This window comes from Copidosoma floridanum, unplaced genomic scaffold (genome assembly GCF_036245765.1).
Source record: "Copidosoma floridanum isolate Cflo_tuat_1 unplaced genomic scaffold, Cflo_Japanese_pri ptg000021l, whole genome shotgun sequence".
NCBI lineage: Eukaryota > Metazoa > Arthropoda > Insecta > Hymenoptera > Encyrtidae > Copidosoma > Copidosoma floridanum.
Window position 1 is genome coordinate 20,358,073 of NW_028321898.1, and position 72,089 is coordinate 20,430,161.

The window sequence follows — 72,089 nt, forward strand, 5'->3', positions numbered from 1 at the left end:
TTTAAATCGTTCAGCCACTCACACCATTTATTAAATTCTGTATCCTTAATTTGCTCATCCCACATTACTTTACTTGCCGAACATCTTGCATCAAAATTCGCGAGTGAATTACAAACGGGGTCAAGAAACCGAGCAGGTCAAAAGTTGACATAATAACGGACAAAAATTATTTTTTCGTTGGTCTTTTGCTTTTGTTTAGTAGCTCGGGTTTTATTTTGTTTCGTTTTACGTTAAAGCTTAGTTTATCCGAATTATTGTTTCAGCGTAAGCCTAAAATTTTCTTGCCTGTACAATTGTTTAAATCTATTTTTAAAAGTTGATCTAAATTTTCTTTTTTCTCGATATCAGCTAAAATTGACGCAATGTTACATGACCAGCTATGCATTTCCCAGTCGGCATGGCAATTTATTTCAATGACTTCATGAACTCGACTGTAAAAATTTCTTACGACACTTTCCGCACTTCCCAGATATTGTTAAGGGTGAAATATATAATTGTGGAGGGTGAAAAAAGTTACATAAAATTTGACGTTCTCCTCGATGAAGACTTAACAGTATCAATAATTCACGCAAATATTGTAAAACAAATTAGTGCCAAAACTTCAATTTTTAGTTTATCCTTGAAAAGTCTTAGAGGAGTAATTATGTCAAATAGGAAAGTGAGCATTAACATAAAGATTGGAAATTTCACGTATCTTTTAGAACATATTCTCGTTGTAAATGGCCTTCCTTTTTCAACACAAGAGATCGATAAAGGCGTGTCTCAACTATGTAAAAAACAAACCGGTATATACCAACGCCCTTGCAGTTTGACTCTCACCATGCTAATTGGCCAGGATTATATCGATCTTATAATAACGCGCGAAATAAGAGAAATTCAAAAAGATTTCTTTTTCGTCAGTAAATCTTTAGTAGGGTGGGCAATTCATGGACATTTCAATGCTAATTTTAAAAATTAGAATATAAATACACAAATAAATACCATAAACAAAAACTCAGAGCCGGAAAATTTGAGTCAATGCAATTTTGATGAAAACCTTGAAGAATTCGTACGATTCTATTAAGATCTAGATGCAGTCGGTATAGTCAGAAAAAACACCAATACCTCTAAAAATCAATTAACTATGGACATTTAAGAACAAACAAGCCGATACACAAATGGTTCTTAGGGGGTCGAACTTTTAAGAAAGTCAAGAGACGAAACTTTTTCTGACTGTCGAACAAGCGTATCTTGTTGGTTAGTATTATTAGAGAAAAAACTCGATAAAGACCTTGAGTACGCTCAGCTATATTACAAGGAAATGATGCGCTTATTTTAAAATAAGTTCGCGATCAAGGCTGGTGAAAAAGTTTTAGGAGAAAAAGTTCGGTATCTTTCACATTTCGGAGTTTGAAACGTAAATAAACCGGGAAAGGTCAGGTTAGTTTTTGACGCCACAAGCAAAACAGATTCAAAGAGTTTTAACGATCTCTTATTAGCCGGTCCGGATCTACTAAAACCTCTTCCTGGCGTCATTATGCGATTTCGTCTGTTTATTTTTGCCGTAAAATCGGATATGCGTGATATGCTTTTGAAAATCAAAATCAGACCAGAAGATCGCAGTGCTTAACGTTTTCTTTGGAGGGGAGAAGATAGGAAAAATCAGCCTCAGGAATTCATAATGAGTTCCATGCTTTTTAGTGCTAAATCTTTTTCATGTTCTGTGCTTTTTATCAAAAATAAAAATGATAATCTCTTTAAATTCAAATATCTGGAAAGTGCGAAAAGTGTCGTTAAAAATTTTTACAGTCGAGTTCATGAAGTCATTGAAATAAATTCCCATGCCAACTAGGAAATACATAGCTGGTCATGTAACGACGCATCAATTATTGCTGATATCAAGAAAAAAGAAAATTTAGATCAACTTCTAAAGATAGATTCAAACAGTTGTGCAGGCGAGAAAATTTCAGGCTATCGCTGGAACAATAATTCATTTAAACTAAGCTTTAACGTAAAACTAAACAGAATAAAACCCGAGCTACTAAACAAAAGCAAAAGACCAACAAAAAGTAAATTTTTGTCCGTTATTATGTCAATTTTCGACCTGCTCAGTTTCTTGACCCCGTTTGTAATTCACTCGCGAATTTTGATGCAAGATGTACGGGCAAGTAAAGTAATGTGGGATGAGCAAATTAAGGATACAGAATTTAATAAATGGTGTGAGTGGCTGAACGATTTAAATCGTGTGGAAAAATGTAACATTGGTAGGTGCTATCAAATACATGATTCACAACAGAGAAATGCCGAGTTACATGTATTCTTCGACGCTAGTGAGCAAGCGTATGCTTCAGTTGTATACTGACGTTTTCAAATTGGAAAAAACTTCTTTCACACGTCCATAATCGCTGCCAAAAGTCGCGTAGCTCCAACGAAAGGACTAACGATACCGAGATTAGAATTAAAAGGAGCGCTTTTAGCGACGCAATTATCTGTATTAATTAAAAATAAACACGATTTTAAGACTACTAGGTGTATTTTTTGGTCGGATTTGGCAACGGTTCTACTCTGGATTAAAAAAGATCCAAAAGATTCTATAATTTCGTTGCGAACCGTTTAGCTAAAATGCTAAAACTGCTCGTGCTCCTCAGGGCTATCTTTCCTAGTTTACATTTGTAATGTATAATTCTCTGACGGCACCAGGCTGGATGGTGAAACGGCCACCTGCAAGTTGTGCTCTGGTTAGACACGTCTCCTGGTATTCCACTGGAGACTTTATTAGTATGATTAGTTTTTTGTTGGTGGCATTCGTCAATCCTGGAGGATTAGGGTTAAAGTAGACCTAGGTCACTTGTCCATTGGGAAAGAGTGTCGTCGATTACCGAGATACCCAGCTGCACAACTATCATCTACATTCTCAATGCTGCTCAATGACTTGCCAGTAAGTAATAGCAGAAGCTAAGGAGCGGCGTTGGCTTAGTGGTAAGCGTGCTTTCTACTAATACAACGCTGTTCTAGGGGTCGTGGGTTCGATTTCCGGTGAGTGCAATTTTTTCGAAAACTGTTTTCACCGGAAAAAGTTTCTATGTAACCCCGGCTGTTTCGGGGCGGGTTTTTTCATGGAATTTTCCTTCAGAGTAATTCCAGGGTTATCTCCTTACTCCACAGGTCTTTGGGCCTGTGTGAATGCGAAACAGTGTTAGGGCCTAATGGGTAGGGATTAGTGGGCCCGATGCCAGGCAGTGATGCCGGCCTTACCGGCAAGGAGTGGCGCCTAAAACATGGGGCTTCTCCGGGGATGCTAATTAGTCTGGATCCGATGCTTCGAACCCAGGCTACACAGCGGCGAGTTGACTTGATGCACTTCCCTCCGGTGCAGAGAATGTCAGCTTAACTAGCAAGGTGTGTTACACCGGAGATACTTCCACTCTGCCCATGGTATGATTTGTATGGTTTTAATTAAAGAGAAGATTGAATGAGTGTGGCAATACACTCCCACACATAGGTGGTGAGTGGGTAGCCCCAGCGACTAAGCCAATAGGCTGTCGCAGTAACCCGAAAAAAAAAAAAAAAAAAAAAAAAAAAAACAATGGCCGAAATTTACTAGACGCTCCAGCGTATTTTAACCACACTTATTTAATTCTGTTAGAGGTAGCTTCGATATTATGACGACGCCTACTAGCAGATCCTACTGAACTAAAGTGAAAAGCTGGCGTAGTTTTGCAAAACTTTAAGGTTATTTATTGCTATTGTTATAAAATTTTTTAAGATAAAAACCATACTTAATTTATGTAGGAAGTGCCAAGAATGATTATGCAAAATTCGAGCAAAATCGGTTCAGTACTTTCGTGGTTAGCGATTCCAATGGTCTTAGTGACTTTGCTTTATATGTGAGTAAGATTATATTATTTATTGCGAAAAAAAAAGCGTACTGTGTCATTGTGGTAAATGCGTTCATTTACTTTTCAATAATTTTACTTGTCATAAAAGTTAAGAATAATTGAGCACACTGGGCCATTGGGGTAAAGGCACTTGTTTATTACATAAGCAAAATAGTAATTTAATTATTTTTAACTCGTCATTTTTGGAAAAATTGAAGAAAAAATTTTAATAACTTGACAATTACGTTTTTGTTTTCACAGTTAAATTAACGATTAACTTTATTTAAGAATCTTATCTTGCTTCTAGGAAGGAAAAGCGAGAAAAGTAATACGCGCAGCTCTTTTCCGTGCGTATGAGTATACAACTGTAGCTCTAGATTTTTTTTTTTTTTTATTATTTATCATCGCCCGTATAGGCTTAGATATGGCTTTTTTTACACAAAAATAGTGTTTTTCAGTCATCAGTGCACCTGAGTTATGACCCGAAGTTTATACCCATGTAAACATCTGGACCAACTTATAGTCATACCTATGATCACGATGTTGAAGCGAAAGATAAACAGTTAATCGACCCTCGAGAATCAAGAACACAGGCAAGACGGCGAGACCTGAATAGTTACCAGACGGTCACCCATCCAAGTACTAACCACGCCGAATGCAGCTTAACCTCAGAGATCAACTGCAACTCTATACTTTTGCACCACTGCTAGCACTTATAGCTATAGATATGTAATGAGGTCCCTACGATCAGCAAACTCAGCATAGATGGCGTGCCGTAGTTAAGAGAAAAGTGGCGTCACTGATACACTACGGCTATGAGGAAGTTTGCCTTGCAAGCTCAAAGTAGATAGTGCCAGGGTAAACCAACTCTGTCATGGCAACTCGCGGGAAAATACAAAATATATTATTTTTAAAACAAATTTTTTCCGATTGACTGTCAAAAAATATGTTATATCGCATCAAATGAAAAAAACTAATTTTTTGAACAATATAGAATATTTACCGCTTATATTTTAAGCAGAATAATTACTTAAATAAAACATCCATAAAGCTCATTTGTACATATCAACGGAGATATCCTCCTTATCAACGGAGAAATCTCTATCGATGCGAAGATGAGCTTTATTGATGTTCCATCTAAGTAATTATTCTACGTAAAATATAAGCAGTAAAAATTTTATGTTGTTCAAGTAATTAGTTATTTTCATTAAATGTGATATAACATATTTTTTGACAGTCGTTCTTGAAAAAAAAATTTGTTTTAAAAATAATATATTTTGAATTTTCCCGGGAGTCGCCATGACAGAGCTAGTTTATCCTGGCACCATCTACTTTAAGCTTGCAAGGCAAACTTCCTCATAAGTGACGACGGTATACGGTAATGTGGACTTACTTATGTGTTAACATATCCGTCACGCTGACGTCAGAAGATCATGAATACTGCATTTGTGTCAATGTGATGCCATTTTTCTCTTAGCTACAGCACGCTATCTATGCTGAGTTTGCGGACCGTAGGGACCTCATACCTTAAACCTTCTCCTCTAATAAAGAGTCTCTATCACCCTATCTCTAGCACACATTGGAACTTTTCATGTCTCACTCATCCATATCCCCTTACCTCTCCCGCGAGCTGAGCCAACACGAGCTGCCAGCCAATAAAAAACATGTGCATAGTTCCTCTGCTGGCTACCATGGATTGACGTTCAAATCAGCGCCGCAACATCAGCACACTCTTTGGCATAGGCACTGGCAATATTCCTATTTATTTCTGCTTGTACATTGGTGTTATCGAAATAATTATAATTATTGAAAAATTAACCGTCAAAAAGTGTTGATTTCTTAGGGGCTCTTATAGCACCCTACCTTAGATACGGTACGAACCGCCAAAGCCAGCCTAAGTCTTGAGTATACAGATTTAATATGGCATACCTATGTCAGAATAAGTGGGACGAGGCCAATCACAAGGACGAAGACAAAAAAAAAAAAAACGATGACTGACAACCCAAAAGACGTGTATATCTATATCTATTGCAAATACTAAATGTATATACAGAAATAGCTCGATAATGACGATGATTCTAGGGTTGCTTAAAGCACTGGCTAAGTAAACAAACAGCCCAAAAAATTAAGTACTAGAAAGTTTATGCAATTTCAAGCAGATTAAAAAAATTTATCGTGACCTTAAATTTCCGTATAAGGAAAAACTTATTTTACTAATATGTATACAAAAACTAAAAGGAGCTCTGATGGCAAAGAAATTATAGCACCCTAACTAGAAGAACTCGTGAGGCTGAGCTTTCGAATCCTGTCGTAATTATCGTAATTTTTCTTAGATTTTTTTGATATGATAAATACCCAAAAAGCATAAGCTTAAATAAAGCTAACAAACGTGAAAAAATCAGTAAAAATATTATTTTCTTAATATTAAGCTGGAAATACTATACCAACGTCATTTTCGGTGTAAAATGTTTTTTCTAGTTTTTTCAAAAATGCCCTGGGCGAGCGCTTTAAACTTTAGACTCGACATAACGCCGGAAAACTACTTATGCAAATTTTAAGAACGAATAACATATTTTTCAGTTAATGTCTAGACCTCTGAGGGTCATCTTTTTGAGGAAAAGCTAAACACACACACAGGCAGCTTGTCAGGTGTAGGCACTAACGGTATTTTACAATAGTAAGTACAGCGAGTCAGATAGTTAATTGGGAAGAATTCTTCCATTGAACTTTATTATTTCTAAAGTACTAAATAACTGTAAATAACTGCACCCTGTAAATAGTACCCAATAGGATGGATGACCGAGTAGTGCGAGGGAAACTTAACAAGAGGTTTTCATGAAAAACTCGCATTTCCATGGAAAGGAGGGTAATTTGGTAAAAATAGACAAGAAAGGTAGTGATGTATGGATAACTGCTCTCAGAATAAGATCTAACACTCTCGCCCGTAGCAAAAGTTGGAGACTGAAAGGGAGTTAATGGCATAATCCAAGTAGTTCATAGATGTCTTTGAATAAATTTAAAGTTAAATATTTTATAGTAAGACATAGAGAAGCATAAGAGTTTCTAAAAAAATTCGATTGTAAGTAAGACCCCTTGTATCCTATGTAAATCAAGACATGTGTCTTTATATAATATTCATTAAAGGTATGAAGAGGACATACATATACTACATTTTGCACGCCAACCCCCTATTAATGAATTATAATTCTTCACATAGGTTTTGTTTTCACTAGGAGGCTTAAGGTATTTAATTACAATAAAAAAAATCTTGATGATTAAAAAACACTAATTGTATAAGTTGTAATAAGAATTACATAAAAAGATATTATAATGAATTAGCTTCAGTTGGCCTGTGGTTGATGATCAAGTGAGGTTCATAATAAATGTAAATGAAAAATGGTTATTCAGACCAATAAAAAACAAGTTCCAGCGAAGTACTTAAGATACTTTTACAATTAAGTATAATATTGATCAGTTTTTTTTCATTCTTAGTTAATTGAATACTTATTCATTAAAATTTATAACATTTTTTCATAATACTTACTGTATTTATAAATATTAGGGATCAATCATCTATCAATATCATTCAAATTTAAAAAAAAAATCTTCCTTACACAATTAAAGATTTATTTTAAAAATCAAACTTTTTAAAAAAAGTATGTACAAAAGTTTTTTTTATAAAAAAGTAGGTCTTGAGGTCGTGTTATATAGTCAGTTTGTAAAAAAAAATATCACGCAGAAATAGAAGTGCATTGAAACAGAAAAAATTATGTGAAGAAAGTAGAGCCACGGATGGGCTGAATCCAATATTTATTGACTTAAAATAACGTAGTAATACGACGAATTTTCCCTTTATTTTAAAAGGGCTGATGAGGGGACAGTGTTGAATTCTTAGGGCCATAGTAGAATAGTAATGGGGGGGTTTAAGGGCATTCCGTATATTATTAAAAATTTTTACCTTATTGACTTCCCTATAATAAGAAACTATTATTAATAACTAATTATCTAACTAATTAAACCCAAAACGATGAGAAGAGCCAGCAAGCTGGTATTTTGAAGAAACACTCAAGCCTAAATTCAATACAATTCGTTGCGAACTTAGAGAAAAAAGTTACATTTCGTGATTATAAAAGAGTGTGTTACGTAGGTTTAAGAAGCTGGTAAGGAGGTGCGTCACGAAAAGAACTCAACCCGTTGGTCAATTATTTATTAGCTTCTTGAAGGCAGAGGCGTGTTTCGCGCGGTGTTTTCTACTTATCGTTCGGTCTCTTGCCTAAAAGACGCTCGAGTGCCCCGATTTGTGTCTCACAGGGCCTTATATAAGCTCGTTCCCCCTATTAGTGTCCTTTACTAGCGTAGGCTTGTCGTTACTAGGGTGAGTCAGTATGATATGCCCAGCATATCGTACGTAACAAGTGGATCGGTGTGCACAATCTGAAATGTAACTTTTTCCTCTCAATTCGCAACGGGTTGCATAGAATTTGGGCTTGATTTAATCCTGAAAGTACCAGCTTGGAGGCTGTTCTTATCATTTTGGGTTTAAATAGTTATATAATTAGTTATAAACAATAATTTCTTATTATAGAAAAGTCGGTAAAGTAGAAATTTTTGATGATATACGGAATGCCTTTGAGAAGGTTATGTAAAGCGCCCCACAAATCAAACTATATAACATAGAAAAGAGATGTATATTATTACTAGCGACGTCTGACCGAGATGACCCTAAGTGTAATACTGTCGTATGTTGACATGTGATGTGAAACGGTTGCAGTTAAAAATTTTACATCTCTTCATAACACTTCTGAAAACAAAAATTATCTTATTAAAAACTTATTTGTTCAGAATCCATACAGTTCATTTGGTCAAATAATAGCTGTTAAAAGAGAAAAAAATATTATTATGCTAAAGAGTGGCGTTAAATTCCTATCATGAAATTATCGTTGGCCGTAAAGGGCCGTTAATTTGCAGTTTTTTTCGTATATTCTACAAAAAAAACTATTTTTTTAAGCTATAAAGATTTACAACGGACTAAAAATAAATAATTAAACAAATTCTTGTATAATCTGACAACTTATTGCCAGAGCGACAAATTCCTGGAGCTCAATTTTTGCATTTTTTATTGCCACAAAAATACATGCTCTACCTATTGAAAAATCTGAAAGATACATGAGATTACTCTTAGGGTTATAATAAAATGATATCTCACTTAACAAATTATATATTTGTCGGTTTTGATGCTAGTGCTTCAATCTCCATGAATGTTTTGCGTCAGTTTATTTACGCCCAAAATTGTAATTCTTCTAATTCGCCCTCTTACGATTTTTAGCATGGTAACAACCTTTGTGAGGCTGAAAGACTATTTGTCGTCTACTTTGTTAAGTTCTAATATATTTGCTGGCATGGTAGATCGGAGTCTGATGGCCCTAAAAAGGGCTAGTGAGCTTCTTACAAAAACTCTTTTTTTATCGAAATTTCCAGTTAACGTAGCTACCTCTATACAGTAACGGCCCGCTATTGTGTCACTAGAATGATCAGGAGAAAAACTACAACGTCTCCTGATATTATGCTGAAGTTGTTGGTGACTAGAGAACCTTCTTTTTTTGCAAACTCTTAGTTCTGTTTAATCTTAAGTAGCCTTTAAAAGAAAGGATGTAATTGATGGTTAGGTAGGGAACGAAGCTACTCATTATGACCCTCAAAACGGCCCGTGACGAAACTTCTAGCTATTTCATATCAGTATTTTCGATGATAGAGAGCTGGCTGCGGGTAGCTGGACTCTTATTCTAGGAGTCTCTGTGTAGGCAGTTTGTGGTGGAGGGAGGTACGCAGCTAATTAAATAATACCTCATCTTAAAGGCATTTCCCGGATATTTAACTGCTCATCGGTAGTCGGTAAAGTGGGTCTGGAAAATACCTTCTCTGTTGGTATTCCATTGGGACGACCACTAAAAAGGAGGCTGTGTAGCTGCCCAAACTCCTCAGGGTTGTTTTCCCTGGCTTGATGTTGTAGTGAAATATGGTCTGGTATCCTCAGGACGGTTTAAAGAACAGCTATGAAATATCAAAATACTAGATGAGATGGTGTTCTGGATAGATACGTCTCCTGGTGTTTTGCCCAAAACCTTACCATTTGAAACACCTTTTTATTGGTAGCACTCGTCAATCTTGGTGGTTCAGGATGAAGGTCGACGTAAGTTGCTTATCCATTAGAGAACAGTGTTGTCTGTAGCCAGGATACCCAGCTGCACGACTTCCAGCTCTATGCTTCATGCACTGCCAGTGATCGAATGTGGTGTTTGGTACTTTGCTTGGGATTATAATAACCAGACTTATATAATTATATTGCAGGTAGATTCGATTTTACTTCTACGCTGCTTCGCGGATCCTACTGAACAAAAGTGAAAAGCTCGAGTATTTTAAAAAATTTTAAGCTTATTTATTTCTGATTACTGTTGTTAATACTTTTACCAAGACAAAAACTTTGCTAAAATCATGTAGGAAGTGTCAAGAATCATTATGCAAAATTTGAGCAAGATCGGTTGAGTAGTTTTCGTGGTTAGTGATTGCAACTGTTTTAGCGACTTTATTATGTTTATTAGTGAGATATAGTGCACAGTATATCAGAACAATGCATTTGCTCGATGTATGGTTAGGCAGACGTAACAAATAGGTCTTGGTTTAATTTACCAAACTTTAAACGACTGTTATGCCACAAAAACAGCACTAAGTTAAATGGCATAAAAAAGCCCCACCTAATGATTAAATTAACTGCATATTTAACGCTTTATTTACTGTCATGAAATGTTTAGTTTCTAAAATATGAAAAGATATCTACGGACTACGTACATGGAAATATGTCTTTCTCTGAAAGCTTGCGTACGAGATGCACTAACCCATATATGGTATGACGTACTCGGTTATTAGAATTCTAATTCCTTAAGGGGGAACAATAGACTGTCCCTCGGAATCTGAGGTACCGAACCTAACAGAAATGTGATGTCTCCTGGGAGCTTGTGTACGATATGTACTCACCCATAGATGGCACGACGTTCTTGGTTATTAGAGGGAACGGTAGGTGGTACCCTCGAATCTGAGGTACCGAACCCGGATTGCATGCCCACGTCATGCGAATAAATTGATGACTGAGTCAGACTGTATGAAGTACAGAAACAAATATTGACTTGAGGTACCGTTCCCTCTAGTATTCTAGTACGTCATGCCATCTATGAGTAAGCGCATCTCTCGTACGTCAGCTTTCAAAGAAAAACATATTTCCGTGTAGATTTGATGCCTCAGGCTTCCTCCCAGATTTACCTCAATCGACACCATAGTTGCTGGTGTATATCATTTTATCTTCTCGAGGTTTCTGCTTGGAACTTGGAGCGAATACAATACCTAAAAACTGTACAATGAGTATTGGGATCGCCCGATGCTTCGTCAGAGAGCGCTGGCTTGACCGGCAAGGATTGGACGTCCTGCAATATGGAGTCCTTTTCGGGGAAAGGCTACACAGTGGCGAGTGGAGCCAATGCACCATTGGTGCAGAGAGTGTCAGCTTAACTGGCAAGGTGATTCACCGGAGATACTCCCACTGTGCCCATAGATTAGGTATGACATCAGTAAAACGGTTGGGAATGGGTGCGAAAAAATACTCCCGCACATAGGTGGTGAGTGGGTGGCCCCCGCGGCTAGGCCAAGTAGGCTGCCGTGGTAACCCGGTGTGAGAAAAAAAAAAAAAATAAATAAATAAAAAATAAATAAAAAAATAAAAAAAAAAAAAAACTAAACTTCGTATTATAAAACCTTTATTATTTGTATGAATAAATTCAAGAATTTTTTAAAGTATTCACAGTTTTAAAGTTAAGTCACACGTTGCAAGTTACCTGACGACCCAAAGCAAGTTAACATAGCGAATACATGAACAATTTTAAATATTAACGTATTATTTTCTGCGATCAAACCCATCACATTATCAGAAATGTACAAGTAATGTGTGGCATATCTGACAAAAATGATAAAATATAACATAATACTCACTGAACTTTTCTGATTTTAATTTATGCTTAGACCTTTAATGTTACAATTAACTGATGCGTGATTCAATATTAGAAAATTTTATGATTCAGAATGTAAATCTGTACCATTGAAATTCACAAAACATCGAGGCGTGTACGACAAATACTTGAAAAATCAATATTAAGATTTCAACAAAATTTCGAATAAAAATATAGATAAAAAAAAATAGGTACTTTAAAATAAAATTATATTGCACAAATATTAATGTTAAACTTCAGTTTGTTATAAAATTGTTCATGAGTCTAGGAATAGTAAAACAAAATTGGAATTATAGAGTTGTAGTTTTTTTATAACTCTACAAACTTTCATTTAATAAGCTGCTGGTGACATTTTGTCTTATTTTAATGTAGTCTAATAAATAAATTTTTAAAATTAACTTATGTAATACTTATGTAATTTGCTTATGTAATAAACATGTGCCTTTACCCCAATGGCCCAGTGTGCTCAATTATTCTTCACTTTTATGACAAGTGAAATTATTGAAAAATAAATAAACGCATTTACTACAATCACACAGTACGCTTTGTTTTTGCAATAAATAATATAATCTTAATAACATATAAAGCAAAGTCACTAAAAGCACTGGAATCGCTAACCACGAAAACTACTGAACCGATTTTGCTGAAATTTTGCATACCGATTCTTCGCACTTTCTAAATGGTTTTAGTATAGTTTTTATCTTGAAAAATCTCATAACGATAGCAATAAATAAGCTCGAAGTTTCTCAAAAATACGCCTGCTTTTCAGTTGAGTTCAGTAGGATCCGCTAGGAGGCGTCGACATAAAATCGAAGCTCGCCTTAACAGAATTAAATAAGTGTGGTTATACTAGGCCAGGGCATATCGAAACTTTTTGCAGTCGTCTACCAGCAGTTCATCAAATTGCAACGAGAATGTAGATGATAGTCGTGCAGTTGGGTGTCCCAGTTACCGACATCACTCTTCCCCATTGGACAAGTGATCTAGGTCTACTTCCACCCTGACCCTCCATGAGCGACGAGTGCCTCCAATAAACATTTATTCTCTATAACGTCTCTGGCGGAATACTAGGAGACGTATTTAGCCAGAGCACCACCTGCCCCAACACTTCAGAATAATGTGGCCGTTTCACCATCCCGCCTGGTGCCGTCAGGGAATTTTCAACTACAAATGTAATCCAGAGAAAACAGCCCTCAGGAGCACGGGAAGCCACAACGGCTTTCTTCTTAGTGGTCGTTCCCAACAGCATACCGACAGAGAAGGTACTCTCTAGGCCCATTTTCCCGACTAACGATGAGCGGTTGGTTATCCGGGGAACGACCCAAAGATCTGATATTCTTTGGTCAGCGGTGTACCTCCTTCCATCACGGTCTTCGTACACAGAGACTTCAAGGGTAAGAGTCAAGCTACCTGTAGCCAGCTCTTCAGCATCAGAAATAATAATAAGGAATAGCTCAAAGTTTTACCACTGGTCCTTTTCAGGGTCACTATAAGTATTTACGTTCCCTAATCAACCATCAATCTCATCGATACTTTTAAGGGCCACCTAAGTTTAAACTACCTTACCAACAAATACATTTTTACTACCGTTTGCGGAAGCGATTCGTCAACTAAAATACTATGTTAACCAAAGACGACCGCCATTAAACCAAGTCAGTCATTCACTATTAGTCGTGACGAGCGGAGCTGTTCGTCGCAAGGCTGGGAACTCTGGTGACCGACAACCCTATGTTACCCTCTCGACTCTAAGCATTTAACCAGTAATCACCGATCCTCTCGGTCTGCGCTAGGCAAACCTAACAGCTATAAAAGAAAAAAAATAAACTTGAACCAACGGGATAGTCTCCAACGGGCAAACATCACAAACCAATCTCCAGGTAGTCACAATTGCTGTAAACTTCAGTTAAGAAAGAGTTTACTCAAAAAGCTTACCGGTTTTTTTTCGGGGCCATCGGACGTCGAATTAAATTGCCAACAAATGTATAAGGACTTAACAAAGTTGGCAGAAAACAGCCTTTAGGGGTCACAAAAGTCGTAAGCATGCCAATAGTCGCAGGAGGGCGAATTGGAAGGAAAACTTCAAATGTATTTAATGAAGACAAATTTTAGGCGTCAAGAAGCAGACGCAGAAAATTTATCGAGATTGGAACAGCAGCGTCAAAATCGACAAATAAAGAATCCATTATGTGAGAGATAAGCTTTTCATTGCACCCTCACAGTTATCTCTTAAATCTTTTAGATTTTTAAATAAGTAAAAAATGTATTTGTATTTCTGTGGCCACAAAAAATGTAGAGATCAAGCTCCAGGACTTAGTTGTTGTAAAAAAATTGTGAAATAAGAAAAAAAATTTTTTTTTTAAATATATTTTTTGTTAGTTTTTGATCTAAATAGCTTTAAAAAATATCCCTTTTGGTAAATTATATGAGAGAAGCTGCAAATCAACGGCCCTTCAGGGCCAACGATTATTTTTGACGTAAGGAATGCACAGTACTTTCCAGCATAATAATATTTTTTTTATTTTTTACGCTTATTGTTTGGCCGAATAAACTGTATGGATTCTGAACAAATATGTTTTTAATAAGAAGTTTTTTGTTTTAAGAAGTAGCAGGAGTAGATGTAAAATTTGTAACTGAAAACGTTTCACATAACTCGTCAACACACTACGGTGTTCCATTTAGTAAGTCTCGGGCAAAGCCAAGACGGGGGGCCACTAGTTGTAATATAATATAAAGTTTTGAATAATATAATTTTAAGAAGACAATGATACCTTAGCTATTTTTCCGCACTTTCAATTGGTTTTTTTAAGCTAATAGTGTCCTTTGTAAGCGCAAACAAACATTTAACCTTATCAAAATCCTGTTTGTTTACCTATACATAGTCGAAAATAGAAGAGGTTTGTACAGGTTAAATGTGCATCTCATAAGTTAAAAGAAAAGTTTTAAGCTTCAAAAGATCGATTGCGTAAGGAAAAAGATAGTTAAGGCATCGATATCTTCTTAAAAAATTGTATTATCAAAAGCTTTTATCTTTTTAGAATTGCTTACAGTGTAATAAAATAAATAAGTACAGAGTTTTCTTATAAGACCTCTCTTATTTTTACCTTAATTAGATATTTATATTGAGAGAGTCACGTGACCATTTGAGATCTAAATATTGGGTGTACGTGGAATATAAACACTAAACTACTAATACACAGACAAAAAGTTTACTGCAAAAGACAATGTAAAGATTGCAGTGTATTGTGAAAATGTTCTCTTTATTATTCGTAAATATATAAGTACAAGATTAATGAAAGATATTGTACGTTGAATAACAAATCCGAAATTTAAGGTGCGAAATGAAAATAGAAATGATCGTGTTAGATTTTCGACCAAGTTCAAGATTTTTTTTGATGAAACAAACAATTTTTTTTTTTTTTTAATGAGACGAAAAAAAGAGATGCATTTAAGTATTTTTAATTTCTTAAAAACACTACACCAGAAGATTAATATAGTTTTACTCCAAGCCAAGTTACGTTGGCTTAATATTTCATTGACAAAATAAAGGCATAAGCTACTTAAAAAAAAACAATTAAAACAGTTCATTTATAAGAATAATATAATGCATATTAATTAATTTTTAATGTTAAAATTTGTTTCTTCTTTTTCACAAATGTTGAATATTAATAAATTACGTTTTTGCAACAGATTCGACTGTTATTTGAAGACCTACATCAAAGGAATGTTGTGATTGAAGCATTAACAACGTCGTTAGGAAAAGCATTAGATTCAAAAGATTTGTTACACATGGAAGTCCGGTTTCTAGTTTCCTGCATTGACAGTTATACTAAAAAGGTAAAATTAATTTTTCTTTAATAAAAAGAATTTTTTTAGTGATTAATCTTCACTGTTTTTAAATTCTTAAGTTAGAAAATATGATAACTTATTTAACAGACTTGATCGTTGAGCTAACAAAAACAAGACAGAACGTTAAAAAATTGGAGCCTAGAAAATTACAATACACAAAACTAAGTTACTTTGAAAATTAAATTAAATATCTCAAAGAATAAATAAAAAATAATCATTTTGCTGTGGACTGAAATAATATTAGTTGCTCATTATGTCCAGTTACGTAGAATTAAAATAAAAATTAAAAAAGTAGATTGAGTAACAAAATTTCAGTAAAGCATTAACCAAATATTGCTCATGTATAGTAGAGAATAAATGACCTGTGGCATCACCACCATTACCCAAACTATGACTGGCTTTTCTGCTGATAAACAAGTCTTTAGTTGGACCTTTGATTTTGCTGTGATTTTATTTTTTTTTGATTGCCAACTAAATATTAACTCGAAACATTGGTTTTTTTTAAACACTGAACACTGTTATTCAGAAAAAGTGCGCAATTCTTCCATCTCTTAGGTGTAATTTTCCTCCAATTCTGATTTTAATATTTGTATCTGTTCATTTGTTTTTTTAATAATTTTAAGCAATAGCTGAAATTTTTTTGCAGTTTGTCACTTTTTTGGGCTTAGACTACATGAAAAAGTTTAAATTAAAATTTTTTTTACTCGTTAATGATAAATAAAAAAAAAATTTCAAGTATCACCTACCAAGTGACATATTTGTCATACGATTATCATTTTTGAGATACTGTAGTTTCATTTTGAACTAAGCTTTAAGTTCCTGAGAGTAATGAGATGGATCAAACATAATTTGATTAGAAAAAATATATGTAGAAAAACAAAAAAAAATCCGCATTTACTTTTATCTTATTACGAAGTTAAATTTGTTAGTATTGGTTCCAGCCGCAATTTTGTTTAATATTACTTTTGTATTTTTTATTTACCTTTAAAACTAGGTTATTCATTAACCTGCAGTGTTCTTTTCCTAATGTGCTTCAAAAGAGTTGTTAACTATTTCTCTACAGCTATTTTTTATTTTTTTTTGAGATATTTAACATAAGCTTGGAGTCTTAAGTTTTCACTAAAAGATTTGACGAATTTGAGCTCTTAAATGAACTCCTCTTGACTTATCTTACGAGTCAAGAAAATTTCATCCACTTCTCTACGATTTTCTTCAGTTGCTTTGTACAAAATGTATTATGTTGATAGCATTAACACTCTTGGCTAACAAAATATATATTTATTAAAACAGGTGGCCAATTTAGAAGCCAAATTACGTGAGGCCGAGTCAAAATCTGCAGAAACCGAAAAAAAGTTAGAAATGTCTTGTGAAAAAATTGATGAACTGCGCCTAGTAATCCAGGCAATGATGAAACAAGCTCAAACCCAAACTGAGAGAGAAGAGACCCTCAATCGTCATGTTCAGGAGCTGGAGGTGTTCATCATCGCGCGGACGGAAGAGAAACAAGAGATTCTCGAAACCAGTGAAGAAAATAATCAAGAATTATCTAACTTTCAAGCTCAGCTTGACAACATAATTCAGAGAATGAAAGCGCTTGACTTATGTGGCTCAAGCACCAGCCATAAAAATGATATGGTTTCTCCACCCAAACAGATAAGCGCGACGCCCGCTGCTGATTATTTAAGCCATCCCCAGAAAGAACCAGTTGGTCAAATCCTTAGGCTTTAGGAAAGGTTGTTAAAGTACTTTCAAGTTGAGAAAAGGTACACAAGAAGGTTAAAGATTTGGAGGAAAAAAACGAAGAACTACTACTCGAGCAAGAATATCTTCTAGAGACAACATTAGAGCAGCACTTGCGAATCGAAAGATTGCGGACAAAACTCGAGGAGGAGAGTTCAAACGAGTTAGCTGCCCATACACGAACCATTTCGAGACTGCGCTCTAAAATATCTCAGCTTATTAATAAAACAGTATTTGATCAGCAGGTTCTTCATTATAAGGATATGAAGGTATGATACAATAAAAATCTATAGTTTTTTAAAAAATCGTAGAATTTAAGGTTTAAATGATAAAATTAAATAACAAACAAAAACGATCTTAACAAATGTATATGTTTTTATTCAATTTTTTTCAGCTAAGAGAAATAAAAGCTCGGCTAAAGCGTGTGAGTTCTTGTATTGCTGGTAAAAAAACTAAGCTACTAAAAGTTTTCCAATCGAAAAATGAGGCGATAGGAAAACTACGGGACAAAATCTCCATTTTGACTTCCTTGCTTAGTGAAAAAGACGAAGAAATTTTTTGCCAGCAAAAGTATCTTAAGGAGAAAGATAATATCATACAAACAATGACGTATGATTCTAAAAGCTTACATAGTTCATTAGTAATGATTCACGCAAAAATCAAGGAATCGGGAAATGTTCTAGACCTCAGAAAAAAATTAAAGGACGAGCGTAGGAAAAACGCCAAGCTATTGAATATTATTACGATGTTGGAGACTAATTTAGAAATGAACACTTTGAGGCCAAGTGACATATGGGACGAATAGACATTATTAAGATAATTTAGCAGCAGCTTAAAACTACTTATGTTTGACGATGGGCATTAAGTTTTTGCACATTGCGGGCGCACTTTATTTGCAACGTTAGGCTTTACTTTACTTTAATATTTAAAAACAATTAAGAGAAAAGTATTGCAGATTTTTATGGTTATCACACAAAAAAATTAAATATTAACACAGCGTTACTATCTAAGGCCAAAAATGTATATGTTTATAACAACAGGCATAAAAGGTCAGCGTCGTTACGTTTTGTATTGGAATATATATTCTATTTTAACAAAAATAGGAAAAACTAATTCGATCCAAAAATAAATGTTGCGGTGCTAGTCTGTTAGCTGTTAGCCGTTACTGTTTATTCCTGGGCTTAATTTACAAGAAATTAAATAGAACCCTTTACCTACTATGGGTTACGACTTCCCTTTTTTTGAGTATAACCTCGGTTAATTGGCGGTGGTAACAATCGGCTAAGAAGATTATCTGTACCGAGGAAACTCTAAGATTAGTAACCAACACACAAACAATGTTAGTGTTTATATGTTGAAGGGCGGGTTCGTTGCCCTGTGTAAAAGAGCGAAGTAGCTCGGATTGCCGATTATATATAAAAAAAAAATATTTAAAAATAATTATCATCAAGTTTTAAAATTTACTTGTAGAATAATCAATTGATTTCTGCACGATATACAGTAATTATTTTTGATTATTACTTTAATGATTTTTATCGTTCCTCGAATATTCCTTTAAGTTAATGTCTTTATCTTTCTAAATAAATTTATTTCTGCCTTTTTTGGGTACAGACAAAATTCTTAGCTTTCCTATTTTATATAAAATAATTTCATAAAATATCTTAACAGCTACGATTCTAGTTTTTATTCTTAAACTCTAAAAAAGGAGACTCGTAATCATTTGTGGAGAAGAAAGTTTAATTAAATAAGTACAATCAATTGTTCTTTTTTGTAAATTTATTTACCTTTATTTTAATTAAAAAATTATGTTTTTAATCGCTAGGTTCTTTACTTATATTTATTTTAATAACTATCGCAATTTTTTAATTACCAACTGAAACGATTCTATTTTATTTCAAAGGCTGTGAATTATTTTAAGATAAGTTGAATTTCGTGCTTGAATCGCAACCGGATTATATTTTTAACTTTGAATTTTTCCAAAATTTATTTTAAAAGAAAATTCAAATTTTCTCGCAAAATTTCTCTTTCGCGTTGGAGGTTTCACCGAGAGTAGTATAGCCTCGGGGTGCTGGTCCTGGGCTCTATGCCTATCCTAAACGAGTTACGTAGGGTTAGGTCGTTCTCGGGACCTTGGGTACCTAGAGCAACGCTCTAGTAATCTATCCAAGTATTTCACCCAAGAAGCGATGTCGCTATCCCTAGTCTCTCAACTACGTGGTCGCTCTCTCTCTTGGCTCGTGATCGACGCGGTTAGTACCGGTGCACGGGAGAGTTCCAGGTCTGGGTAGACAGCGGATCTACGCGTCTCAGGTTCGCTGGAAGAGGACCCTTTTCCTCGCATGTCAGCGCCATTATAGCCGACTTTGAAATAATTCGCCGCCGCAATATACGTTATCTCTCGGCGCACAATCAATTCTCCGTATTCGCTGATGATTCCTGCGCATATCTAATCTAGCTACCTGCGCGCTGTCGACAGCGCGGATTATGTTCTTTGCGCTGATTCTTTAAATTGTTTATTTGACATTTGATTTCGTGTCTTTTATTAATTGTCAAAAAAGAAAAAATATTATAAATAAAAGAATATAAATATAAATGAAAAGCGTATATTATAAATTTCTAGGTGATAAAATTGCCCCCTTGCAGGGTAAAACTAGATAATTTTTCTAGGGGCTATAATAGAAAAATAATAATAAGCTTAATAGCTGCTAACTACATTGCATTTTAATTGATTAACTTATATGTACATCTCTGTTATCCTCATAAAAGCAGAAATCAAATCATGTAGGCAAAAGGTGCAAAAAGTATTCTAAGCGTTAAATGTGTACAGTTACGATGAAGTAAGTAAACAAAATGATACGATTATCTAGGCATAGGATAAGACAGATATAGAATAATTTATAAAATATATATACATAGAATATATAGACTAAGATAAATCTAAGATTAAGTACTTAAGTTTGGATATATTTTTTAATACAATTTCAAATTTGTTATTGGTAGTTGTAAATATTAAACTTTTGTACTGGAATGTGTTTATAAAGATCGCTGTAATGAGCTGTTTCTGGACCAAATTGGTTGGAAACTAATAAATAAATATATTAAAAGTTATATATTAATAATCAAAAATTCTGTGCTGTACTATAAAAGACCTTGGCAAAGCAAACTAGTGCCCTTTGTCATGTCTGTAAATTTATTCCTGTTAGGAGGTTTATAATATGACTAATGCCAAAATGTGTCTGAATAGCTGATTTCTCTTATGCATGACATTTATTACAAAATAAGAGATTTGTGACAGGATGTGAAAAGGAATAGCAAGTCGCCCAACCTTAACAAAAATTCTGATGTAATATGCAATAGTTTTTATGCAATAAATGCTTTCAATTTCATTAGTTTCTTGTAATACTTGGCAATTTCAGTAAATCGCTGCTTGCGATTACAGGTATACTATTTAAAACGCAAATCAGAACAGCATTAATTGAATGTCATTTAATCAGTGTTGCTCTACGCGCCTTTTGCACGGTCACGTCACTGGCCCGGACGTCAACTCCCCAACTATCTTGATCGTGTCGGAGCTTTTTCTTTTTTTTGGACTTCTTGGCTCCAGTACTTCGGCTGCAACGATGAAATGCCCAGATGACACATCCACTACCAGCACGACCGAGTCTGAGACTGTTTGCTTTCTCGTGCTGCATGGCTTTTTTGCAACAATATGAGACACTATACATTAGTTACATCCATGGTTTTTAAAATGATGAGTATTGAGAAAAAAAAATAAAAAAGAAAAAATTATTATTTATATACAACGGCCCTGAGGCTCCACATGGCGCAACGCTCGTCGTAGCTCGTACTGCACATTATCACCTCGGGCGCCGCGTATGGTATATCGTGAATCAGGACGTGCGCTTGTGCTGGCAGGCGTTCTTTAACTGTGCAGACCCGAATTCAATTGTCTGCTCGAAATCAAACAAATGTACCAAGTAACAGGAGGCTATAGAAATGTACCAAGTGAATAACCTATGGCATCTACAATGACAATCATAATAATGAATACACATAATAACAATAATAATAATAAGCGGGTGCCAGCAGCTTACCACCAGCTAGAAGCTCAGTAATCAAATACACGAATGCACTGTCCTCGTGTACATCGATCAGCTTACCAATATTTTGGTGGCTTTGACATACGCTCAACAGTTTCTGCCAATACTGGATATTAGGCATTATTTTAATGTCAAAGTCGATCTGTGTTTTACGATCCTGGCAGCACTGTCACACCAAGTAGGCTTCGTCGCCAAGCAGCTCGTTGTTCTCGAGCTCGTACTTTACGAAGAAACTCGACTCCTCATAATGCATATAAGCTTCGAGGGCTAAGCGCCGGGGGTTCATGGATCACTGTGGCGACATCGGAGATTGGTTTGCAAGCCGAGGGTTTATCTCGTCCGGCATCATATTCTGAATGGTGACTGGTGACACGTAAGTGTATCCCTGTGGGAAAAAACAAATAGTATTTGTTATTTGTTTAATCGTGTAATGCTTTAAATTAAATAACAAGTGAGGATAACACACCCTTTACGTATTCTGGAGGACTTTGCCCTCATACTCAACGACGTTGATCTTGTTTAATTCCTCCTAAAAATTACTCGTGTTAAGCTCGTGGCTGATTTTGGGGACCTTGGGCAGTGAGACTACGTGCCACGCCAGCGCCTTTAAGTCAAAGTCAAAGCGACCAAACAACTTGTTTTCATTCGACCTTCATAGAGTCCTTGGGACCACTTCCCAGCTGCGAGCGTGGATTTTTATTAAGCAAGCTCTGATGAAGTTGCTGAAGTTTTGGCTCATTGAGTCCGGATAAGAGGGCTTGGATCTAAGGATGAGCTATGATATTGTCGAGCTGTCGGGTTTTTTTCTCTGCTCCAGGAAAAACGGTAGGATGTCGGTCATCAGCTCATAGATGAGGATTCTGATCCCCACCAATCCACTGCTTGTTACTAGTTTCGCAAGCATATGAAAGATCAAGAAGAGTTTGTTATAGGCACGTGTATATGTTTCCTTATATTATATAGTTATTTATGTGGGGCATTCCACATATCTCCCCACAGCCCCCCCCCCACATATAAGCTGAAATTCGACCGTTTTCATGATTAATTTGACATTTTATAACTTTTTCCTTAGATCCCCACAGCCCCCCTCACCATTAATCTTGTCCCCCCACAGACCCCCACAGACCCACCACGCTATTTTTTTGTCTCCCAAAGCCTTTCCACACCATGTTTCTTGTCCCCTTACAACTTTTTCTAATGAGTATAAATTACTTCTACAAACAATAAATTTTAATTTTACTTAGTTTAAAAAATATCTATTTTCATCTACTTTTCCACACCACCAAGGAGGCAAATAGATGTACTTAATACACATAAATGCAACATAAAATTTATGTTCTATTATGTAATAATGTTAATAAATAATTTATTAAAAATTGCAATATAATAATTATCAAATTGTTAAAAGTCATTGATAAGTATAAAGTTCTTGGTGTATTCAACTTTCTTGTGTTACTATTATTTTAAAACAAAATAACATTTGTTCATCCTTATACGTACATATACGACATGATATATCTACACACACACACACATGTATATATATATATGTGTGTGTGTGTGTGTGTGTGTGTGTGCTTCCATGACCACACCGTGAGCCACATAACGTGCGTTTCGCTCTCGTGTAGTTACGGTATACCATCAACATTTAGATAATTTTTTTTGCACATTTCCCTAACCATCCAGTAATTGATAGCACTAAACACATAATAAGTAGTGGGAGAAGCCATGTACCAACGTGAAAGTAGTTATATTACATATTTCGTTCACTATTGCAAGTATTGTTACATACGTCAATTACATTTGTCGTTATTAATAAGGCGTAATCAGAGATTTTCATTTTAATGCCCACGATAATTTCGAAGCGGGAAATATATAATATATGTGTGTATGTGTGTGTGTGTGTCGTAACTGACAGCAGTAGATGCCAAGTCAAAGTTAGAACTATATTGTCACTCATTTCTAGAACAAAATATAATAATTTTTTTTATAATTCGGAAATCAGTAGCCAGATATTTAGTGCTAGCCAACATTTTTGTATCACATTATTGCAAAGGTATAATTATATAAAAATTATTTTTAGAAGAAAATGTTTTGTATCATTAAACCTTCCTTTTTAAATAAATATGAAACATAACTCTTCAATTAAAAATTACGTAAAACTCGGATTTTTCCAAATAATACTTTTGAAAAAGTTTATTTTAATTTCTATATAACGACATTTAAGTTCAGAACATTCCGGAAAGAAAATTTAAAAATAAAATTAATCACTACTAAACAAAGCATTTCTGTTAGAAAATAAACAAGGAAAGTATTAAAGAGTGCGAACAACCCATAAACATCGGAAAAAGTTAAATTTTCCATGATTATACCCCAACCCCAAATTCTCTTAACATTTGTACCCATTATGGCTTTCGTACTCGTTCTGAATTCGGGCTTTAATAACTAAAAAACCAGAACGAAGATCCTGCCACAAATGATATAGTATTGATTATTATATGATCAACATATCAAAATTCAAATGTCTATGTTCTTAAACCGAAAATATCCAAGTTCCGACTTCTAGCTTATACAGCTAAAAAACCAGTACGACCGCACCGCTAAAAATGATATTATATGTTAATCAATACTGTATGTACAATGTATTAAAAATAAAATATCTGAGAAAAATCAAAGGGGTGGGTCATTTCACGATGATTTTTCACAACTTTTTTCAGGCAAAAACATTTAAGTTCAGATTTCCAGCTTTTATAGCTTACAAAACAAAACGAACTGCCTGCTAAAAATGATGTATAACATTTATTATTAGATGAAATATATATATTTAATTTAAAATATCTAAGGTAAACAGAAGGGGTGGCTCATTTCGTGGCTGTTTTCCACCACTCGCTGAAGACTAAAAAATACAATTTTTCACTTCTGGCTTTTATAGCTAAAAAACTAGAACGAATGCATCACGAAAACTGAGATATATTTTTTGTTAAAATAAAAATAAAATATTTAAATCCATACATCTAAGACAAAATGAAGGGATGGCTCATTGTTCGGTTATTTTTCACCACTCTCTTACGACTAAAACGTACAAGTTCCACCTTCTGACTTTTATAGCTAAAAAACGAATGCCCCGCTGAAAATAAGATATGTTGCTTATTGTTGTATAAAAGATATTTTAAAATTAAAATATCAAAAAAAAAAAAAAATAGGGTGGGTCATTTTACGGCGATTTTTTTTACCACTTGCTTCAGACAAAAACACCTAAGCTCTGACTTTTAGCTTGTATAGCTTACACACCATACGAATGCCCCGTTAAAAATGACGTATATTTTCTGTTATTATCCAAACAATGTATTGAAATCCAAATGTCTAAGAAAAACTGAGGGGGTAGGTCATTTTTGGCGATTTTCCACCAGTCGCTTATGGTTCCACCAGATCCAAAAAAAATCTCAAGCGCTGCCAGTATGGGCTGAAAAACAAAATTTTGACTCAATAGATAGTATGTACATGCTTGGCCACTACCTCTCTTCTTGCGTGTATTGGTGATTTGAAATACAACATAGTGTCAACTAACATTAACGAAACTAATAAATTATAATAAGATATGTTTGAAAAAAAATTTTTTTATACGAAAAACAGTTGTACTGGGGACAACGTGCGATTGATAGAGAATTATCGATAACGTGATAAAACACTATCCCTTGAAGAAATTTTTATTTTCCATCATAAAAATGTTGCGGGACTTTTAATATTCTTGTGATCGCGCGTCACCAAGGAAATCTTAAGTTTCCGCTGTAATCGGCCTGCGCTGCCGTGTACTTTCCCTTTTCTTTCCCCTGCTCAGCCGCTCATCATTATCCTGTGCCATAGAGTAGCAGCACGTGCTTGCGTAGCGGGAGAACTTCTGCTACAGGCTGTCCGCTACGACACATATTATCCGCCTCTTGAAATTTTCTATCAACTTTTTCACGTCCTTTTTATTCAAGATTTCACGTAAAAATCGAAAAATCAATTGTTTTCAACGTATTTCTTGCTTCTTCTTCGAATTGCGTAAGCCGTTTGCCGATCTGAGTAATCGTTTGCAAGATATAAGCGTCCTTATGAAAAAGTTAGCAAAACCCGTGATTTTTGGATTGAAGCTGGAATCGGGAAACTTTTTTACTATATTTTCCGTGATCAGAGACTTTGAAAACATGATTTAACAAGCTTTTACTGTGATAGGAACAATGTGGGCTTCAGGGTACGTCTCTTACACTATATTATTATGTTATTAAGAGTTGGAGAACTGACTCATGGTAGACCTGTAGAAGTAGGGGAGCTTCTACTGTGTGTATCGGATTCGAATACGAAAGTCCAAACAAAAAATAATGAAAGATGAAGATACATTGTTGTGCATATCTATTCACCTTCATTTCAGTTGTACTTCTATAAAATCATATGACAGAGTAATATAATTATGAATATAAATATACTATCTATGAAACGATATTATGTATGGTGGTGAAATTATCATTGAAATGAGTATACTTAATAACGTTAATTGGTTATAATATGTAAGCTACCCAGTATAAGGCTATGTAGTTTTATCGAGTATCGCTCTCTTCAATGGGGTAGTATAACATGCCAGTAAATGTTCCTTCAACACGTTCATCACACATCTTATGTTTTTTTAATAGTATTTTTCAAACATTCAACGTATATTCACAATAGCACAAAAAATACACACAAAAATTTTCAGCTCGTTTAACTGAATTTTTTTTTTATGCTTCCTTTTAATCAACTCTTAATTTCTCACGTAACCTTATTGTTATTTTTTTAATTTTTATTTTAACACCAGAAAGAAGAGGTCACGTATACGTAAAAACGTGTACGTAAGTAAATCCATATGAGAAAAGCAATTGCCAGCGTTGCTGCATACGCTTGTGCTCCTTTCATATACGTGAACGTTTCCTCTGCTAACAATGTGATATACGTCCCAAGGTCAAAAAGACAGCAATTGTTTTTTTTATACAGTACAAAAAAATTTTTTTTTAATTTTTAAAAATTTTTAGAAGCTATGAAAAAATTGTATGAACAGTCATTTATTTATTGCATAAGTAATAAATTAATAATAAGTCTATAAATATTTTTTAATGCATCGGAAAGCTGCTCTGCTAAAATACATTGATTTCTAATTTTTTGAATAAAATGTTATACTACAAAAATTTGTTTATCAAATAAATTATTTATTTATGAATGAAATTTATAACCAAACTAGATTCATTTTTAAACACCAAACAACAATTTACACTAAAAATACGTTACGAACCACACCATAAGAAGATGTCATCGAATTACATGTAGTCGGACCGCTCATAGCAGAGTGTGTAAGGGCCTAGTGTGCTGGAGGTAGAAGGTTCAACTCTCTTTGGAAACTTTCATTTTATTTTATATTTTTTTTTTGAATTGGTTAAAGAAAAATAAATGAAATTCAATAAAATTCAAAGCGTATGCTGTGTTGAGCTGTGGTGGTGTGATGTGGTGCGTTACTACACTTAAGAAAATCTTTTTCCATTATTTAATAATACTGGATTAGGTGTGTTGTGTTCGATTATAAGAATAATGTAATTACACTTAAAAACTGTACTCCAGGCACACGTCAACGTTGGCTTACTTAACCTACTCAATTATAATTTATTACAATCGATTAGCATATCGACAAGTATTAACTAGTGTACCAACGTATAGTTCGTCATAATTTGTGTAAATTTTTAGTGGAGCCTTCGTTCCAGATTTTAGGGTAGTAGTTCATGCAATGATGAGATGACAAAATATCTCCGAAATTCAAACATTTACAGCCTGACATACTTGTAATCTACTGTTCAAATTGCAGAAGGCCCAGCGGTGCTGAAACAAAATTATAGCATTTTAAAGGTTCGATGATGGAGTTTCTACGATGAACTAACAGCGTACTCATAATAATATACGACATTTAATAACGCGAAAATTAAGAACTTTGCTATCAAAGTAAGACTTGGATAAGCTGTTTATGAATCTTTTACACACCTCTCTGCAAAATTTCAGATAGGCTTAGAGAATAACCAAGCGTAAGGGGTCTCGGAACCCTTGACAGAAACGAAGCTGCCTCATATACGCATATACGCTATATGCAGTAATCTGAAACAGCACCAGCTATACGGCAAGAAGAAGACGATGCTGGATGACACGATTACATAGCCTGTTATGGGCTGCGAACTTTGTTAATTGTTTTTGTAGTTTTAATGCATTTTTGATACTTGAAGTATCGATAATCAGTGTCAAGAATTTGTTTTGAACAGATAAAAACTATTATTTTATAGTTAAATAAAATAAATGAATAACGTAACAAAAATTTTTTTTTTTTTTTTATTTATACAAGTTTTTTAACACTGAAAATCCATATACTTTAAGTATCAAAAATGCATTAAAACTATTAAAAAAAATTAAAAAAGTTTGGAGCCCGTAACAGGCTGTGTAATCGTGTTATACTGCACATAGCGAATACATGCAAAAGTATACGCGCGCCTATACGCACGTACATACATTTATATATGGAGAGCGCGCGGTGGCTCGGTCGGCTAGGTCGTGGATTGGCACGCGGGGGAGACCGTGGTTCGATTCCCGGCCAGTGCGACTTTTTCGGGCAAGTACCTCTGTGTATTTTCACATGTGCTTTTTCACCACGCAATGCTCCTCGAGGAGGGTTTTAGGCGACCTTCTCGCAGCATAATTGCCTAATTTTCCCCCCTCCTGTAATGGGAGGCCTCCTATTCCTTTCCTTGTCGCTTTCCCAAGTGCTAAGTGCCCATCGCAGTGCCCTTATCAAAGGAGCCGGACGTAAAGCACTATAATATAAAAAAAAAAAAAAAAATTTATATATGGGTGATTCTGCCGTAAGTGGTAAATTTCGTGTCCAGAGCTCATGCTACTACAAGAAATAGTCCGGGAGCCAGGGTACTTTTCGTAGCCGATGGAGGTCTATGGTTGCACCAAAGTTTTTTTTATGTATTTTGATACGCTGAATCCGATTTTCGAAGGTGCTTGGCTGTAAAGTTGGCCGATTAATTGTTATAAACATTTTTTATAAACAAATAAGAAATTTTCATTTTTTTGACATAAAAAAATTTTTTTTAGATTCTTTGGCCAATTTTAAGACAAAAAGTATTCTTGTCATTTTTTCGTAAAACCCTTCGTTTACGAGTAAAAAATTCACGAAGTTTCGAAAAACAGGGTTTTTCACGAAATTCGACCATACGTTGCACATTCATTAATGCATATTTTTTAATCCAACACGGCTTAAAACTTTCGTATAATATAGTACTACAATAATATGGAATGAGCAATGTATGATTTGAATTGGATTTTTATCTAGCAATGCCTCATCGTTAGGTCTATTGCGCGCTTACGCGGTAAGTATGTACTGGAGACCACGCATGAGAGTTCATTATGTTTATTTATAAAGAGCTGCATTTAAAATTTCTTCCGATATTCTACTGTAAAAAGGAAAAAGGGTAAGTAGTAAAATAAGTTTATGCAATGGAAATGATAAACTGAGACTAAGAATTCAGTTAATTTAAGTTAATATGTCACCTAAATGCTTCATGTTGTAAAATGTACAAATTGTAGATAACGCAGATATTTGGGTTATTGGGAATTATTTATGCATTTATTAGATTCTTGTTGCTAAAAACATGATAGATAAATTAAAAAATTTTTTTTTCAAAAATAAAAAAAATTTTTGTTTAAACAAATTGTTTAACAATATGCTACCTAACAATTTTTATGATGTGCATCCTTAAACATTTAAATAAGGAGTGAAAATATCGGAAGAAAGTTTAAATGCAGCTCTTTATAAATAAACATAATGAACTCTCATGCGTGGTCTCCAGTACATACTTACCGCGTAAGCGCGCAATAGACCTAACGATGAGGCATTGCTAGATAAAAATCCAATTCAAATCATACATTGCTCATTCCATATTATTGTAGTACTATATTATACGAAAGTTTTAAGCCGTGTTGGATTAAAAAATATGCATTAATGAATGTGCAACGTATGGTCGAATTTCGTGAAAAACCCTGTTTTTCGAAACTTCGTGAATTTTTTACTCGTAAACGAAGGGTTTTACGAAAAAATGACAAGAATACTTTTTGTCTTAAAATTGGCCAAAGAATCTAAAAAAAATTTTTTTATGTCAAAAAAATGAAAATTTCTTATTTGTTTATAAAAAATGTTTATAACAATTAATCGGCCAACTTTACAGCCAAGCACCTTCGAAAATCGGATTCAGCGCATCAAAATACATAAAAAAAACTTTGGTGCAACCATAGACCTCCATCGGCTACGAAAAGTACCCTGGCTCCCGGACTAAAACTCAAATTGAATATTTAAATTGCGTGAAGTTAAGTTGAAGGTGTTACAATTTCTGGGAAAAAATTTTCAAGCTGATATGTTGACTTCTCAATGAGATAAATAAAAAAATATAGTCAAAATGTCACTTCCATATCCTGTTCCAATCTCAATTTCACACCTAAAAGCTCGTACTTAGAAATATTTATTTAAATAAGCTTTTCGGACATATCCTTGTATATACATTGTGAAGTATAGACGTAGTACGTTACATTTACGCCATAATAACATTTATTTTCAATGTATAAGCAACAGTTTCCATCAAATTTTAAATGTCCCACGATTTGAAAAAAAATGTAGGTTATAGCGAAAATTGCTTTAAAAACCACACTGTTGTGTTTTATCACACCTTTCAGGGATTTCTTTTCTAGTCTCACATTAAGAGAAGACAAACGCACAAGCCAAAGCTATCAAAAATTTTATTGTTTTTAATTGACACGTATTTTAATCTTTTCGTGTGTACAAAAATTTTGGTCACTTCCATCCCCCCTCGCTCCAGCACTTTGTTACTCATACAGGTGAGAAAAATTTTTTTTGTGTACCATTTATTGAGGATAGATGTTTTATTAGCGAAAAATCGTTTATGTTAAGTCTACGAGCCACAACAGTACTTTAAAGCTCGCAATGTCACTTCCGAACCCATCACTTCCGTACCCCCAATGGTGAAAGTGTCTCTTCTTCTGGCATTCGTGCATAGGAAATTTACTAAACTTTTTTTCCAGTAAGTATTGTTGGGCTAAAATATGAGACATGTATCTCGGCGATTAGTCTAATTGGCCTTTTTTCGTGAGATACATCGATGGTTATCAATTCCACTAACATCCCTACTAGCGAAGAAGTACATTATTTTAGTCGGTCCAAAATGGGCTCAAATGACTGCTAAAACTAAGCCGTATTGATTAAAAAAAAAATTTTTGTTGAATTTGGTGTAACAAATCGAAAATTGTAGGGATTTAAAAAAAAATTACGAATTTCCGGTAAAAATTTACGAAATCTCATTTTCAGCGATTTTAGTCACTCATTTTTAAACAGCTATAATTTATGAACGGAGGCACTAAATGGGACAACATTTTTTTTCAATCGATAGGGTTTGATCCTAGCTTTGATTTAATCTGAGATAGAACATTGTAACTATACAAACAACTTAGCTACACGCATCAGAAGCAGACGTATTTGTTCGAAAATTAACTAAAATTGACTCACACAAAATACTTTATATCTTTTTATCCGAAAAATTTGTAGTAGAATCTCTTTGGATATTTGTTGCAGACGGTATTTGAGGTACGACTACTATGAAAAATAATTTTTTCAACCAACTTTTTTTAACGATTCTTCAAGGCATTTTGAGCCACTTACGGCAGAATCACCCATATATATATATATATAGTGGTTATTCTACCAAAAACAGTGTATTTGATGTCCTACTCGATTAATACACCGTGTAAGGAGACATCGGTCTTTTCCAAATATTCAAAAGATATTTTTTACTAAAGGCACAACAGAATGTGGACCATCAAAAAGTATTTCTTTAGTTTGAGATTCAAAAAAGGAGCTAAATCAGCGTTATGGGCTCGTGTCTCCATCGTAAATTAGCAGTTTTGACAAAACCAGGAAGCAAAATACGAATTTTTTAATTTTCTCTACGACATAACATTTTTAAGTTTTTAACATAAGCGAGATATTCAGACATTAAATGAAACAAAAACAATTGTATCAACGATTTGGATGGTATTAAAGTTGGGGGACCAAAATCTGACGAATGTTAAATTTTAACGAAAAATTTTTTCACAAATGCATTCAACTTAATTTTAGTATTCTAATTTGGACGTTTTATATTATAATGAGGTTGGGGGTGGTGCAGGAATTTTTTCCGGTTTTCCATCCCACTAAGCCAGTTCTCCAGGCTTACGAATTTGTAAAATCGATTTCCTCAAAATAAAAACTAAGAGCCCATAACGTTAAAGAGGGTCATGTTATTTTCCGAAGTGTTTGGTTATCGATTCAATCGCTGGTGGATTAAAATATAGCCGTTTTGTAACGCTTTTTTTTCCAAAAGCCCGTAACACTTAAGAAATCAGTATAACTTTCCAAGGTGTTGGATTATTGATTTGGAAGGTGATAATTTAAAACATAGCTGTTTTGTACACGGTAAGACTGCAAAAATAAAGTCTTATTTTCAACATTAAAGAATACGTTATTGAACTCAGTGGTGTTTGATTGTCAATGATGAAAAAGTATTAATTATTTTTCACCCTAAATAATCTTTATTTTATATTTTCATATTGAAAAGGCGATTTTATATGAATACGTATTTGTATCAGTCAATATTATAGGTTAGAAAAAGGCGAAGATAAAATGTGTAAATTTTTTTAATTCATCAACGTATTAAGAATATATTTCAATTAATAATTGCAATTACACAAAAAACTAAAATTTAATTTGGAATAAATCGGCCATCTTAGTGTAACAATACATTATAGTAACAGAAAAAAAAACAAAAACAAATTTTTTCAATTAATTCATTATCATTATATTCAACAATGGAAACTGTAAAATCTTCTGATCTATTTTTAATCATAGTAAGAATCGGCTTATGATAAAAAAAAAATGAAAAATATACCATCGATTAAATATTATTTTATAATCTAGAAAATGCTGCATTAGTAGTCATACGATATTTGGTGGTTGATTGTTTAGGATAATTTATCATTGTTAAAAGTAATTCATGTATCTTCCAAAATCTTAAATTATTATTATATTTTAAAATAATCCTAGTTGAAAATAAGATTTTTTTTTAAATAATAAAAAAAATAAACCTAACTATAATATTAGTTCATCTTTTTATACAAGCGCAAAATATTAAGATAAGCAATCAAAAAAGGCCTACCTGTAGAAGTACCATAGAAAGAGAGTAAGCGCGACAGCAGACAATCGATGGCTCTTTCTATCTCACATACTCTTACAGATACTGCTAAAATGCCTTTTTCATTTTTTTCTAAAAATTTTGCGCTTGTTGAAAGAAAAAGCGCTTATTCATACAAAATTTTCCGTCTTACCCACGAGTATTTTTATTTTTTCCATATCAGAAACCGTTAACAAGGTATAAGCGAAACGAACTTTAAAACACAATTTTAACATTGTTTGACCACTTAGAAATAATTATAACTATTTTATTTACAATCAGCCGGCTAAATTACATGCAGTTTAAGAAACGCTTAATTATCAACTAATTTTGTAATTTAGTAGTTTGTCCGTTGGTATCCATATAAGTAATAAGAACAGGGTCCGTACCATATATTTTTTTTTGCTTTGCAAGACTATTTTACATCACAGGCCGATGCACTGAAAATAGACGGGGTGAAATAAGCAATCGACCGGAAAAATTAATTCGCCCGCAATTTTTTTGCACCATCTTGTTTAAAATGTGTTACTGTATGGGGAAGTACAGTTTGCCAGGCTGAAATGTGGTCAGAAATTTTTTAAACAAACTATTTTTAAACAAATTATTTTTAAACAAATTGTGAAAATTAATTTCTTCGAGGAAAAAAAAATTGCTCCTTATTCTTTGGCTCTTTCTGAACAAATAATCAATTTGGACGTGCATACCTTAACCCCACAGTTTTCGCGTTAAAAATTCCCTAAGTTGAAAAAAATGCGTTTTTTCCAATTTTCAGACCTACACGAAAGTGTTAAATAAACACATTTTTATATGTTACAACACACGAACATGAACGATCAACCTTCCTGTCCAGTGTTTATCGAATTCGAAATAAACGCCCTTAAAAACCAGTGATACGTTCTGCATTTGTATTGAATATGTTTATTTTAATAATTTTTGTAATTGTCATATAATTTATTTATAACATTATTTATTAACATTATTTTAATTCCCAAAAAAAGCTTATCTTTAAAAAAAAATCGGTCGGTATTTTATGCATGAAATGCATGCCTAAATCACGTAAGGAAAAATTATGAAAGAAAAAAAACACAAAAAAAATTAATTTATGTACTTATGGAATGCAAGAAAAAGTTTTGAAAATCTTTAAATTACGTAAAATTGTATTATTAATTACTTATTTACTTTAAAAGTAATAAATAAATAATAAATAAACAATTATTATTAATGCATAGGAAAACTGCTCTGCAAAAATATACTATTCAAGTTTTCGAAAAAAACATGAAACGAAATAAATTAGTGTCTTAAATAAATTATTTATTTATCAATGTAATTTATTACCAAATCAAATTAATAAGTAAACCATAAATAAAATGTTATGATAAAAATGAGTTACGAACCACAGTATAAGTATAACAAATCGAGGTTCTCACAGCGGGTGCGCTTGTAGCAGAGAGAGTAAGGGTCTCGGCTAGGGTGCTAGAGGTTGGAGGTCCAAATCCCATTAGAACCTGTTTTTCATTTTTTTTTTAGAAATTGGTTAAAAGTAATAGAAATATATAATTCAAGAAAATTAAAAATGTGTGTGGTGTGATTGTGTAGTACGGTATTATCTTGTGCGAAAAAGATTCAACCGGAAATACATCACGAGGTCAAAAGCTTTTTGCCAGTTTGACTTGCGTATGAGTCGTTCGCTAGATACGCACAATAAATTTCCTTCGGTGTTTTAACAATAAGCCTGAAGAGGTCAGCACACCAGTCGACGAAACGTCGTATAAATAAAAGAAAAACAAGAGTTTTCATTTTATTTTACTAGCCATTTGCCCCAGAAGATCGACATAACGCAATATATAATTTATAATAAAAATTGACATAAAACAGTTTCAAATGAATATCGAAGAAATGATATATCTGTAACATAACACGTCGAACTAAGAATACAGATAGGAATTTTCAAACACATCTACCTATTCGCTTGTAACATTGGAATAAAAGTATTGTTATCATTAAGTGCGTACTCCAGTATAACTAAATCCCCTCAACAAAACCTACATTAGTTGTGTGCATAAATGATCAAAAGGAGGTGAGGAATCCGAATTTTTCGCTAATAGTGTTGAAGTAGGTAGTATTTCTTATGTAACATGACATACATTATCAAGTCAAGGTACAATAATTAGATTACCATGAATATTTGTGATTCCCACAGAACCTCACCCTGCTGTAAATGATCAGAATACCGAAGTATGTAAAATTTACATATATTCGGCGATACTATTTCATTATCCAGTTCATAATAATTATTTCTTAATTCAACGTGCTATGTGATACATATATATGAGTATATCGTTTTTTGGACATTAAAACTAGTTTACGTCAAATTTTATAATGAGTTAATGTACAATATATTTATTTGTTGTATATTGACGAGTTATTTTAGCTATTAAACCAAAAAAAAAGATTTTTAGAATTTTGTTGGATTACAATGTTTGAAAGTTTGGATAAATGTAAATAGTATATCAATAAAATATATGACATGGCTTAAATCTGATATAACTAATACTTGTCTATGTTTGGAACTCAATAGAAAATTGAGAAGAAAATTTAATAAAATAAGAATCCAACCACTAAATTTATATTGAAAACTAATTGTCCTTGTACAATGTAGATGCTAACAAACAAGGAAGTAATTTTTATTTTTTGTTAAATAGAGAATTTAAAAAAAATATTGAGTCACTCTGAAAGTTAAAACGTAACGTACAAATTTATTTGCAAACCTTATTCAAAAATCTTGCTAACATCTGCGGTACAACGAATTGCTCATTAATATAATGCTAAACGTCTCAGACAACGTCATCTGCACAAGAGTTAACATTCATTCTTCTTCTCTTGCCCCTCCTGTTCTGCGCAACTCTTAGATATGTGTTATCTATTTTTGTTTATATAACTACTAAAAAAAGGTATCGGTATTATGTTTAATTAAGAAATATAATTTTTAAAGTTAAACACGTACAGTTATTATTTAACTAATACTCTTGATTTTATGTATCTCAGTAAATTATCGGCCGTTTCATTATATCAGTTTGTACGTAACAGACTTCAAACTTCTACTAGTATTTATTTAATTTTCACGTAGTCATGTTCCCAGCTCAAAAATCAACAAAAATCAAACTACAGTGCTTCGCATATTTTATATTCGACTCTTATCTTACTTATAGGGTGTGGGCAATGAAGGTTTTATTTCTTTTTTTTTGTGAAATTCTTAGAATGTATTTTTATGAACTCAGTTTATTGCCTCCATACTATTCCTGATAATCACCAACACTAAAACATTTTGTAAATGAACCTTAAAAATAAAAAAAATATTAAATATATTTAGTGGGGCCCTTACGGTAGATTTCATGGGGTATAATCATGTGTTATTGACAACTATTACTACGATACTTAGGTATTCTCTGAGATATTTGGCTTCTTAAAGTAATTATTTCAGTTTTTAAAGTTTGTTTCCTTGAAATTCCAAGCTTTATTCTGATAATCAAATACATTTTTCACACATTATTTGTATATTACAGATATGGTTGTATCTAGAAAGGGTGCAGTGCAAAGCTTCGGATAGCTGAAAATCACGATCCCTCAACAATAAATGTCTATGGAGAGCATTCGTGTCTGAAAAGCACTTATGAAAGTATTGGGAAACGAGTTATGAGAAAAAAATTGAAAGAGGAGACAAGTCAGAACTGGGCTGCTACATCAACTCGAGCAATATTTGATAAAGTTTCTTTACAGTTACTAATGCATTTGATTCGGAATTTAAAATTTAATGAAGAGAAGTCGAAAAATAAATTGGTTTCCGTTAATTTCCCTATACTGAATTTATTTATTTTTTTTTTTTTTCCTATTAAGGATCCCTAGGGCTCTTTCCTGCTTGAAATTTAATGAGCTATTATTTCATCGATTAACACTGTTGGACTCCATATTTTCATTTTGTATCCTTAAGAAATGGAGGTCAAAAATTTTACTTACAATGTATTTTTCTATTCACTGTTCATTTATTCGAATTGACCCTTAGCGAACTATGAAATAAAAAAACATGAAGCCCAACTGTACAGAATACTGATTCTCAATATGTCATATTTCATTTATACATATGCATAATTTTCATGTTACGTAGAATGTAGCAAAACGGGATGATTTAATCGAGGCAACTCAGTAAATATATGCGTGTATACATGATAAAATATACAAATAATATCCCTAAAATGGACGAAGAAAATAAGTCTGTTAACATAATTTCATTTGATCTCTCAACTTCATTTACTTGTGTGAATTTGAAAAAGAAAGATTCACGACGATTCAATGTTAACTAAGAACAGGGCTTTAATTAAATGTATATACGATCACTAAATGACGTATGTGGGCTTTACGCTGTACGTTGATTTCTACGTTTCATAGAAAATGCCTGTATTAGTATTATTATTTTTTTATATAATGTGTACAGATATATTAATTGTATTAAAGCTAGAAAAAAGTGTGTGAACTCCACTGAAACACATGGTTTTGATTTTGGTACTATACTGCATTATGGTGCGAATAAAATGTGACCAGTCCCATGTGTGTGCTTCAGAAAAATTTTTGTTAAGCAGTGGGGGAAAATTTTATGGATATTATTTATAGATTACCTGATATATCTACAATACAGTCTGAAAAGAGTTGACTACGAGTAGTTTTTTTACGATTTATCGATTTTTTCTCGACACACGGAGAATAACGAGGGTTACTTATTTACATAAGTTTTAAAACATAATATTTCCATTATTTTTATTAAAAGGTTTGTAAATTTTCGTGTAAAGCTTTGTACATTTGTGTGTAAATTTTCATATTTTCAGTTGAAAAAACATTTACCTAATGCTATGAAATAAAAGCTCATCAAATTTCAAATACATCAGAGGCTCAGGACTTAAAGATAATCCAACAATTTTAATTTTATAATTAGTGTGAATAATAATGTCAGCAAATAACAGTTTCAACGCAATTGGCAATGAGACGTTAAAACACAAGTTGCTGAAAACTTTTTCTCAATATTTTGATCTGAAAGTGTATAATTTAAAAAGTAACAAGTATAATTAATACTAACAGTTAACGTACTTTAATATATTTTACTTTGTTGACAGAAATAAGCCTATTGCCCCTGAGGCATCATACCCGGCTATGCAAAAGACAATGCAACGAGAAAAAAAAAAAATTACAAACACACCCAGTGTTAGGAAAAAGTATAGTTAAATTAAAACTTTCGCACAACATCTAGACGAGTATCCCGATGCCTTGCAATTTCAAGAAGGAAACAACTTAATGTCAATGTCACACAAATTGATATCGTCAACGTCAAAAAGCGATCATCTTTTGCTGTATGACAAAAGTTTATTGGAACAATTTGACGATCAAAATGACATCTTTGTTGATGGGACGTTTCGTTGCAGACCCAATATTACCGGCGTTCAACAAGTTTTGACTATTATGTCCAAAAAGCACAACGTGGTAAGATTGATAGTACTTTATTAACTCTACTATGTGAAAAAATTATTTATTTGAGTTATATACATTAGCAATCCCACGCACTTTTTTAGATTGCAGTGTTATATTGTTACCTAACTGCATATGTGATTAACATTTATACAAATACCTTCACTACTAAAACATACTTCAATAATCAAAGTAGAGTTCTATTGTCAAAATTCAATAAATATTTGATATTGTCCATATTAAAGGTTTTATTTTAAACATCTTTTACAGAATAAAGTAATAGTTGTATAGTATAGGTGCTGTTTCTTTACATGAATAATGTGTTTTAGTTTTTATTACGATTCTTTACAACTATACCTATTTTGTATTCTGCTTTACCAGTTTTTACAAGTAATTTACAGTATTTCCGCAACTGATTAAGTTTTTTTTTATATTTGTTTCAAGTTATTTCGTTCCGATTGTAGAAAGTTAAAATATCGGTTGATCAACATTTTACCACGCCCTAATCATCTATATAATTTTTGAAGAACTACAGTGATTTGTTACCTGTCAGGCGTTGACTCTAAAAATTACACAATACTTTACTCAACTGTCATACAATATCGCATGTATACAATGGATTTTCATAGTTTTTTAAATCACCACAAGAATTTACATATAATCATTAGAATTCGGGAAAATAATGTAAAAATATGAAAAGTCATTAATGCTACTTGTAAACGGTAAAAAATGCAGTGCTACAGAATCTACGCATCGTGCTTATAAATAGTCCTTTATAATTTTTTATACGTTAGTCAGTACAAGAAGCTGCAGTAGGGAGGTCAATTAGATATGAAACTAAAAGGATTATTAAACAATATATTTGTAAATACTAATCTGCATTACCTAATAAATTCAACTACTTGACGTTATTCGACATGCAGTCTCACAATCGTTCCACCGTTGGGTTTGTTACAACTACTTTTTTTTTACGTCAAGATTTGGCACACACTAAAAAAGATTGTGACGTTTTAATACTTTATTCTCTTGTTAGCAAAATAATCAGAATTGTAAAATACACTGGGAAAAGTGGTGTTTAAAAATGATTATAACTTGACTAAAAATTACTACATTTTTTAGGAAAGCTCAGACATACTCACCTGATGACGTAAATTAATACCTTTAAAATAATTTCCATTATATTTTAAAAATTATTATAATGCAGTAGCCCTATAAAAATTATCACACGGTAAAATAAAAATAAGTGTATCAATCATAGTAAAAATTATGATAGTATAGTTTCTGCTAAACACCACAATAAATTTATCGTTATCATTTTAAAATGTTCCACATTTCAAAGTAGAATTTTCTATATGACATTTTAAAATTACTTATCAGTATAATAAAAATTACTACATTTGAAAGTAATTTTATACAACATTTGTAGGTATGCGCGCCTATTGAGTTTTATAAATTAAATATGTTTCTCCTAATATTTACATTACTATAACTTGAAATTGAAAACTTATTAAAAGTTGCCCTTTGATTTTTAACATTATCGTGTGTATGATAAATATTACGAACTCCCACATATACAGTATTATTACTGGAGGAGACATCATATACCGTGGTCTACTGGTTACGGAACCTGATTCGGAAGTCGAAGGACGGATGTTCAATTTCCGGCCAGAGCAGATCTTTTTTAAAATATAAATAATTTTGAAACTCATCTATATTTACAATATTAAGGAAAAAAAAAATCTATAGAAAGAAAAACTATTATCTTAATCTTCTGTGAGTTACATATGTATTCCTTGCGCAATATATATACATATATAAATAGATATATATTTTTCTTACAATACTTTCATCTAAAAATTATTTCTGAACAAAGTATAAATTAGTATAATAAAGAGCAAATTATAAAATAATCTGATTTCACTATGTAACATAGTAATTTTTATAATATTGCGAGTATGTCTCAGCTTTCCTATAAAATATAGTAATTTTTACTGTAGATGTAACACTATTTCTAACACTGCTTTTCTCAGAGTATTCATGATATTTTACTTAATAATGTAAACTAAGAAAACAAATTTTTATTTAACAAGGTTGTGCCATGCGCTTTCGTCATAATGAGTCGTCGGACAAACCTTGCGTATAAGACGGTGTGGATGGCCATAAAAGAAATCTGCCCTACATTTGCACCTTCCAAAGCTATGTCCGATTATGAGAAGGCCCTTATGAAATCTTTACGCGAATCATTTCCAGGAATCAAAGTTAGGGGCTGCTACTTCCATATTTGCTAAGTAAGTTTAAATCATTTTAATAAGAGATATAGTTTTAAAATCTTTTTGAAATGAAGTTCCTTTTCTCGCGTTATGAGTTTTAAGTGAATTGGGCGAACATTTACAGTACCCACTGTAAGCATATGAGGGTATATCGTAAAGCAGATGGCGCGACCGAGCCTAAGCGAAAATGGCGTCGTTCACGCGTAACAGTATACTTATATATACAACTCAAACTTGTGTGCGTATACACATTCCATATATAGGTGACTCGTATAAGTCGTATATATAAGTTTACTGTTACACATGCAGTGAATGACGCCATTTTCGCTTAGGCACGGTCAAGCCATCTGACGAATGAGCTTTATGCGATATACCCTCATACGTATAGTTTAACTGGACATGTAACGAATTAGTCTCTCCCAGCTCCCCACACCACACGCGCTATTGCACAGATTTTTTTATTTTTTATTATTTTTTTTTAATTTTCACTGTTTCTTAAAGTTTCTATTTAATCGATTGCCAGAAAAAATTTCGATACAATCTTATGTGTTTCAGTTGGAAAAGAATTGGTCACTGTAAAGTGTGCTCTAGGCCTGTAACTTCTGTTAGACAATATTTGATATATGTCAAATAAAACATTAACACAAAATCTTGTGATTTTTAATTTGAAAACAATAAAGATATCGGAAAAATTTCAGCGATTTCAGGTACCTAATTAGAAATAACTATAAGGTTTACTAAATATTCTTAAGGACCTTCATTACACATAGCGTTTTGGGTAGAATTTTCCGAAAGTTTTAACAGGATATTTGTAATGATGTTAGAAAGTCACATGTTAAATTTGACTCCATTGTAAAACACCGTTTTTTAGATATTAAATGTGAAAAAAAACTTTAATGAACAGGTAATCATACAGAGGAATCACAAAAAAATGGATTTTATAGGAAAATGGTTATTAGAATTCGTCAAATTTTTTGACATGACGCAATACCATGATACTGATACTATATTTAATTTTCAGAGGGATTGACGAGTTATTTTTGCAATTAAATAAAAAAAAAACAGTGTCAGACGCCAACATATAGAGGTGTACAAATGCATGCAAAACAATTGCTGGCGCTGCCACATGCTCGTTTCCTCCTCACTGCACTCTACATTTCCCCTCTAGCTGTAATGAACGTCCTCAAAAGAATTTTCACCATACTGCGCCGGGAGAAGCGATTTTCGTTCCACGTAGCGGGACGAAAGTACCTTCTCCCGGCGCAGGGATAGTGAAAAATCGTATACGCACCACGGGAGGAAATAAAGAATGCCCAGATCATCCGTTTGCCACCCTCGGCTTAGCCTCGGACGGCAATACACGGGTGATCTAGAGCATTCTTCACTTTTCCTCCCTTGGTGCGTAATATACTATTTTAGATATGATTATTAATGCATACTTATGTACATCCACATTTACGTATATAAAATGTTAGGATTTTTTTTTATAATACTTTTAGAAAGAAACTTAATTTTTCCTTGCATTTTTATTATTAAATATAACGTTACAAAAATAATTAAAAACAAACATTTTTTTTTAATCTTTACATTAATTTTTAAAACTTTCAATATTTTGATAAAAACAAATTGATCAATCGCATTTTTTTTTCTTAAGTTTGGAACGTATATCAAAACAAAAACTATAAGCATAGGTTTATCAGAGTAGATCATGAGAAAATCTATTATAAGTACAATAAATTATAAGGGTACGAACTCACTGATTTAAACTTACCTACATTCTTTCATTAAAAAAAAAAAAATGCATTAATAAAATTGAAATTGTCTCTCTAGCAGTACTAGGTGTTTTAAGATAAACAATCTTAAAGTTCATTTAAATTCAATCATGAAATTCTAAAATGTGACTGCTTACATATTAATATACGTACATACTTACACTCACTCATTATATCCATTGATGAGCATTATTCTGACATAAAGACAGATCGAGTATTTACCTTGAAATAAGTATTCACAACACTTTTATTAGACAAAAAATTATTGTAGTCCAATGTCAAGCTTTTTGTAAGAGAAAGCACAAAGCAAAAATAATGTCTTGGAAACATTGAGGATAAAAAATTAAGTTGTTTTGATACTTTTTGAATTTATAACATTTCAAATTTTATTAATACATCATAACTCTTATAATCATGTAATAAATAAACATTGTTACCCCTGGATCACTAAAATCAGATCAGACGAGACCCTAAGGAATTTATGAATAATTAGAACAAAAATTATTTCTTCAATTAACAAAAATAATGGAGTAACGGAATGGGGTGTATTAAATAAAAAAAAAATTTTTTTTATTTTAAAGAAAATAATAAGATCTAGGCTCAAATACACAAATTTTCTCAATGTAGATCTATATAGATCTATATCTCAATATTTCTACGTAATCCTAATGTCACGTACAGTATGTATGAAACATACTACGTGGGATGAGCTTCAGCTATTAGTATTAGGAAGGAGCACAAGTGGGGGAAGAGAGAGCATAAAAAGGCCCGCAGCAGTGGCCACAGGGCTCTTGAACGTCGGGACGAGAAGAAGGTGAGTCGCGATAAGTCACCCGGGACCGCAAAGCGCCTTCCCTCAAGGAATATAGCAATATAGTGATTGATTGAGTTTAACTGCCGCGTTGTTATTAAGCACCCCGAACCTTTAGAATCCTACGTAACAGTTTTGGTGCTAAGTGTGGGGTAGGTTTTGTCGCGAAATAAAATTTTTTTTTACACGTGATATTTCGGAATTTTCGGGCAACAATCGGGAAGCACACATAGTGCAGTGCAACAACAGGCGCAGAAAATTCAAGGCAGTCACCTGCAGCTACTATCGAGTAAGGAAGGACTAGGGTCAACATCCAGTTTTAAAAGGAACTATCGTAAAGAGGATGACTTGGAGTATATTGGCGTTCACCGTCTTGTGCCTTCTTTCAGAGTAAGTAATAATTCTATTTATCATCCCAAATATATATACTTATTGTCCCTCGGGTTTTTAGCTAAGGAAACGACGTACAATATAAAATAATACTTAACCCGAATACGGCTAGTTCCGCTCGTTTTAGAAGCCAGTAAAATAGAAATACAGAATCGGAAATAAAATAAGGATCCTTTTTTTCTATTATTTCTTCGTGCGTGGACTGAAAGCAACTAATATAATTAAGCTCACATCACTCTAATATAAAAAAAAAGGGGGAAGGAAATAATGATGTCCGACTACGGGGAGGAGATTGATAACGGTAGGAATGGTTTAAACGAAACTTTTTCCATGACACAGGAAGATTCAGATACAATAACGGTTATGCTTGAACACGACCCCGAATCGTATGCACTCTATGAGAAGATGGATAAGAAAAATCAAGTTCTTATGTTAAAGATATTTAAAAATATAAAACCAAAAATTTCATTTAAGAAAAATCCTAATACAAAATTAGCAGAGCCAACGAACGAAACAGCAGAAATAGAGATGTTGGAAATGGCACCAGAAAAATCAGAATTAAAAGAGAATGCGATTAAGGAGAACATAGGGGTAGACAGGAAACGTGATCAATTAGGCGTGGAAGGGCTAGGCAAAACGAGTCGGCAGGAAAAGTATACCAAACGGCAAGAACAAGAAAATACAAACAGTGAACAACCTTTTATACCATTCTGCGATTGGCCACCTCTGCATTCAAATGACAAAAATTATAACTACTATACATCAAACAATAGGACAGATAGGCTGAGGTTTGGATACGAAGAAAATCATAATGACGTGTATACAAATACAGAATACCTTTTCACTGTGTGTGACCGACCAACCGAGCTGCCGATAAATAATCAGGCAGAATCTTTTCAAAGGACACAAAGTAACATACGCGATAACCCTCAGTATCAAACCATGCAATTTTTTCCTAGTAATAGGCAACAAACAGGGGTACCGTTAGCCTTAGGCTCGAATCTTAATATATTAGGCTACCTAAACAACGCAGTAAATAGTATACCACTGTATAATGGAGACCCCGTGCAGTTCCCCTTATTTGAGCAAATGGTAAGGATGATAAAGGGAACAATACCTGCCCAGTATGAAAAATATTTTATAGGACTTTTGGGAAATAAATTGCGAGGCATAGCGGACGATCAATTCTGCACGCGATTATCGTTATTTAATTCGATTGACGAGCTTCTGTCGGCTCTATCACGAAGATTCAATAAAATAGGAGGAATAGAGACACTTGCAGCGGAGCTTAAAACTGTCACGCAATGGAATAACGAATTAATTATGGAATATTGCGGGCGAGTCCAGCGACTACACAATGGAATCATGATGGCACATGAGGCGAACCCATACTCGACGCGGGCCGAGAAAGACGCGTCGAAAAAGAGATCAGACAGTGAAGCAGTGAGGCAGTTTCTGTACGGATTAAAGGCACCGCATAACTGGAACGTCGCAGGGTTCCAACCAAAAACGCTAGAGGAGGCTATTGAAGCTGCCATTACTGTAGATAATGAATTAAGCCTCCGCCGCTCAATGATAGTGCAAAAGAGCAGATTGAGAGCAAATAACGCCGAGAGACGGTATGACGCCATGGTGGGCCTTATCGGTAGCGACGCACCCGTGGGGAAGTCAGATACGGACGAGTGGGACGGTGTGGCTGATGTAAAATACTGTTTGTATTGTCGAGAGCACGGCGCCCATTCTACTAGTGGATGTGAAAAATTGTGGCAAGATGCAAAAAAAGGAATAATAAAAAATCCTAACGTTGACGAAGAACCAAAAAAAGAAACAATAGAAGAAGAAGGATGGTATGATAGGAAGGTAGCGTATAATGATTATCACCGTCGGTATGGAAACGATAGGATTTTTGATAGACAACAAGGGAATAATGGTAAAAGGCCTTACAACCAAGGGAATCGCTACCAGGGAAGAAAATATAACTATGATAGTAATAATTATTATAACAATAATAATAACAGTAATAATTATGGTGGAAATAGTTACAATGACAGAAAAGTAGGTCATAATCATAATAGATATGACCACAGGAAGGACGATTATCGGGACAGGCAAAATAACCAATACTCCAATCAGGATAATCGCAGGGATGATTATAGGAGAGATAATCTTAATAGTCAAAGTGCGAGGGTAAACAGCTCGAAAACCGGGCATTTAAACTCGCAGGATGTCCGACGCGATCCCCAATCGTCGGGCATGACAAAGCAATAAATGAAGAAATTTATGAGAGGAAGTTAGGAGTGTTAGAGGAGGGTATGGATAATGACAAGCATAAGGTATCGGAGACTTATGCCACGACGCGTGAAAATTCTAAAGCTGAGGGAAAAGATGAGCAGCAGCTATCTCGCACAGTGAAAATAAATTTATCGAAAATAGGATACACACCACCCACAGTAATTCTAAAAAGCCCTTATATAAACGAAGGTGCGACATTTTATGCCGATACGGGCGCGGAAATTTCAATAATTAAAGAGAATTGTCTCGATATTGGAGTAGCGGTAAATAGTAGGGAAAAATTAAAAATAAAAGGCGTAACGCACGGAGCTCGCCAAACTTTGGGATCTATAAGATTACCCCTAGAAAACTTTATGTGTACCCTACACGTAGTCCCCCATGACTTTCCCATAGAGGTAGAAGGAATCATAGGATGGGATATTTTTAAGTTGTATAACGGTCAGATAAATGCCGAAGACAATACACTTAAATTGAATGGAAGGAGAATTCCGCTACGAGAATCAGAAAGTTTTGAAATTGTGCCGAAGACGAGGCAAGTTATATATGCGTATATAAAAGAGTCGCACAGGAAAATTAAAGTGGGCTGGGTCCCACTACAAAAGCTTACAGAGGGTATTTTGTTCGGTAATTTTATCGCAACGAACAATAATGGTAGGGTGTATGCCGAATGTCTAAATATATCAAATGAAATAATAAATGTACCAGTCCCAGTGGTGGACCTTTTAGAGTGCGAGACGACGAAGAAAGCTGACTCATCGGACGTCAATGGGGATGACGTAGAAGCATTAGAAAGAGCCTTTGTACGGATGTTTAGAGAAACTAGAAACCCTGAAGAGAATAAAAAACTAGGCGATGAGATAAGAAACGACGCCAGCTGCACATGTTCGAAGAAAAATATCGTGGGAAACGTGGGTTGTGATAAGGACGGCCGTGACAACGAGAATACTCAAACACTTGAGGAAAACATTAAAACAGACGTCCTAAGTACCAGGAAAGAGCGAGTCGACAAAATAATGGAGTTAGTCGACATATCGGGGTGCAACGAAGAAGAGAAAAAACATGTGCGAGGGCTTATAGAGATTGACCCGTACGTTTTTGGACTCGACGGGGAAAAACTGAAAGCGGCAAATCTTTTAAGACATAAAATAAACACGACTACGGATAAACCGATAGTAACGAAACGGTATAGATATCCGCCAGCTGTGAGAGAGCAAATGAAAGTTGAAATTAAGAAATTACTCGAACAAGGCATAATAGAGCCTTCAGAGTCACCGTACAGCTCAAACATGTGGATCGTACCTAAAAACGCAGGACCGGATGGCGAAAAGCGCTGGCGGGTAGTAACGGATTTCAGGCAACTCAACGAGATAACAATGGGCAGTTGTCATCCACTCCCCTTCCAGAGCGATATACTGGAACATCTGGCGACAGCACGCTATATTACAGTGGTAGACTTGAAGCAGGGATTTTTTCAATTTGAAATACATGAAGACGATGCTCATAAAACAGCGTTTTCGGGACCGGATGGGCATTACCAGTACAAAAGAATGCCAATGGGTTGCACGGATTCTCCGAACACGTTTCTAAGAGCAATAACGCTTGCACTGGCAGGGCTGCAGGGCCATGAGGTAGAGGTATATTTAGACGATATAATGGTGTTCGCGTCCAATCTTAAAGAACATCGCAAACGCTTTATAAGATTGTTAGAGCGATTGTCAAGGGCAAATCTTACAATTGAGCCAAAGAAGTGCCAATTCTTAAAACGTGAAGCAAAAGTGTTAGGCCATATTGTAGGGAATGGTGAAATAAAAACGGATCCAAAGAAAATCGAGGCTGCAAGAAAATATCCAAAGCCTACAAATGCAAAGAAAATCAAACAATTTCTTGGATTTGTTGGATATTATAGGAGATTTATTAAAGGATACGCTAAAATTGCTCAACCGCTGTCGAGGCTTCTGAAAAGAGGTACAGAGTTTAAATGGGAAGAGCAGCATGAACAAGCATTCAAATCGCTCGTAGATGCACTTTGCAGCGAGCCTGTACTTAAAGCACCCGATCTAGAAAAACCATTTGTGGTGACAACGGATGCATCTGACTATGCCATTGGGGCAATATTGAGTCAGGGAGAAATAGGAAAAGACAATCCGTGCGAGTATGCCTCTAGATGCCTAAAGGGCAGCGAAATTCGATACCCTACGTACGATAAAGAATTGCTCGCAATAGTATATGCAAAAGAGCAGTTTCGACCCTATCTATTTGGCAGAAAGTTTACAGTGGTTACGGACCATGAGCCTCTTAAACATTTTCACTCATCAAAGAAGCCAGATATAAGATTTAATAGGCTTAAAGCTGAATTAAGGGGCTACGAATTTGACGTTGTTTATAGACCAGGAATAGCCAATAAGGCACCGGACGCACTGTCCCGAAATCCGATCATAGAGGATGGAGAGAAAAATCCTGAACTACCGCGACGAGAGTTATATGAACTTGCTGAAGAGCAGGAGAGAGATGGTCATGGTGACATAAATGCGCCACCCGCACGAATATTCAAAATGCGGACAAGAAGAGAGAGAAACATAATAAGAAAGGATAAGAAATGGCAGATAGAAATATCTGATTCAGACGAGTTGAACAAAAAGGTAGAAAGGAAAAAGCCTCGCAAGACGAATAACTCGGATGAGTTGACGGTCAATGAACACAGCGACGCTGATTCAGAATCAGAGTGGCCGGTGGCGAGTGAAAATATAGAGAGTAAAGGAGCAAAACCACATAAGAAACAAGGGAAAAGAGGCAGGCCGCGTAAACAGATAGTACAGATCACAGAAGGGAATAAGGGGAAAAATATTCAAGTAGGATCCTTAAACAATGGCGAAGAACAAATCCTATCACAGGGTCCGACGGAGGATAAATTAGCTTACATATGCAAAGAAGAAAATTTGAAAAAAGGGGTGGGAATAACAAGCACACCGTATTTAGAACTAGAAATACAACCGAAGGTGCAACGAAAAAATCGCAAAAGACAATTGGATACGCTGCATAGGCACCCGCCAAATTTTTCAGTAACACCGCAAATAGAAACTGTGTCGAAGGAAATTATCATAGCGAACTGTGACTCACCGGTGGCTTTAAAAGGAAAATCCGAGCCGGTAAAACATTGGGGATTCCAACTAGCCGCAGCTAGCCTAGCGAATGAGAAAGGTAAAGAGGAAGAAGAAATTGTAGGTACAGAGATCATAGTCATAAATGCGAATAATGATAAGCACGGGGGACACCAGCAGGCACAGGAAGGCCTGGTTACAGAGTTGATCGGAAAGAGAGAAAGAATGCTTGACCCTATAGATACCATAGAGATGATGAGTTCGGATGCAGGTATCTCAAGCAGAAATGCGAATAAAGGAGAGAAGGAGAATAACCGATGGGCCCAAGCTCACGCGCAAAGTGGGCTCCAAGAGAGTAACAAGCAGCAACAGAAAATACCGAATACGGTCGAAGGGGACCGACCGACGCCGAAGGAAGGGGCACAAAGCAGACCGTCTAGTGAGAGTGTAAGCGAGAAGCAAATAAATGAATCACGACGGGGTACACAGACGAAAGAAAGTCCAGAAAAAGGGACGAAAGTAAACAAAAAGATCGGAGCGTTACTTAATGACTCAATAGATAACTTCCAAGCGAAAGTTAGACTAGATGTTAAGCGCCGAGACTTTAAAGGCAAGCCGGGAATCAGAATAGACGCTTGGGAATCCGATACTATCACCGATCGACTTCTGAGCGATCCGACGGTAAGTACAGATAATGATACAAACATATCTCAACAGCCCTCGAAGGAGAGAACGGGCTCAGGGGATAGAGAGAAATTCTTGAGCGAGGAAGATACCCCGTGTGAATCACCACAGATAAATGAAAACCCATCGGGGAATGAAAGAATAAGAGGGGTAACGGACGATTATACCGATGAAGGTAATAAGCTTGAAAGTAAAACAGGAGGCGGAAATGTAGCCGAACGGAATTTAGAACAAAACTGCATGGAGTCGAATAAAAATTTAAAACTCATCGAAGAACTTCCGGTAGAAATACCAGGTAATTGCTTATTCGACTCTCTTATTTTTTCCTGTGACTTGCAATTGACGGCGCGAGAACTCCGGGATGTACTACAAGGTTCGAAGTGGAAAAATATATGTGTTGACCCGGAGGAGGTAGGAAAAATCCTGCAGTCCAATACAGAATATGGTAATGATGATTGCATATTGTTGTTCGCACAAGAGTTCAGGAAGAATATTTGTATACATCTACAGGGTACTAAGAGGTGAAAAAAGTGTGAAATTTTCGAAAGTTTCACGATTAATACCAATGAGGAATATGTACACTTGCATCTCCTCAACAACCACTTCAGGCCACTCGTTGCCGCATCCCGGCATAGCGAGGAGGAACAAAGCCCGGTGGAAAGGGAATCGCGGGTTAGTGACGAATCGGGCGCCAATATAAATTGGAAAAGTGAAGTAAACGAATCATGGAAAGGAAAAGAGGAAGGAGTTAAAGAAATAGAGCGTAATAAAAGTGACTCCATGGATGAGGAAGTTTATGAAGATGGGGACACGCCCCCACCTGATCCACCACCACCCCCAGACTCTTCAAGTAGTTCAGACTTACTAAATAATGAGAGTGATGAGGGGGCTGGTTTAAACAAGGCCAGACTGGAGTCGGAAAGCGAACCAGAGGAAGCAGACCTTCAAAAAAAAGTATTATCAAACCTCCCACAGCTAAAAAAGTACAGAGTATGCAGGACACGGTTGCCACATGAAAAACCACCGTGGCTACCGGGAAAAGAAACAGACATACAGCCATTCCAAAGAATGCATCGAGCAAAGGATCACCCATTTCATTATCTAGATAACCTAGCATTCGCGACGGTAACAGAAAGTGTGCCTGATACGGAAACAATAGACGCCCTATATGAGCGCGGATACATAGATCCAATAGCCCTAAATAATGAAAAAAAGATGGTTGGTGACGTCATGAGAGCAAATGTGAGAAAGGTCGCGGTAATGCGAATGTATATTAAATCACATTTTGAAGATACGGCGCTAAAATCGGACATCAAGAAATGCATTACGTCACTCAAGGCACTAGTAATGATAAATAAAATAAAGTCTATAGGCGTGATACGTGACTTGGCAATACTCAACATGAGCCAATGGATCTACTTCGTGGAACAATTTGAGGAAACTTTCAAAAACCTCAAGGTCACAGCGACCTTTTACATGAACACCTTAGTTATACCACCAGTGGATCAAAGATATAAGGTTATTAAGGAGTATCACGAATCAACAATCGGGGGTCATAAAGGAATGAATAAAACCTACAATAAGATAGCAAGGGACTATTATTGGAGGCACATGAGGGCCGATGTAAGGCAATTTATACTTGGATGCAGGTCATGTCAGACTAAGAAACTAGTGCGCGTAAAAACAAAGCAAGCTATGCTCGTTACAGATACGCCCAGCAGACGGTTTGAAAAAATCTCGATTGACTATTACGGACCAATTAATAAGCCTTCAACAAACGGCTATACACATATTCTGTCAATACAGGATTGGCTAACCAAGTTTATTGTATTAATACCGGTACAAAGAGCAACAGCTGAAGAAACGGTAAGAGCCTTAACGAATAAATTTTTAGCATACTTTGGAGCGCCAGAAAAATTATTATCAGACCGAGGAACGCATTTTATGAACAAAACGATGGACGAGTTTACGCGATTATTCAAAATTGAAAAACTTGGGAGCACGGCATTTCATCCTCAGAGCAACGGGGCAATTGAACGCATGCACCACGTTTTAACAGAATACTTAAAAGCCTACATTAGCGAGACCGAAAAATGGGACGAACTATTGCCGTTGTGTATGCTTGCTTACAATACGTCGGAACACGAGAGTACAGGCTACACACCCTACGAGCTTATATTTGGTCAACAGGCAAAACTTCCGTCAAGCTTCAAGAGGCCAGAGGTGGGTCAAACATATACAGAGTTGCTGCTGCAAATAACGGGGACACTCGCGCAATTACGATCGTTGGCAGCAATGACCCAAACACAGAACAAATACAGATCAAAGTACTATTATGATAGGGCGCTGAACACGAATTTTTTTATGGAAGGTGAGATGGTGTATGTACTAAAAGAGCCATCAAAAGGGAAATTTGATGACCAATACGAGGGCCCTTACGAAATAGTCGGCATAGATTACAGGAACCATAATGTGAAGTTACAGAGAAATGAAGAAATACGGGTCTCACATGTGGACAAAATAAAAAAAGCTTGTGTATTGAAATCTCCGCGTCCAAGGAATGAGATGATAAGAAGAGGAGAAGAAGAAAAGTGAAAGGAACCAAGCGGCAACTTGCTCCCCACCCCAATAGTTACTTGCGAATAATAGCATTATAGACGAATAGGGGGTAGAAATAGACGTGAAAATAAATACCACTTCTCTCGGGAACTCCTTTTCTTTCGCGGCCCCCGGACGCGCCGCGAAGATTCATTAAATACAGGCATACGGGAGAAGACACGTAACAAAGGGAAATATATTACGTTCAAAATTATCACAGACTGAGGAATTAAGGAGAAGAGAGAAACATGCAATATAAGAATAATAATAACAATCATAATAATGAGAGGGAATGAATAAATAACTTGTATAATAAAGTGATATTCTATTTATATTTTCTTTGTTACTCTTTACATGAACGATGATTGAGGTGGGTAAAAAGTGCGTGTGGCTCTATCTAACTAGCGTTAAAACCATGTCAATACAATTAACACATAAGTGTACACTTAGAACACATACGCAGAACACGAAAGACACAATTGAACGGCATTAGATAAAGCTCAGCGAGGGAAAGTCGCACCCGAACATATGCATGAGCAAACGTAGTAGCATGTATATGTACGTACTAATATATAAATTAAGTTAACATTTCAGAGCGCATAGGGAAATCCACATGTAAAAGGAAATACAAAACTCTAACGACAAGGGGAGAGTTACGCGTGTGGTTTTCTCTCAAAGCGCGTTATATATATATGTGTGTATTTACATATATATACATGGATGCGTGTGTACGCGATGTAAAAAAAAAAAAAAAAAAAAAAATCACAAGTGTGGAATATGGAAGGGAAATAATAAAAGGATGAAAACACTGTATTTGAAAAATTATATTTTTTTTTATTTTTTTTTTTTCTCCTCATTTGAACTAATGGGAGCCACAGCCCTTACAACAACCACACGAGTGGCTCATTCCCTCCTTTTTTCGCCGCCGGCCACGACTCAAACCACTCCTTCGAGAAGTCCCGTTAGAACCCTCCCCCAGCTGCAGCGTTTGCAATCGCTGAAGGCAGTCGGCGACGCTGGGCTGAGAATCAGTGGTAGCAGCGATCAGCGTGGAAAGGACGAGGCATCCGCTGGCAGAACGTTGAACCTAATAGCAAAAAAAAGAAGGAAAAGACGAATTAAATAAAGAAATAAATAAACAAATCGAAATAAGGAACAAGAAATGAAAAAAAAAAAAAAAAAAAAAAAAAAAAAAAAAAAAAAAAAAAAAAAAAAAAAAATTTACCTGGATAACCGGCCGGTGATCGAGAGGATAGTTGGCGGCGCCTTCCAGGAGGACGTCCACCACTAGCACCAGGATGGTACCGTGACAGCTACAGCCGACAGCCAGAGAGTAGGAAGCCCCCCCTACCAAGGTGGGGCAGTGCAGCCACAACACCTTCCCAGTAAAATAGGGGACGGGCGCCTTCTCCTCCTCCCGCACAACCACGAGGAATGAAGACCCCGAAGGGCATCGCACCTCGCAGGAACCTACCCCTCCTCGATAGGGGTAGCGCAAAATTGGCAGTGGCAACGCGCCGGAAGGCCACCCCGGTAACAGTAAAGGAACCGGGACACCAAAAAAGGCATAGGGATCGACTATCAGTCGCACCCCAAGCTAAATAAAAAAAAAGAGAATTGCATTAGGAAAAATAAAGAAGCCATAAGAATAAAAAAAATATGTCGAAGGCCAAGAGCACTTACCGAACCATGCTGCCCACAATATATTGGCGCTAGCGCGGTCGGCCCGCTGAGCACAACTATGCTTTGCCCAGGGGGCCGTCCTACAGCGGGGACATCCCGGCACGCATACAGTCGCGTAACCTACAACCCAATAAATGAAACACTTAAAAAAAAAAAAAAAAAAAAAAAAAAAAAAAAAAAAAAAAAAACTTCGCTTTCATACTTACGCTTTGGCAACCTGGCACGGCGCACGTGGCTTCCTCGTGGAGAACAGCCCCCAACAGTAATCCACACACACCGCCACTGGCGATAACGAAGCGCGTGGATCGCGAGTCACCTAAAGGCAACCGGACGAACCCAAGAAGTCGATCAAAAAATTGGCTAAAATCGGCCATGACTGTCGAAATTAACTACAGAGATCGTGCACGTAAGGAGACGTAGAATACACTGACTCGGCAGCGACGTTGGAGAAGCAAACGCAGATTCATACACCTATGCAAATCCCTTCCCACCTCGGATGAGTCACTTGAAGGAAAGGGAAATAAGGAAGAAATAAGAATAACGTAGCATACAAAGTCGGGAAACGGAAGTTTATAATATAGAGCAATAAAATTTTCCTCTTTTTCCTTTCCCTCTCATATCCACACTCGCCTCCGCTGGGAAGTAACCGAAGGAGTGAATGCGTGTAACGTAGCGTAGTAAGGAATAAGACTATTATGTACCTTATGTTTATAGCATATACATACATGGTGTAACAAATATAGATGTACATAAGTATAACATTAATATTATATGCAACGATACACCCTGAATGTAAAGACGGAGCCACACTCGCTACTTACCGTAGTAACCAGTCAAGCCCTAATACTAGATTGCATTTAATAATTATTAGGAAAATATGTGTAAGGATTTGTATGGCAGGGGCATTTGGATTTACACAGAACGTTAAAACAAAGTAAAAATAAAGAAATAAGAATAAAATAAGAAGGAAGGTAGAATTTTTCTCTCTCTCTCGTAGTTGTCCTCTCTTTCCTTAATCAAGGGTAACCTAGGGACCTGGGAGCTTACAATAAATGGGAGTGAGAACGGGAAAAAGGATAACTATTTTATGTTTTAGGGGTGAAACCACGCTGGTAGGAGGACAACCGGGGGAGATAGAGCAAATCGAAAGAAATCCGGGGATACTAGTAGAGAATCTGGGTCCAATTCAATCGGTCGCGTCGACATGGAAGATAATATGGTATGTAGACTGGAATCAAATGGCCCAACAGACAGAGGCATTTCTACAAGCAAGCCGACAAGCAAAATGGAAATGTAGGGTAACTATAAGGAAGAGGGATGAATGTGAAGAGCAGGTAGAACGGGCTACTAAAAGAGTCCCAGGAGCCTTACAAAGAATAGAAACGGCGTACAGGGCAGTAGTAGGCCAAAAAGTCGATGATAACCAGATCAAAACGGTACAGACACTCCAGGGACTAATAGCAGAGGCAGATAAGGAGAAAATACAGGAGCTAGTGAAGTCAAACCTGACGCACACGACTGACACTACAAGGTACTTAAAAGAACAAATGAGGATTTCAACGTTCGGTAATCACGAGCAGGTTCTCCAAGCTATAAAGAGATTTGAAGACGAAGCAGGAAAGGTAACAGAAGAAGGATTGAAAATATTCACGGAACTTATAGACGGATACGACAGAGTATCAGGAATAGTAGAAAGATTCGAAAAATTGACCGAAGAACTCGTAGCTAAATTTGAGACAGCGACGGATATCATATATTTAGCGAGTCGAGGCGTGTCACACCTGCCGGAAGCAGCGCTAGATGTGATAGCAGAAGCAGAAATATTAGCAGAACAATTTAGACCGGACCTTAGATTTCCGGGAGAAAGAAACACGACAGGGGAAGAAATAGCAGAAATATCAAAGATAGCAACGATAGCGCTTGATAGAAAAATTATCTATTATATCGAAATACCGCTAGTAACAAGAGAGAGTCTAGACCTTCTAAGAATATCACCGTTGCCGGTAGAACAGGAGGGGTTAAATATGACGAACGTCGTCGCTTATCTCCAACCAACATATGAGTACATTGCGGGTAGCACGAGCGAAAAAAGATTCGCACCAGTAGCGCGGGAGACAGTGGAACAATGCAAGAAGTTGAAAAAGGTAAGTGTGTGTACACGAATAGAGCCGACACAGGAAGTGGAGGAGGACCACCCCTGTGAGATACGGCTGATACTAGAAGAAACTGTGAAGAATCCGGAAGAGTGCCCGATAGTACTAGCAAAATTAAAGGGCACATATTGGACACGTCTTCACGCGAAGAATCAACATGCGTTCAGCACCACGGAAGAGGAAAGGATACACGTACAATGCGATCACACCAAGCACAAGACATTTAAAGTAATGAAGGCAGGAGTAATAGACCTAGCGAAAGATTGCACAGCCCAAACATCGGAGACGAGATTGGACCCGAGTCAGGAGGAGGGCGAGAACCAGATAATTAAGTTTAAGAGCTCAAATTTGAATCTGAAAGAAATAGCGCGGAAAATAAAAGGGGTAAGAGTAGATGAGATATTGGAACAAATAAAGATAGTAGTAGAGAGGGATGGGTTACAGGAGCTTGGTAAGCAAGAACATGGACCGGAGGATAGGTTGACGACAGGTACTAAACTGATAGACATAGTACAACGTATACATGAATTAGTACAGGCAAAAGAGGAATTTTTTAACTGGAAGGAATACGCATGGTTAGCAGCTGAAATAGCGTTGGGGGCGGCTGCAGGATCGGTCGGGATTTTAAAATGGGGGGCCCCACTTATACTAAACTTATCTAGAATGTTTGCAGGAAGAAGAACCAGAAACAACGTCGCAAGAAATGAAAATCCGGGGAATTCTATGGCACTACAGCCAATACTTATCCAAGTACGGGGTGAGCGGCAACAAGAAAATCAACCGACGGGCAGTAACAAACAGTTGCCATAAAAAAAAAAAAAAAACTTTAACTAAGTTAAAAGTAGAGCCTTAATACCTAAGCATTGACGATGTCTAGTAAAAAAAAAAAAAAGAATACGTATGTAATAATGATGATAATAAAATAAAAAATAAAAAGATTTTTGTCATGTTGTGTGGAAGACGCTGCGTTAAATGTAATGAATATAGTATAACATAAAAAAAAAAAAAAAAAAAAAAAAAAAAAAAGAAAATGAATACACAAAACAAAAGTTGTAAATAAAATAAAACCGAAAGAAGAAAAATAATAATTATGAGGAGGAAAATGAACATGTATAAAAAAACTCTAAAATAAAAAAAAAAAAAAAAAATATGTAAGTAAATAAGTAAATATTAAACTAGATGATAAGCAATAAATGGTAATTGAATAATCATCAATGAAAGTAAGACCCACAAGGGCATATTTATCAATTTATTATGTAAGAGGGAAGAGCGCAAACACAAACAATATATGTAATAACAAAATTATAAACTTGCGGAAAACTAATCAAAGCCTGTAAAAGAAAAATTAACGAGAATATTCATAGGAACACCTCATTAATTTCTCTTATATGATTAGTATACATTACAACACGAACAACATGATACAGACACTAATTAAACAATCATTCCCGAGGTGGTACAGAAAAGAACGTTGTCGAGGGCGAAAACGAAGCGGCCTCGGACGTGTCACGTACAGTATGTATGAAACATACTACGTGGGATGAGCTTCAGCTATTAGTATTAGGAAGGAGCACAAGTGGGGGAAGAGAGAGCATAAAAAGGCCCGCAGCAGTGGCCACAGGGCTCTTGAACGTCGGGACGAGAAGGAGGTGAGTCGCGATAAGTCACCCGGGACCGCAAAGCGCCTTCCCTCAAGGAATATAGCAATATAGTGATTGATTGAGTTTAACTGCCGCGTTGTTATTAAGCACCCCGAACCTTTAGAATCCTACGTAACACTAAAATTAACGATCTAAATTTGTCAATGAGACCTTAAAATGTGACTGATTTTTACAAGAAATGCTAAAATATTGGTAGTAATATGAAAACTAAAAAAAACCAAGCAAAGTTAATGATTTATTGCATCCAACTTATTTTTTATATTAATGTTTTCTCGTTGCATGTTACATGACACAAAATGTTTCAGCCATCTAAAAATTTGAATTGAATTAACGTTTTTTTTTACTGTTCTTTTTTTTTTCTCTATCGCATTACACAGCGTCTGCATTTATTGCAATATACAGCAAAACATACAGTACAAAAAATTTGTATTTTGACGAGATATACAAGTCTGTATATGAATGTGTACTAATGTTTACGTTATCAAGTTCTTAGACTAAATTAAGTAGTTATGATTTGGGCTGAAATTTGTTGACAGCTTCGGGTTGGATGTCTCAGCTGATGGCTTAAATTCATAAAAGTTTGATGAAATGGTAAAATTTTGACATCATTTTTAGTGCAGTGCTCTTGGACAAAAGAAAACCAGTGTTCCTGCGATACTTTTTTTTACATACATTTTATGACACGCACCATGGTACACACTCAGACCACCCTCTTACTTAATTTAAAATATGACTTACATAAAATATAGATGATTTACAATTGCTGTAACAATTATGGCTCTGACAAAATTATAAGGCACTCCTATACATAGTTCGTGCCTCAAACGTGCAATATCAACTGTAATAATGGAAAAACTAAATGTTGTTGTCAACTACCTAACCGCATGGATTTGACGTTTTTCTGTACAATGTATTTTCAGCTTACTGACTACAAGATAATTTTTTTATAAATTAAAAAAAACAACCAGTTGTATCTGTAGAAGAGCAAAAAATTAGTTCTTCAGTATGTGAAGTACTATGCGTCCAATATCTTGTCTTTTTTTTACGAACGTTTCCATGGTTTCCTGTAAGTTAAGCGATGCCATACTTAACTCTGTAGTAAACTGAGCCTTTTATAGATAAATATTTGTATTTAACTTGAAATGGCACTAAAAACTATTGGCAATACTTTATAAACAATCCATGAATGACTTCTCGAAATGTTTTGGTTTTCAAAAATTTATTTGAAATAATAAACTGTTCACTTAAATAAATTTCTAATCTTGACTTTGATAAAAATAAGAAATTTAATTTAAAAATAAGACAAATTCTAACTTCCCAGAATTAATTACTTGTTTATAACTAAAGACTGTGCATGGATAAATCTTTAAAGAAATTTATAAGACTGAAAATGTATAATTCGAAATAATAAGATATGTCTTTCTTTGCGGCAATTAACATTTTTTAAAATACAAAATTGCCAAAAATATCAAAAGATGTCTGAAATATTTTTTTTTTTATGTGGTAGTCTTATTTACATATTTTTTCCTCAAAAAAAAACTCAGAAAAACACCACTGCTGTTCATGAGAGCTTGCATTGCGGTATCCGACTTTATCAATTTGTTGTAAAAAAAATCTTTTGGTAAAAAATGTTTTAAAAAATTACTCTCGTTCCCAATAGTTTAACTAAGTATTTAACTAAGATTTATAGAATTAATCATAAGGTTTGTAAAAGGTGTGATTCTCTTTAAAAGTTTTGATCATAACCAATTTGAAAACGTTGTGAAATAACCAAGTACTATTAAATTACTTTTGCATTAATATATTTATTAATAATAGCTGTATAGCCATCTCAAGAACGATGAAGTTTTAACAAAAATTTTCCCCAGTATAAATATTATATTGTTATAAAAAAAATTTTACTCAAAGAAAGTCACGTAACTAATGAATTCACAAAGAGTAATCGTTACGCAACGTATACATAAACATTAAATATCATTATTGATAAAAGTTTTATACTATTATTTTTAAAAAGTCAGGAAAAGAAAGCTGCCTCGGTCGAGATTTGAACCCGAGAGTGTTGAAAGCAAAAGTACACGGTGCGGTATTTAGCTACCTTAACTATACAAACGCACTATTTTCCATAGAACTGAAAGTGACACGTTTATAGTAAAGTTCCAAAATTTAATTTTCAGTCCAAGTGACTGACAAGTAGAATTATTATTTTCCTTAATATTTTTACGATTATTTATTCTTATTAGAAAAGTTACATGCGTTAAGAATAACATTTAAATTCCGGAAAAGTTATCCTTGACCAAATAAATGTAAGATTAAAAGTAACCAGAGCGTATATTTTAGAGACATTTTTAATGTGTAGAATATTTATTAATAAATTTATATTTTGTAACGTAACAGTACATATTTATTAATGACGTTTATTTTTTTTGCGTAGCTATAACAACATAAATGATTCAAGCTATAAGAATAATAATTTCATAGAGATTAAGTTCCAAGGATTGACATGAAATATCGGGGCTTAAGTTATTATTGCTTATTTTTTCATTTAATATGAGAAAAATTCATTATTTAGCTGTACAAAAACTTAATACTCATTTAACGAATAATCCGTATTATTACGAATAATAACGAATAATATAACGAACATATAGTAACTATACAACACTTAAAATCGCTTTTGAGGAAAAATTCGATCAGGAATAGGTGTAGGCATGAAGATGAATGATTCGTATTCATTAGCAAGCTCAACCGCCAGAGGGAAGCAGGACAAGGTGCAACCAAGGTATATATAGATATATTATTTGAATTTGGTTTATTTCAATTGTTTCATAAAAAAATTTATAAAAATTAAGTACATTGCTGCTTTTAGCAGTTTCTTAAATTGACTTATATTTAAAGTAGCATAATAGTTCCCTTTTTAAATTTGCTCATTCATCCTTTAAATTAAAAATCTCCCGCTATCTCACATACAAGTAACAATGAAAGTGTTTTGGTGAGACACCATGATAAATAAACCAATAAACCGTATTCAATCAATATATCTATATCTGTAGGTTGCACCTTGTCCTGCTTCCTTCTGGCGATTGAGCTTGCTCATCATTCATCCTCATACGTGCATATGAGAGCTGCAAGCTGCGAGAGCCGAGAGCCGAGAGCTGAAAGCTCAAGGTTATGTACCTATCGTACCTCAGTCAAAGATGTACAGCTGTAATTAACCCTACAAATTCTAGCTATAATTATAACTATAATTACCTTTAAAACAGCTATAATCCTATGTAAAATACAGCTATAAATATAGCTATCTATAACAGCTGTAAACTTTCCACATATTATAATTAAAAGATGGTTTAATGGTTAAAATCAGATTTTTTAAAGATAAATCGAACAGTATAGATACTATCATCCGTATGATAACAGTAAAACTGAGGACCTAAAGTACATTTAAACAATACTTAAAAAATTTGAAATTGTATATGATTTTTTGTTTTTATTTTTACTCATTCAAAAATACTTCAGACCCACAGTTTTTATGTTATTGTATGGATGATAGCACATATGCTGTTCGATATGTGTTTCAAAAATCTAATTTTAAACTCACTTTTATTCAAAATTTGAGAAAAATTTATTGCTGTACTTGACACATTATTGTAGCTGTTTTATAGGTAATTATAGCTATAGTTATATTTATAATTTATAGGTACATTTATAGCTATAAATTTTTGACTGACACGCACATTTTGGTCTTCACCTCCGCTGCTAAAAACGAGCATATAGTTTGGCTGGTAGGCCACGACGGAGCGCTCAAATCAGTTTAAAAAAAAAGCAACACACCCTTTACCATAGGCACTGGCAATCTCTCTACTAATCTCTGAAAATACACTCACTATTAACATACTGAGCAACCCAATTCTTTGAATGCAAGAAATGTCGTTGTACTTATTTTTTCGATGAAAAAATATTGTTTTTAAATTAAAAAAAAAAAAAAAAAAAAAATTATGTTATTTGGGAAAAACATTTTATGTAATAAATAAAAAAATCCATTTTAAAAAAAAATCAATCTCAAAGAAATCATTTTTTAAATTTATTTGAATAGTTCATAATCACCAAAAATGATAATAATTACAAAAAAATATTAAACATAATGAGGAGGGTAAATATTCTTTCGATTCAAAGAATGGGATTGCTCAATGCAGGTATTTAAGAAATAATCCGTTGAGTAATGAATAAATAATTTATTTTTTAAGGCCATAGTACGAAAAGCCAAGTCAGATGACTACATGATTTTTAATAAGAAAAATAATAAAGAAATCAATCCTAAAGGTCACAAAATATCGAAAAAATTACTAATCCTTCCACTATTACCCGCCAAAAAAATCGAAGAAGGGTTACAATTGATCGAAGATCTGGTGAATAAATCTTTTGCTAATGATGAACGTATGAAAAAAAAGTGGCTCAAATTTTTGAAGTATTATTTCGTAGAAGAATGGATGAAGAAAGTGAAGCCGCTAGTATTCTCTGTCTACGACGTAATGGATCGTACAAACAACTTTTTGAAGAGTTTTCATAGGATACTTAATGAACTGTTGAGAACGAAACCAAGTACCTTTAGATTTCTGTGTACGTATTTTTCACATTTGAAGTAATTTATGTTTATTAGCGTATCGTTGAAAGCTGCAGTAATCAATGTGATTTAAAACTGCTATTCTCCATGTAGACAATAAGGCTAGCTATACGTTTTAATCTACGACGGCTGTTAGGTAAAACATTGCTTAATCTCGGACGCATCACTTCTAGTGTAGTAGAATTAGCTAAAAATCATATCGATATCCTAAAAATTCTGGCTTACTTGACAAAAAAAGGATAGTAGTTTCAATGCATAGTAACAAATGGACATAAAATTTAATAAGCATAATTGCAAGCAAAAGGCCCAAAAAAATGGCAAAAATCTTGATAATGCACTAGTCTGACATAAATGAATAAGCTCGTTTTTGCTCTATCAAAAAAATTTATTAACTCTATTAATAGAAAAAAAGTTAGTTATAAAAAGCCTTACACTACCATGTTGATGTTAGTATGCATTTATTTGTTTAGATTTCAGATACGAAATCTTCAATGAATGTGAAATAATGGCAAGTTATTAAATTTTTAGAAATACAGTAGACTGTTACGTGGGTAAATCGAAAGGTAAGGAGGTGCTTCGCGAGGACGATCAAAACCTTGGAACCTTAAAGACCTTTATTCAAGATACTTAATTATAAGGCAAAGACGCGTGTGTGTGTTCCCGATTAATTGCCCGATCTCTCCGAGTGTTCTCTTCGCTCTCCCTGTCTGCCCGAGTGCTCCCTTCGTTCTCCCGATTTTGAAGCTTGCCGGGCCTTATATTACCTCGTTCCCCTCCCGTCGGTACCCTCTTGATAAGGTAGCTTCGTGGTCACCAGAGGGAGTTAGTATGATATGCCTAGCATATCGTACGTAACAAGACATATTTTCAATGATTTCAAATGAATTTATTGTTCACAAATATGCGTTACTGTGACGCGTACTATTCGTAAAAATAATACGTTGCTGCACTCGTAGAAAAATACTTGTTCACGAACTCACTGCAAATATCGGTAGTGGTACTTGTTAAGTAAGTAATTTCTTTGCCAGGTTCCAGTCCCATACTACAGTGATTTTATGGATGGATCAGTTGTTACCATCGATGACAGTAACGACAAAAACACTATTAAGGAGCCAAGGATGCAGGAAAACGTTTCGGATCAAGCAACTGATGAAAAAATAGTAAAACGTTCAATGAAAAGAAAGCTAGTCAATGTTACTAATATTATGATGGGAAAAAGAATAAGGAAAGACAATAAGAAAAATGAGTACATGTATTCATAAGTTTGAAAACTGTTAATTAATCGTGATTTAGAGTATATGAGACTGCGATTGTTGAATGTTGGTTATATCAGTTTTATGCAAGTCATACTGTTAAGCAAAAGTTACGTACCAAAAAAATGTATTCGAGATTAGTCACGACTATAATGCTCAGCAGTATAAAAAAACTTTTAAATATTTTTAATGGCAATGTATTATTAGTTGTTTGCTGTAACTTAGCAGTATATCATTTTGATATCAGCATGGTACAGCTGTACTTGATAAGAAATAAAATTTTTTATCAGAAAGTCCTAAATTACTGTTATAAAAACTTATATACTCAATGTTATTGTAACAATATGTATACTATGGTACAAGATAAAGTAGATGTAAATTGATAAGTATTGCTGAAGATTTAAGAACTATTGTTGTCTATAAATTAATAACTCATCCGCAACTACTTTTAAATATTTAAAAATAAGGGTATCCTTTTCATACGCAAAGTAGCTACTACAGTTATTGTCATAGTAGTTAAACAAAATTTTTTTGATATTTCAATCCATAGTATACCAAAATGGGATATTTATATTAAATATTAAAATTATATATTTATGTTAAATATGAAACATCAAAAATTGAACTACATAATAATTCGTTTTGCCTAAGCTTAATATTTAATGTATATGCAAATATCGAAATATTGAAATTATTAAGAAACTATAACCATAGAAAAGTCCAAAAAATAATTAGAAATAAGATGCAAAAACATACTTCTCGAGATGTGTTTAATTACTTTATTTGTAATGAAGATAAAAGATATACTCCACGTTACAGTTGTACTGAAATATTATATTGAGATTTGTATCCACTGCGTGAGGCTTTAAGGATTTGGGAAATAAGCCAGGATAGGTAACAAGAAGGGAAAAGCACTAAACACTTTGTAGAAAAATCAGAATTATTATTATTTAAAATAAACTGTCGTTATACCGTCTTTACAAACTGTCCTAACGATTAAGTCTTAACTGGCTAGAGACTAGCGATCAACTGAACGAGCCTGATGCGCAGCATCGGGGCTCGCGTATGCACAGTACATATATAATAGCAGAGATGGCGCTTTATACAAACTCTTATTCTAACACTCCCTTCAGTTTAATGGAGCACCTATCTCTGAACAGTTATAAGAAATAAGTAATGTAAAAGTAATAAATAAAATGTATCAATGGGTCAGCTTTAATCTCGCTGTTTTTCGGATCTTTGAAGTCTGCTCACTAATTGTTGTTACCTAAAACAGAATTCAAACCATAAGGATTAGATTCTTTTGATTAAACGAGATTCACTGTCGTGTAGTTCTAACAGTCATTTAGTAATTTTGCAGTTATTTTCTCATGCAATTTAATCGGTAAAGCTTTAGTAAAAATGTCGGCAATCTGTTCTTTAGAGGCAATCCACTTGATTTCTATGAACCCATATTTAGCACATTCTTTCACATAATGTTCTCGCACTGATGACATGTGTCTGAGTTTAGTTCCTCTATAAGACTTGGCGCTGGCTTCGGCTGCTTTATTGTCACACCACACAGTCATAGGATATAGTGCGATATTTAGCACTGCTGTCAAGGTGTTTCTTAGAGCCGTGAGTTCTTGACATGCCTCACTCATAGCTATATATTCAGCTTGGCAGGCTGATAACGAGACGTGAGTTTGCAGTCTGCGAAACTTGCGTCTGAATAAGCCGTCATGATTTCTGTGCTTCCTTTAAAAGTCAGTCCTTTCTTTCTAGTTCCATTGAGGTAACGGAAAACTCTCTTGACCATTTGTCTATCTTCTTCTGTGGGATTGATCTCATGTCTACTTAATACGTTCACTGCATAAGATATATCAGGAAATTATTTGCTTCCCATAGATCTGTCATTTCGAATTCGGCTTTAAGCTTATCACTCACTTCTGTAAGCTTATCGACATCGTTGCTTGCCATCAGCATATCATCCACATACAAAATCAAAAATAGAAATTTGCTTTCACATCTCCATATGAAAAGACAGGGCTCACTTGGGTGTTCCTGGAGTCCTATTTTTGTAGCAGTCTCTGAAAACCTCTCATACCAGCGTTTGGGACTAATTTTAAGACCGTACAGGGATCTTTCCAATTTGCACACTTTGGTTTTTCTTAACTCTTGGGCACACGGAACACCATCAGGTATTTCCATGTATATATCATCATTCAATGTACCATTCAAGAAGGCAGTCTTTACATTAAGCTGTCGTGTTTCCGAGTTATATTTGTTTATGACTGCCAGTAAGACTCGAATCACTGCTAGTCTTGAGACTGGAGCATAAGTTACCATCAGATCATATTGGTTTCTGTCTTTAAATCCACGGATCACTAACCTGGCTCTATATTTTATGTTTCCAGAGTTGTCTTCTTTCCTTTTCAGAACCCACCGGGAGTCAGTTATATTTGATTTTCTGCCTTTGCTATCACTCATTGGTTTATTTACAATTTTCCAAACAAAGTTGTCGTTCATCGACTTCAGTTCCTCTTCTATTGCTTTCCGCCATTCTGTGCTGTTTTTACTCTTCAGAGCATCTTGGTAGTTGGTTGGATCTTTGTAAACTTCTGCTAACAATGCATGATATACTTCATCCTGATTTAGATCCACAGAGCAGTCTTCTTCGTTAAAATTTTTCTGTCCAAATCTGATTTAATTATTTGAATCATGGGGCACCTGCAGTCCTATGAAACTAGTGTCATATATTAGCTTCTGTCGTTTCGCTGGTAAGAGCTCTTCCGTATTTCCTGAACCAGATGTTTTCGGCGGTCGTCCTCTCTTTTGTTTGACGATTTCTCCCTTCGTTTTTGTGCTTTCTTCCGTCTCTTCGTCGAACTTCAGGAGCCAGCAGTCGTTATCAACTGTCGTTGTAACTAATTCCCAATTCACTATATCGTTTTTCAGGTATCTGTCTTTGTATACCAGTCGTTCATTGAATCTCACATCTTTGCTTTCATAAAATTTTCCGTCTTCAGGTTTCATCAGGATAAATCCTGTGATTGTGTATCCCACTAGAACAATTCGTTAAGCTAACGGACTGAACTTCGGGCCGGAATTTCTTTGAATCTTCATGTATCCCAAGCACCCAAACCGTTTCAGTTGTTCGATATTGAGATTCTTATGCAGCGCAAACTTTACCAGCGAAATTTCCATTCCATTCAACCTATGAGGTATTCGGTTGTAAGCATAAACTGCTGCACTCAGAGCCAAGTCCCACATGTTCTCTGGGAGACCGGAGTCGAACATGTAGACTCTTGTCTTCTTTGCGATTGTTTGGTTGAATCGTTCTGCCGTCCCGTTGTGCTCCGGTGTACCCGGGCTAGCTAGCTGCAGTTCGGCTTCCAGTTCCTTTAAGACCTCTCGGGTAAGGCCACCAGTAAATTCCGTACCTTGGTCAGACCTAAGGTAGCAGAACTTGGCGTCATACCCCAAAATGTTTCTGGCGCTCTGGACAAAATTTCCCAGGCAAATCCCTGTATCACTTTTAGCTTTCATTGGATATGCCATGGCCATTCTTGAGTAATCATCCACAAACACTGACACAAACTTGTAGCGTTTGGGGTATGACGTTGGACTTATGGGACCCATGGTATCCGAATGAATAATTTGGAGGGGAGCGGTGGATCTCACTCTAACTGTCTTAGCCGGAAGTTTGTTGAATTTTGCCTTGGAGCATACATCACAATTAGCTATACTGTCATTAAATATAACTTTCTTCAGATCTTTGCAATTTGGAAATTTTTTCTGAAATGCCTTTAGATAAGCGAGGGAAGCATGCCCTAATCTTACGTGCCATAGGATGGCCTCGTTGATGGGGCTTGTTTTTTCAAGAGTTCTATAGCTGTCATTAATGGGTGTATTATACACGCTTATTTTATTAGGATTCAGAAGCTTACGGTCATTGACTGAGTTATCAAAGCAAGATCCTATGGGATGTAGTGCCACCGGATTTCCAATAGCTTCCTCTTGCTTAACATTTTTACTCAAGTCTCTGTCTTGTTCACTGTCTTTTGTTATAGCTTTGCTTCGTGCATTATACCGAGGTTCACCCGAGCCATTCATCACTAGATATGCATATTTCCTGTCAAGTTTGTTTTTATCTTTATTGTGAACTTTTAATTCAACAAGCCAGTATGGCTGTTGATAGACTCCTGTGACAAATGACTCGTTCAAAGTCGGATCAAATATATCAATTTTGTTATTATCGAGATATATGGCCAGGCCTGAATCCACAAATTTTCTCAAAGAAAGTAAGTTTTTCGTTAAGGATTCAGAGCAGATCACATTATTTAGTGTCAGATCATGGTTATTATTTTTACCGACGATGGTGCCTTCTCCTTCCGTTCTCAAGTCTGTCAGAGGATTACTATTCGCGCACTTAATTTTTCTTGTTTTATTACAATTTAAGCTCTTAAATACTAGCCAAGAGTTGACCAAGTGGTCGGTCGCTCCTAAGTCAGCGATGAATTTAACTAGATTGTAGTTGTCGGTCTTTAATTTATTTGCAGAACTTGAAAACAGCGAAGAGGCAATGTCGCTTTGCTTAGAAGCAGTCTTACCTTTCTTGTCATTTGTGTTTCCACTTTGTCTTTTTGTTTCACTTTAATTTTTACTAGTTTTATGACTGTCTCTTTTCTGTCTTTTGTTTTGGTTGTTATTTTCACTGTCATGCTCCCTTTTTCCCCTTTTATTTGTCGAATTTTTAGATCCTTGTCCGTCTTTGTTTTCCCGTCTTTTGAAATCCCAATTTAAGTTTTTCTTCTCACCTGATTTGGCACCCCTGAAATTTTTCTTATGCTCCATGAGGTTCCGTTGAAGCCTTCCGCAGGAGTAGCACTTTCTTATTCCTGCGTCGACCGGGCAGTTATAGGAGTGGTGCCCGTAGTCATCGCACCGATAACACCGTTCGTTATCGTGGGTTGAGTTGGGCTGGTGCACCCGTAGCGCTGTTGCAGGCGCAGTTCCCCCAGCAGCTCCGGTCCTCTGTCGTCTCGACTCTGTCTTTAAAAAGAAAGATTTCAAACGGTCATAAGTCATCCTTTTTCCTTGCGCATCTTTAATCATAGCGTCGAGGGTTTCAATCTGCGATACGTTATTAATGACGGCATTATAGAATGCGTCACGTATTTCTTCTTCGGACAAGGGTTGTTTTCCCTGTAAATTTTCGTAGCTTCTGAGAAGCTCTTCAAATTTATCAACGAAATCAGACCTGTCATTTTATTTGGGAATTACCGAAAAGTATACAGTTTTCGTCTGATTTCATTTGACGATAAGTTTGACTCGTTTCTTTTGATTTCTTTCAATTTATTTAGCAGTTCTTTGGGATCGGAATAATGAGCAGTCTTTAGATGGTAAAAGTCATCAATGTGATTGATTGTAACATGTCGTACCCTTTCTTTGTGATCATATAATTCTTTGGCAGACAGAAATGTGGGAAACTCAACGCTATCATCCAAGACGTACAGTAGTTTTTTAATTTTTAATTCTGAAAATAATTTATCGAAAAACAATTCTATCTTTGTTTTAGGGGTTAATTTATAATCATAATGGGACGGTGAGTCCTTGTTTAACAGTTCGAGTTGGAACCTTCCACTCCGATCAAGATCAGTCGTTCTGTCATGCAGTGTTTGATTTAGGGTTCTTTCCGAGAGTGGATCAATTTTGTGTTTACGATTTTGATTTGGTGAAAGTATTGCAGTAGAGTTTAACGCGTCTACTCCAAAATTTGATTGACCTACCTTTTGAGCTGTCATAAAGTGTTTCAGTCGTTCGGACAACCTGGACATTGTTGCCACTGCCTCTTCTAAGGCCCTTATACGGGCAACGGCCTTAGTAGTGGTCTGTACAGCACTCTGGTGCTCCACCCTCTGCCGTTCTTCAAGCCAGCCAATCCGACGTCTCAGGCTGTCCCTTTCTTTCGCGGCCGCACTCCTTCTAACTAGAAGTTCATTTTTATCAATTGCCTGTCTTGAGTAGTTATTGATAACTTGTCTTTGAGTGACCAGTTTATCTTTTTCTCTGTCGTATTTAAAATTAACGTTTTTATTCTTTATTATTTTCGGCTTTTCCGAGATAGTTGAACTCGTTGATTTCTCTTTTGAAACTCTGTCACGATAATTTCCGAAATGCATTTCATCAAAACTCTCATCGTCCGTCCTTTTATCAGTCAGAATTTCAGTCTTTTGTAGTTCCGTCGTTTTAAACAGTGCTTTCTTTGAATACCCGGGCGAGAAATCAAGCGCGTCCAAAAATTTTGGGACTTGCGAGTTTTCAGTCCTTTTTGCAGACAGGGATACAATGCCACCAGAGTTTCTAATTGTTCGCGATATTTTGTAAAACTCTGAGGGCTTAAAGTTACCCTTTGAGATGGCTGCTATCGATTCTTTCTTATTTGCAAATAGAATTAATCTGTCTTCTAATCTCACAGATAAATCTCTTACGAGATCTTCTCTGCAAATATCCACATCGAGTTGAAAAAGTCGCAAATACGCGTCGATCACATCCTCATCTAAAATAAAGCCGTCATTACGTAAGTTTACCTGTTTATTTCCAAGAAGGGATACAACTGGAAATGTACAAGCGTGCGTAAACAACGAGACACAGTTTTTCACGCACACTGCACACGTTACCACTTTGCGCGCGAAGAGCAGGCAGGTTGGGCCGCCACTTTGCACGCGCACTACGGGACTACAAAGAGGAAAGAAACGCGCCGACCGCCATGGTTGCGCCGCGGTGACGGCGTTCTGGCACACAGGCCCAGCCAAAAGGCAACGAATTTTAAGCACGAAAAATGACTGCCCCCTTAACACAATTACAACACAGGACTCACTAATACTTTGGCATGCTGCGTCCTTCATGATCCTTCCTCTTCCCTCCTGTCCTTGTATCCTCGTCTCCAGTGACACAGCTCGTGCCTCCTCCACGCCTTTCGCCGCACCTTCTAACCCAGGTGGGGCCACCTCGCTGTCGTTGGCTGACGTCTCGCCGTCATTCACTCGCACCTCTACCTCGACCCCGATCTCATTTACTGACACTTCCGCCTCGAACCCAATCTCATTTACTGGCACTTCTGCCTCAAACCCAATCTTATTTACTGGCACGCTGCTTTCTTCACTTTCACTCATTTTAGTAGTTGCTAGATGGAAAAGAGAAAAACGCGTCAATCTCGGCGCAAGTCCCTTATCACAAAGAAAAGCCCCGCGCAGTGGAAGCGTGCTGGGCCCATAACCTATTGAGATTTTTATCCACTGCGTGAGGCTTTAAGGATTCGGGAAATGAGCCAGGAAGGATAACAAGAAGGGAAAAGCACTAAACACTTTGTAGAGAAATCAGAATTATTATTATTTAGAATAAACTGTCGTTATACCGTCTTTACAAACTGTTCTTACGATTAAGTCTTAACTGGCTAGAGACTAGCGATCAACTGAACGAGCCTGATGCGCAGCATCGGGGCTCGCGTATGCACAGTACATATATAATAGCAGAGATGGCGCTTCATACAAACTCTTATTCTAACATATTCATTGTGTTATGTCGATATAAAATTGATACCAGTTAAATAGTTATAAAGTTGTTATTGTCTAAGTAATAAAAGTTCGCGAAATTATTGTAAGCATGAATGTTTGTATTGAGCATCGTTACTTTATGAGATTGAATAAGCATGTACATATATACTAGCACCAGCAAAGAACTAAAAGAATAAAGTTACTATATTTTTACACTTAATTACTATAGAATAAATGCTGCTGCTAGAACAATTAACAAATGATTTTTAATTCAAATATTTATCATTGCAAAAAAAAAAAAAAACCAAGCCTACAGAATTTTTTCACAAATACATACACAGCAGAGCAAAATTGTGATAAATAATACTGTCTGGAGTAAAAAAACAATTTAAAAAAAAAGTTTTTCTTCATTTTATTGCTGTATACAAATCAACATTTATTTATTTCTTTATTTTCATACTTAAAAGCACAGTAAATTTTTATGAATACACGTATGCATGTCAATATATTTGTACGTAAGAACAGGTTCAAAAAGACCAGATTTAAACGTTCTGAAGCTCATGATAAAATTATTACTTCCATAGTACTAGCATAAAAAGAAATATGAATTAACGTAACAGTACGACAGGGAACAAACCAAAAATCGATATTAAAAAGTACTAAGATTTAGAATTAAGAAAACTTTACAAGAACCATAGTATGATTTATTGTACCTCAAAATTTGTTTTACAAGGATTAAAAAAAGAAAAATTCAAGCCTTTTGTTATAGAAATGTCAATAGAAATCTGATATTTAACGTTTTTTTTTAAGAAAATCGTAGTATTTTCATTATTTAA

General features: G+C 35.1%; 1 pseudogene; it reads right to left on the reverse strand.

The window, feature by feature from the left end:
* Nucleotides 1–21,017: 21,017 nt before the first annotated feature.
* LOC149374172 (ribosomal protein S6 kinase alpha-4-like) lies at nt 21,018–22,336 on the reverse strand (annotated as a pseudogene).
* Between the last annotated feature and the right edge of the window lie 49,753 nt (nt 22,337–72,089).